Source organism: Rutidosis leptorrhynchoides, chromosome 3, assembly GCF_046630445.1.
Source record: "Rutidosis leptorrhynchoides isolate AG116_Rl617_1_P2 chromosome 3, CSIRO_AGI_Rlap_v1, whole genome shotgun sequence".
NCBI classification, from domain to species: Eukaryota; Viridiplantae; Streptophyta; class Magnoliopsida; order Asterales; family Asteraceae; genus Rutidosis; species Rutidosis leptorrhynchoides.
The window spans coordinates 131,715,556-131,787,644 of record NC_092335.1 but is presented as its reverse complement, the minus strand read 5'-3'; the positions used below and the strand labels follow the sequence as shown (position 1 = coordinate 131,787,644).

The 72,089-nt window shown below is 35.0% G+C and overlaps 4 protein-coding genes across 4 annotated transcripts; 2 read left to right on the top strand and 2 right to left on the bottom strand.

Moving 5' to 3' along the window:
• Positions 1 to 10,803: 10,803 nt before the first annotated feature.
• Positions 10,804 to 11,775, top strand: LOC139896824 (uncharacterized). Its single transcript, XM_071879463.1, has one exon. It carries the CDS (start codon positions 10,804 to 10,806, stop codon positions 11,734 to 11,736), a length of 933 nt encoding a protein of 310 aa, XP_071735564.1. The 3' UTR covers positions 11,737 to 11,775.
• Positions 11,776 to 20,818: 9,043 nt separating this feature from the next.
• LOC139900395 (uncharacterized) lies at positions 20,819 to 21,529 on the bottom strand. Its single transcript, XM_071883169.1, has one exon. The coding sequence runs from the start codon at positions 21,527 to 21,529 to the stop codon at positions 20,819 to 20,821; it is 711 nt and encodes a 236-aa protein (XP_071739270.1).
• Positions 21,530 to 46,818: 25,289 nt separating this feature from the next.
• On the bottom strand, positions 46,819 to 47,220 carry LOC139900394 (uncharacterized). Its single transcript, XM_071883168.1, has one exon. It carries the CDS (start codon positions 47,218 to 47,220, stop codon positions 46,819 to 46,821), a length of 402 nt encoding a protein of 133 aa, XP_071739269.1.
• Positions 47,221 to 47,866: 646 nt separating this feature from the next.
• LOC139900393 (uncharacterized) lies at positions 47,867 to 54,518 on the top strand. The gene is made up of 14 exons (XM_071883167.1): positions 47,867 to 47,974; positions 48,387 to 48,494; positions 48,598 to 48,732; positions 49,205 to 49,708; positions 49,999 to 50,143; positions 50,238 to 50,471; positions 51,219 to 51,817; positions 51,910 to 51,995; positions 52,333 to 52,551; positions 52,653 to 52,781; positions 52,868 to 53,230; positions 53,852 to 53,967; positions 54,094 to 54,173; positions 54,462 to 54,518. Exons 1-14 carry the CDS (start codon positions 47,867 to 47,869, stop codon positions 54,516 to 54,518), a joined length of 2,883 nt encoding a protein of 960 aa, XP_071739268.1.
• Positions 54,519 to 72,089: the final 17,571 nt, after the last annotated feature.

The window sequence follows — 72,089 nt, the reverse complement described above, 5'->3', positions numbered from 1 at the left end:
CTTTTTTTTTTAGATAGCGTTTCGCTTCCGGCGTTTAAGCTTTCCCCGGCAGCGGCGCCAAAAATACTTGATGTGTGCGAGGTGTGCTATGAAATAGTATTATTTTTACAACGAAATACTATTAAATACGATACAATTTTACACAAGATATTTATTTATTTATAGAATGGATATACCTAAACCTTGCTACAACACTTATAGGCAGTGTACTTAATCGTACACTAGTGTAGTTTTTAGTAAGTCCGGTTCGTTCCACAGTGATCTTTTAAACAAGCTTAACGCTATATTTTTAACTTATAATTGTAAAAATACAAAAATATATATAAGTAGTATTATTATTATAAAAGGGGTTTTTTTACCATTTAATGACCAGTTTGTCGATTTTAAAACTTTAGTAGCAGTTAAAACCTAATGTAAAATATTAAAAATAAATATAACTTAATTTAAAGCGTAAAGTAAATAACGATAATGAAATTGCGATAAATAAAAGTGCGATAAAATAAAATTGCGATAATTAAAGAGTACGATAATTAAAAATGCAATTAAATAAAATGACAATAAATAAAAGTGCGATAATTAAAAGTGCAATTAAATATGAAATATATAAATTATGCTTATTTAAACTTCCGTAATCATGATGTTTGACGTGTTGATTTTTAGTTTATTCTCATGGGTTAATTGTCCTTTGTCCTGGATTATTCGATATGTCCCTACGGATTTGTCCATAATAGTCCATCAATCATAATCATAAAATGCGAAAGTCTTCGTCAAATTATTCTTATTCCCGAAGTCAAATATTCCAACTAATTGGGGATTCGAATTGTAACAAGGTCTTAATACTTTGTTTAATGAATACACCAGGTTATCGACTGCGTGTAGTCCAAGGTTTTACTACTTTGTTAACAATTACACCAATTACCCTTGAATGTAATCCACCCCTGTTTCAACAAGTCTATTAACTATTAATCCAGTTCCGTGTCCGGTAAAATGAACAATTATTGGTATTTATAGATATCCCGCCCACCGTACCCAGTCAACCGTATGTGGTTATATATAAATACGTCAAATTATAAGTCTATATATTAAATCAATGAGGTGTCGTTTAGTTAATATAAAGCCCATTAATAGCCCATAGTCCAATTTCTACAAGTGTCGTTCTTTTATCCAAACCCCAATTATGGTCCAAAGCCCAATTACCCAATTTTAATATTTTAGCCCAACATCATGATTACTTCATCTTAAATAAGCATAATAATAACTTAGCTACGAGACATTAAATTAAAAATAACATTAACCATAACTTACAGTGATTAAAAATAGCGTAGCGTTACACGGACAGAATTTCGACTTATACCCTTACAACATTCGCTAACATACCCTTATTATTAGAATTTAAAATTAAAATTAAAATTATAATATAAATATATATATATATATATATATATATATATATATATATATATATATATATATATATATATATATATATATATATATACGTGAGTGAGATAGAGAGATAGATGGATATATTGTGTTCACCAAACTGCGAATTTATAGGCATGTGGCCAACTTTTCAGGGCCATGCGATCGCATGCTTTTCCTTCTTCCTAGCCATGCGATCGCATGGCCAGCTGTATGAGTTCACATGTCTTTGTTTCTTTCTTTGCCGACGGTTTATAATAATATATATAATATATAAATAATTTTAATAATTATTTAAATATTATATTATATTTATGTGCATAGTTGACTCGTAATTTTTAGTCCGTTGCGTCGAGCGTTGAGAGTTGACTTTGGTCTCGGTTCTGGATTTTCGAACGTCCTTGCGTACAATTTAATATCTTGTACTTTGCGTTTCGCGTCTTGTACTCTTGTAATTTTGAGACGTTTCTTATCAATAATTGGAACCACTTTGATTGTACTTTGTACTTTTGAGCTTTTTGGTCGTTTGCGTCTTCAATTCGTCGAATCTGTCTTTTGTCTTCACCTTTTATTATTTAAACGAATATTACTTGTAAATAGAACAATTGCAACTAAAAGCTTGTCTTCCTTGAGGGATAATGTTATTAAATATATGCTCGTTTTTAGCATTATCACTTAGCTTTGGTAACTAGTAACTGCCAGTACATAGGATGTGGACTGGTGGGCGCGAATAACAGTATATGGATCCATAGGGCTTGACATCCCCGTCCGAGCTAGAGCACTAGCCTTTTAACGGACATGTGTTATTTGAGTTTAGGACACGTTGGTTTACGTGTATTAAAACGAATGGGGTATTTATCATTATAACGTTAAAGCTTAGTTACCAGGGTGCTCTGTTACGTAGAATCTATTGACAGACTTTTGATAAATGTTTCTGGATGAAACAACTGAAATCTTGTGATCCACCTTTATATACAGATTATGCGAAACACTAAAACTATGAACTCACCAACCTTTGTGTTGACACTTGTTAGCATGTTTATTCTCAAGTTCCCTAGAAGTCTTCCGCTGTTTGCTTATATGTTAGACAAGCTATGTGCATGGAGTCTTACATGGCATATTTATCAAGGAAACGTTGCATTCACCAAATCATCACCATGTATCTTATTTTGACTGTATTGTCAATGGAATTACTATTGTAAACTATTATTTACGGTGATTGTCTATATGTAGAAATCATCAGATGTCGAAAACCTTTGATTTAAATATTCATTTATGGTGTGCCTTTTCAAAAGAATGCAATGTTTACAAAACGTATCATATAGAGGTCAAATACCTCGCAATGAAATCGATGAATGACGTGTTCGTCCATATGGATTTGGAGCGATCGTCACATTAATGTGCATTTTTAAAAATATTCGTTCGATTAATTCCCGCACCCGCTTTTAAACTCGAGGGACTATTGGCGTCAAGTGGGCAAACTAGTTGACTAGGTCAACTAGTCAACCCACCACTACCACCACTCATTCAATCCCACATCTCTTTCTCTCTTTTCTCTCTACTTTCATTTTTGGAACTCAAACACCCAATCCACTAATTCATCATTCAAATCCGAATCAAGAAGCAAACATCAAAACAAATTACATTTTCATGATCCTCTCTTCATCCTCTACATCTTGGTACCAATTTCGTCAAGTTTGGGTAACTTTATAAAAACACTAGATTTCTCTAAATTCGTTTTATATACTTGAAATGGTGTTAATTAGTGTCTATGGCTCAAGTATAACATGAATATATGTTTTGTTTGTTCGATTTGTTGTTTTTGGAGTAACTAGCATGAACTTGATATGGGCTTGCTTAATCTTGGATTTTGGATGATTAAATGTTGTTTAAATGCTAAAGTTCATGTTTTAATTGTGTTACTAGTATCACTAGCTTCAAATTGATGTGTAGGTTGCTTTAGAAAACTTCATAAACTTGAATATTGATTTTGTGAGTTTTGGTTAGGGTTTGATAACTCTTAAAATGGACTTTTGATGATTTGAATGCCATGAAATGATGTTGGTGAGTGTTTAGTTGTATTGCATGTTTCATTACCTTCAAAACGGCATATCATATGTATAAATTGGATTCCCGAATCATGAAATGCATTTTGCGAACTTGAGACTTTGATTATGAATATTTAACGATCATTTGACGAGGTTTTTGTTGTTGTAAATGATGAACTCGATTTATGATATGTGGTTAGTTGTACTCCTTTTCAAAATACCTTTCCAACGATATAAGATACATGTTCTAAGTGTTTTCGGTTCACAAATTGTGTTAGTTTGAGTTTTGGTTCGCGCACTTGTGTGTTTCAGCAAACAGGGTCTGTATACTGATCTGGATGTCGTCCAGATTCTTTGATGCCATCCAGTCCTTCAATGCTGGACGCCGTCCAGCAAATCTGGACGCCGTCCAGATGAACTGCCAGATTCTGTTTCGCTTGGTCGTTTACCGTTTAATTCTAACTATGCTACGCACCTCCGATTAACATGAAACTTGGCCAACATGCTCATATATGATTATATAACTTAGAAAAATTGTCCGAGACCCGACCCGATCGTGTTGACTTTGACTTTGACCAAAAGTCAAACTTAACCAAATACTTATGCAATCGTTCTAATCTTTCTTTTATACTTGATTCTTGCATGAAACTTGACAACGTAACTCACATGCTATATATATTCGAGTCGTAACGAGCCATAGGACTAATTGAACACATTTTGCCCGACCTTGTATCGTAACCGGTAATTGATACAACTTACTTGTTTAGGTCAAGGCTAAGCAACTTTCATGCACACGTTTACTTTGTGAAGTACATTTATACTCGTGCACTTGAGGTGAGATCATAGTCCCATCTTTTCAACAACTTTTATACTTTTAAATCGTGGGCTGAGAAACATATACTTTGTTACATCTTGTACTACTTACTTTTATGTTTTGAACACAAGTCCGATGAAACAAACATTCCACAGCGAGTTTAGAACAAAATCCTCAATTCGATTATCATTAGTTACACTTGCCGGGTGTAAGCGAGAACTTATGTTGTATGGATCCATATGGGTTTGACAATCCCTCATTCAAACGGTTCGCTACCGTTTACGAATGAAATATATTTTTGAGAAACAGTGTATGTTCTAACACTATTGTGATGGGGTTCTATGGAAGGAATGTTAAGCATTGATAATTGGGTGCTCGCGAACCTATTTTGGAATGCAAATTTTGGATGATCAATTTTATGGAAATACTAAATCTTGTGATTCAAAAATAACGTTTATTACTACATCTATGATTTCACCAACATTTTTCGTTGACAGTTTTCTATATGTTTCTCAGGTTCATACTTGGCTACTTGATACATGCTTTCGCACACTTTGATTACTTGCTTGGGGGTCAACCATGCATGCATACGCTAGAGATAGCATCTTTGGATTCAAACTTAAAGCATACATACTTACGCTATTTATAGTAACTGTGATTTTCAACTTATTATGTCGCAAGTTATTTTCATTTATACTTTACAACTTTTGTAAACTTAACTTGTTGTCGAACCGTTTGGTAAACTAAACTTTGTAAGTCTTGTACTTTTCAAATGAATGCGACATAATTTTGGTCAAACGAGTCTCATATAGGGACTACGACCACGTAACGGGACCTAAGTTAGCGGCGCCGTCAATGACGATTTTGTCGGGTCGTTACATGTTGGAAAAAGAATGGAAGATTTTGATGCGGATTAGGCAGTATGTGATGAAGCCTAAGGTGGAGCCGCAGTTTTTGAAGTTTATCGGGCACTGTGAGAGTTTGCGTGCTAAGGGGAAGATAATAGCCTGGGCTTATATTAAAGAATTTGATATGTATGCGATCAAGAAAGAACACGGAGTGGATTATATCAAGTCTCCATACGAATTCAAATCGTTACCTTATTTTGAGTTTATGCAGGTGGCCAGGCTTAAGATGTTGTATCAGGATTATTGTGGAATTCCTGATATTTTGGTTCGTAAGATAAGAAGATCATATCGGTCACCTAATTTTGTAAATTTTCGACCACAATTTCCAAAGATCTCTTACAGGACGAACAAGAAAACAGGGATAAGAAGGAAGATTGTAAAATATCAACCTGTGAAGTATATGCGAAAGGTTCCATTGAGGAAAATGCCGCAACACTTCAGCTCTCGTTTTCGTTGGTGGTATTACGATGAACGCTCGGAGAAAGCGGTTATCGTGTTAGACAAAGATGGATGAGATGAAAATGATAGTATAAGGGTTTTGGATCCAGTTTGGTTGTGGAACTGCTGTGAGGAAAATATGTTCACCTTATACTACAACCGGATGCTGTATCGTCCAGAAAATCGTGTGCAGGCTGAACAGTACTGCAGAGTTGTGAAACTTTGTTATCTGAAGAACTGGGTGACAAATCCGTTTACTGAGTGATAACTGAATCTTTCTGCTCTACGGCTAGGTCTTAGGGGGAGTTTGTTGGTGCATGAATCCCCAGCCGTAGTTTATCTTTACGTTTAACACATTCGGTTATGTAATAACGTTTACTTGTGACTATTGATTACGTTTGTGATTGTGCGTTCTTATTTTATTAAATAATCAATATGTTAAGCTGCACACACAGTCGACCGAGTGTGTGTACACACTCGACCGACTGTGTTACTCAGTCCACCGACTGAGAGACACACTTGACCGAGTGTGTCTGACCTGCCGTATATATACGGGTTTGTTTCTCTTTTGTAGGGTTACTCATCCCTTTTACCTTAGTCGACTGGTTTTTCGTCTCCAGAGAACCCTAACACCATATACCACCGAAATATATCGTTTAGGAGTCGATCTAATCTAGTTCTTGTCCTAGGTTTGATTTATTCGATTCCGATACGACCCATATCTCGGTTTATCTCTCTATTCTAGTGAATTCCGCTTCTAAGATAGTTTGCAAGCGACCTAAGATCCGTGAATATATTTTAATAACTTTTCTATAAGATTAGTACTTGTCAGTATTTATATAGTCGACCTTTTGTCGTTTTTGAAGTTTGTTGCTTTGGAAATTTTGTATGGAGAAAGGCATGCACACTTCATATACATGGGACATAATAGGAATAGGACCAAGATCTCCCATTTCTATAAAGTAACAGCTCAAGCAATGCCATATAATCTTCTCTCTTTTTAAAAAGTACTACGTATATCGAACTAGTAAATAAATATAGTAAAATTATATTATACTTTTTTATTTCGGATTAAATATTAAAAGCTTTAAAAGGGCAGACCAACAAAATCCAAATCTACCAATATATTTTACATAACTTGCAAAGGTGAATTATTGGCACAATGCATGACCAACACCCACTTTTGAAAGATTGTCCTCTATAATAGAGTAGAAATTTGAATACATAAAATAGAATCCGAGGGAATTAAAACCAATTCGACCCCACAACACCTACCATAAATTACTCAAAGCACTACCTGGACCAAGCTAGCTAGGGATGCGATTTGGTTAATGTAGCTTGTTGCATGAAATTTTGAAAGTGTGCGTGTAACAAAATGGCCATGATATAAAAAAAAATGGTTTGATGAAGAGAATGTGAAATGAAGTTACAAACTATCTAAAGGATTAGGATTTCCGTTTTGTAGAAAAAACAAATATGCAAATTGGAGCGTGAAATGTTACTCTTTATTATTTAATAAAATAAAACATTTTATGAACGAAGAATGGAATTATAGAAAAAATAAGTTGCAAAACGGAAGATTTAGCTTCTTTTGGGAAGGTAATTTTTTTTTTTTTTTTTTATTTCCCTTTCGATCAGGTTCGTGTTTTCAATTAGCTTTGAGAACTGACTTATTTCTAGCCGTAACGGTCTGGAGAATTTAAATACTTAAAACGAGGTGAAAAAATTCACTAGGGCGTGACAACTAATATTAGCTATTTAAAAAAAAGTCGTTTAGGCCCTAACAAATAATATAAATATTTTTAAAAAGGACGTTTACACTTGCCAAAAATGCTAGTGGGCTTTATTTTTTTTATTTTTTTGTGACCTTTTGTTATTGTGTTTCATCTCTAGTGCTTTAGTTGTGTTTTCCTAGTTCTCACGCGTCTCAAATTTCCGAGTATATCTATATATCTATACAGTGTTGTAAATCTCGTTATTACTCCCCAATATCTCCTCGATATCTCGTTTTTGGAAGACAGCCGAGAGGAGATGTCCATCTCCTGAGATATCTCGGTCAACCAGGCCAAACTTGATCAAAGTCACGATTTCTCGAATATTTTCGCTCATTTCTCGGATTTTTTCATAAATCTCATATTTTCTCACTTATTTCTCGGATTTTTTTTGTAAAATCTCGTAAAAATGTACATAAATATTCACTTATTTATTTATTTTTATATATTTATATTAGAAAAATTAAAAAATCAACGTGCGAGATTTCCCCTAGATTTTTTCGAGATGCCGAGATCTCCTCAAAAAAAATTCAGACAAGATCTCCCCGAGATCCGAGTTCTCCATATATATATATATATATATATATATATATATATATATATATATATATATATATATATATATATATATATATATATATATATATATATATATATATATATATATAATTGAGCCCCTGAAAAACAGTGTGCCCCGAGCGATCGATCACCTTGTTCTCCTCCGAGCCTCTTCTGATTTCTAGACTACAACCTGCTTTGCAAGTTGTCCGGAGTCGTGCATGGTGAACCTTCGTGTCCAAAAGGGAGACCTGATTACATATTTCTTTGTTTAATTTATTTTATTTTACATAAATTGAAATTGTATCTCTTTAAATACATATTATCATTGAAAAATAACTAGAAAAATATCGGCCCGCGCGATGCGGCGGGGCCTTTTGGATTGTAAGTTCATATTTAACGTGGCGTTATGTATTTACAGAGTTTAAAACGCATTGCGACGGGTATGTTTGAAAACACGTGGTTAGTACCTAGTATACCTAATGTATTGCGCATTTTAATGGCAGAAAAACGCGTAAAATAGGGAACAGGACCATCGGTATGATGTGGTTAGTTTGAGTTGTTTATCGCACGTGTATGTATATGTATGAGAGATAGCCTGAAAGTTTTAGCGTTTTTTTAAGAAATGTCTGTTTCGCGTGTAGTTAGTTGTGTTGTGTTCGTAAATTATTTCGAGTTGAACGGTGGTGTCAGAAAAATTTAACTCGTAGCGATCGGGAAGATATGACCCGTTAAAAAATTGGGTCGAGTTTGTTTAACTTTTTTTATTAAAATCTTAAATTTACGTTTCACTCCTATTTCGAGGGTTGAAAATGTATATTGAACAACTTTGAGGGCCGAAATTGTTTTTTGTTTGGTGATGTTGTTTGGTAAGTTTATTTGGTCAAATACGATCAAATATTGGAAGCCATTTACTATGTATAGACAATTTGCCCACTCAATTTTTACACAAACTCAACCACACAATGACGCAGGTGATCCAAATACATGTCATCTATCAACTAGTCTTATATACTGTAAAACATGTTACTCCCTTCATCTCATTCCAATAGTCTACAGACAAAAAACACGCAGTTTTAGAAAATCCCACTAACTTCATTTCTCCACCAATGAAATACCTTCTCTCTCCAGATCCACCAATGAAATATCTTCTTTTATTTCTATTTATGGAAGTAGACTATCAGAATGAAACAGCCCAAAATAGAATAATGACCTATTGGAATGAGACGGAGTTAGTACAACTTACTCTTTTGTCTCATTTTAATGGGTAGTGATATACTCGTATCAAACATTATTTTTGATATATCTATCAACAAACTTTTCAGTAATGCCTTCATATAAATTCTGACACAACACATCGTGTAAGTGTGTAACACACTTTTAAGGGTAGTTATCAAAATCATTGTTATCAACTCTCCATTTTAATAGTCCTGTTTTTTAACCGTTCACTTTCATAAATTAGATAAGAAAAATAAATTAAAGTTTTTAATATCTTTACTTTATGCATGAAAAGAAGTAAAGAAGATGTCGGGTACACGGAGCTGAGATGTAGAAGTTTGGACTAAGTATTCATCAAGGATGCTTCAACTCTCTTTTTTGATGTTTTGCTAATAACCCTCTTTATTTTGGGTGCTTATTGTTTATGTTTGGTGCGAGCTAGGTTAATTTCAGGTTTTAGTTTGCGCTCGATGCTCATTGCTTGTTTGTTGCTTTGGGGCTTCAATTTTTGTTGAAGTCCTTGTTATATTCAAGTTTCTATTTTTTCAAAAAAAATAAATAAATAAATAAATAAATAAATAAATAAATAAAATTGAATACGTAAGTTAAATGTAATAGCTTTCTTTGCTTTTGATTATATATAGTTTCTATTTCTATTTGAGCCCCACTATGCTATTCCACTTATATTGGAGGTCCATGTCTATTCTTTTTCTAAAGCCAAAAACCATCATGCAAGCTAAAAACCATAATACCAAATTACTTTTATTTTCTCATTCAAATTCAGTATTAACAAGTTATAATTAGGGATGGCGATGATCACCCGATCCAGTGGATAACCACCCGATCCACCCGATTTTAATGGATATGGATGAACCTAAATGGATATGGATACGGATATGGATGAACCTAAATGGATATGGATATGGATGAAAAAGTATCATCCATGGATATATCCATTAAAACCCGAAATACATATATTAATACATAAATATAAATATATGTATACACGTCTACTATTAAAAATGCATTTACTGTTACACATACATTTTGCTTGCAACCATATAATAAATTAACTATGATATTTTATAATAAAACACCTATATCTAACAAGATAAACATACAAATTACACATTTAATTTGTCATAATCTATGTTTGATGGTAAATTCAACAAATTGTGTCCAATTTTCAACAAAAAGTACACGTTTTTTTAGATATTCGAAAATATTATAACAGTTTTTGAATATCCAACGGACATCCATTAACCCGCTTAATCCAGCGGATATGGATATGGATGGATGAACTGAAATTAAATGGATATGGATATGGATATGGATGAACAAAAACTAAATGGATATGGATATGGATACGGCATCACCCAATCCATATCCGATCCATTGTCATCCCTAGTTATAATTCATGCAAGATATAGATCTATATCACTATTCATACAAAAAAAAAAAAACATATAGACTAATAATAATTACAATAAATAGGCATGCCTTCTCTCACTTGATAATCTATCCAACTAACACACTATATTATTGCACCAAAACACTCTTAACATCTCATTTTCAAGGCTTTAACTTTCATATCATCCATTTTGTATCTAAGTTTCACTTCAACCATGCCTAAAACCATTCCACCTCTACAAGAACATAAGAAACTGTTCCATCGTAGAAACGGTTCAGGCGAGTTTCATACGTTCGCTGGTTACTTCGAAACCACCAATAGCGCCTTCACTCATAAGAACTATATGAAAGAAGGTGTTGGAAGATTGAGTCTTGATATCCCAAACAATAGATCAAGAAACTCGATTCCTTTACATGACATGATAATGGAGAATCGAAATCCGATTCCTTTACAAACTGCAATAATAATGGATCACAACCCTATGTTGATCAAGAATGAAAAGAAGCACAAACAACCAAGTTCACCAGGAGGTAAGTTGGCTCATTTCTTGAATTCCCTTTTCAATCAAACATCTTCCAAAAAGTCCAAGTCTAAATCGATCACTACAACGCAATCTACTAAAAATGAAGATGAGAGCCCTAGCGGTTGGAGACGAAAAAGGAGGAGTAGCATTAGTCTTTTCAGGAGTGGAAATGGTAATACCAACATTGTAAGTGACACAAAATCTACTCTCTCAAAAACACCACCTACATGTCAAATATCACAAGTACCTTTAAAGAGTTCAAGCTATAAAGATTACAATACTCCAAGTGATATTACAAAATTGTCTACCAACGAAAACCAAAACAAAAATGGAAACTTCAAGATCAAAACTGGGTTGTTTAAGAAAAGTAGTTCTGAAAATGGGTTATTGGAAAAAAGTAAAATTTGTGATGTAAAACATGATGAGCATCACCAGAAGTATGATGCAACAATGGCGATTAAAGAATTGAAAAGATTCATTCTTGATGATGATGGAGATAGTGATTCAAGTTCTGATCTATTTGAGTTAACAACTTGTGATTTGGGTTATAATTCAAGTGGTTTGCCAGTTTTTGAGACCACCCATATTGATAGCATCAAAAGGGGTGCACCAATCTGTAGCTAATAACCTAAAGACCACAAAGCTCAAATCTTGATTCTAAAAAGTTCATATGTTTATTGATTATTAATAGTTTTTTTTTTTTAGTTTTTAATTAAAAATTGTTAGTATTGCTATATTATTTTTTATAAGTAATTATTTGTTAATGGTAAGAAGTGAACTGCAAAGGGAAATTTTTCTTGCTTATAACTCTAGCCATAGTATTTAAAAGTTTATAATCTGCAACGATAGCCATGTACACAAGTCTTGGAACAAATCTTTACATATGGATCTTGTCATGAAAAAGTGAGGTAAAGAGAGTTGCATTTTCAACATCAATTCATAGGTTTTAGCTTCAACAGTAAAGAGATAAAGAATAATGGAAGCCTTGAAAATAAGAAATGCAAAGCTTCAATCAAGGAAAAATGTAAGGTATGATTGAATGTCTTTAAATCTTTTTGAAAGCAAATTGTCCTTTTTAAGTATTTTAATTTTTTGTTTTAACTTCACATTTGAAATAATTAGATGTCCCCTGTTCCAATCAATTTCCATGCTCCCAGATGAATTCATTTCAGGTATGAGTGCTACAAAACTTTATCTCAATAAAAATTACACGTCACACTAGTACGAGACAATTAGCTAGTCTATATCAAAGAAACACAAGTTTTTTTCTTTATCCATGCTACTAAAATAGACGATTATATTATTGAAGTACGTGGCCTAACAATGTTATCTACAATCGTTTATAACCCTTTCCCTGATCACACGAATATATGTTACTGATGAAGTTTGAAATTGAAACATCTTGTGTCAAGAACCGATCTTATATAGGGAAGTGAGGGGCCATTGCTCCCCTCAAATTTGAGCAAGTAATGTAATTGTTAGCCTTTTTGTTAGAAATTGGGTATGAATTGACTGCCGAATTTGTTCTTGAATCGTGTGTTCACTTTCTCTATAAAGTATTTCGACCCTACGATTGCCTCGGTTGCACGAAATCTTTACAGGGATAAGACAAGAACGCAATCAGTGTTTTTGGCAATGAAATCACTGATCAAATTGTTAGAGAGTATGTGTGTTTTTCTGTTTTTTAATGAAAGCAAAGTCCTCTATATATAAGAGGTGAAAAGGAGCGACGAAAGGATATAACCCTTCAATGTAAATATGCAACATTTCAACTAAAAGATGCAACTCTTCGTTTACACCTTTTAGAAAATGACATCACTCTTCATGAAATGATGTAACCATTCATGGTTACCTTTCATCAAAAGATGTAATTTCCAATACCTTATTGAATTAACTCGAACGAGCGTGCACTCCACACTCTCCAAACTCGTCATTGAGCTTAATTCGATAAGCCTTTGCCTTCTAGTAAATCCCAATTATCTAAAATGATTGTTGATAACACTAAAATCACCAACAAATCCCCCCCATTTTAGTGTAATCCTTGATTTACTAAAATAATTAAACAAACAGAACAAACCAATGCATAAATGAAAATGTTTCAGAAATTGAATTTTCACTTAGTATAATATTTACAAGAATTCGAGTATCAGGGTGTTTCAGAAATTGAACCCTTCCACTCATATGAAAACTATAAAATACTATACACATCAGTTTCTTACATATCCCTAAGACAATCTTGACACTATTATAAGCCATGTGTCCCAATCCTTCAGTGAACATATTGGCAGCTAAGTCCAAAGCTCCATTGAAGCGGCAAAACTTCATGTTCACATAGGTAGCTCTTTTAGTCTTGCACCCGCATATGCAATTTTTCAAAAGAACTATTAAGAAGTTAAACTTCAACCTAACTCCACTTACGGGTCTAAACACATACTTTGGGATCAGAATATTTATGTGTTTCAATCTTCAGAAAGTAAGCTTACCTCATTGAATTCAGCTCCTAGCGTTGTACTAGAAGGGAATTGGGCGTCTCACTTTGGAAGATTTAATGGACTTCAATCCCACATCATTAGCCAACTTGTGCGCACTTAAGTCTTAGGCTAATTCTTTTATCATGTGATTTGAATTTTGTTGTGACCCAACAAAATCCACATATATCACACCATTCATGATCATCTCACGAAACACTAGTTGTCTAAGGCATAAGTGTCTAGACTTTCACTTGTTCAAATACACGCCTTAGTCACAAGATATCCCATCACTAGGGATCACCATGAACTTTAATCTCATTCATTATGACTTCAATCAATTTCCCTTTGCAATCCTTTTATCCAAGGATTTATCAAATTCTTACTTACCATAAGAAACACGCGTGTACTCAAAGTTAATTGATTGATCAGTCATTTACATGTACATTTTTCACAAGTCACCAATGTAAACCTATAATTGTACACCCTTGATAATGTATCCCCATTATCATCATGTACACAATTATTCTTATTACATTATATAGTGAGATTATTATTATAAACATACCTTAGTCAATCCACTTCTAAGACCAAGCAGACATGACAACAAATGTTTATAATGTCAATAATCACAACATCAATTCTTTGATCCAAGATACATCATCTATACCAAGTGTAAAATTCAACAACTTGTAGATGTATAATTCCTTGATCAATAGTAAACTGAATACATTTTAATAAACTTTAAGGATTCACATTGTGAATTAAACCATAATCCATGGTTGGCTTCTACAAGTATTAAAATACTTAAGCCGCATCACTATGTATTATTCTAGACCTTGCTTGATCTTTCGAACACCGTGCTATATTGGTCACTTGATGTAATCACATACATCATACCACCAATTTTCAAAGCAAACCGGTATTTGAAACAAATAAGCAATATCTAATCTTCGTTCCATATCAAATTATATTTGTTTCACTTACTTGTACCATCTTGTTAAACATCAAAAAGATTTATGGACATATCTCACCAGTGAATAAATATTTCATGGACATTTTATTTGATAACAAAATAGTTACTTTACAATCATGAAAATTGTCTTGTGACTTTTATCAACGGATTATCACCACCCGTTAGATAGTCCAACATTTGTTACTAAATAAATCATTGTGATCTACATATATTACAATCACAATTATTAATACAATGGGAGTTTCCATGTCAATTTTCAAAGAGTATATTAACAACCTTCTTTATTGACACCACACATCCACGAATAATTATAATTAAATTATGGCATTAAACACCATCCATCCATGTATCCATACATGACCGTTCACACACCATCGACTACATGGTCAACGTTGTGACATTTCTAATATTCATGACTTATGCCACCAACTGATGTCAATCTACCAATAACAGATAACTAACCTTCAAGGTAATTAAATTTTTGTTATGGAGCATATGAAAACCCGACAGTTATCATGCAAACGCCAACAATTACTTTTGTATGAGATATCAATAACTGTTATGAAATACAAAATCAGAAATGCCATATTGTAACGGTTGGTCACAACGTTCAACTTTGGTCAAACGATTGACCCAATTCATTATCATATGGCTTTTAACTTTTATGATCATTCAAATAATACTTTTGGAAAGTATTTTAATTCAAACACATCACCGAACTAATTTAAGTCGGTACATTATCAAAGTATCAAACTTTTAACCGTTAATAAACGCATGACACATGTGCAAGCAATTAAGATCAGACGTTGACACATGTAATTTACAATTACATGAAATACCCAATGAAACAAGTTTAAGGATTTACAAAATGAATCAATGATGCATGCCAAACACGTATGCATCAATTAGTTCAGTGGGTCCTTGCATAAAATAATGCTATTTGAATCTTCATAGAATTCATTTGAATAATATCTTGTATTCAATCTCAATTCATTTACCGAATCAACGATTTAACCGTTTCTATTTTAGAACTTTCTGTGATTCAAAATTCATTAAGACAAAAACTTTTCCATGCCCATTATATCAAGTTAATTCCATATAATATAATAGAAACCATGCATATAGTCACATGTATCATTATTATAATTTCCAAGATCAGAAGATACTCATACCATGTTAGACTAAATGTTAATTATATTTATATTAACATATATATCATGATATTAATTCTTATCCTCATATGCATTATGATAAAATAATAAAGGATAAGAAATGTGTACTTGTTTGCTGTCCAGAATTCAGAATCATTATCATGAAGTTTCAATGTCATATCCCATTGGAATGGATCTAGAAAGTACCAGTATCATTCGTATGTACAATTGCCGAATCATTACTCCGCCAAAATATCCTATGTCTTTCTCAAAATTCATCAAAGGTTTTTCCTCACCGATTCCATCTTTTTCATTATCATAAAATACTTTATAGATTTGTTAGAAATTGGGTATGAATTGACTGCCGAATTTGTTCTTGAATCGTGTGTTCACTTTCTCTATAAAGTATTTCGACCCTACGATTGCCTCGGTTGCACGAAATCTTTACAGGGATAAGACAAGAACGCAATCAGTGTTTTTGGCAATGAAATCACTGATCAAATTGTTAGAGAGTATGTGTGTTTTTCTGTTTTTTAATGAAAGCAAAGTCCTCTATATATAAGAGGTGAAAAGGAGCGACGAAAGGATATAACCCTTCAATGTAAATATGCAACATTTCAACTAAAAGATGCAACTCTTCGTTTACACCTTTTAGAAAATGACATCACTCTTCATGAAATGATGTAACCATTCATGGTTACCTTTCATCAAAAGATGTAATTTCCAATACCTTATTGAATTAACTCGAACGAGCGTGCACTCCACACTCTCCAAACTCGTCATTGAGCTTAATTCGATAAGCCTTTGCCTTCTAGTAAATCCCAATTATCTAAAATGATTGTTGATAACACTAAAATCACCAACACTTTTGAGTTTTGAAAGTTTAGAATTTTAATCAACTGATAAAATACATGAAGATCAAACGAAATTCAACCAACAAACCAATTGATCAAGAACAAAACGAACAATCTGATCAATTATTACACCAACTCAACATACGAATACAGAGAATGGAACGTACAACTTGAAAGAATAACAAAAAAAAGATCGATCTGGAAAAGTAACCCTAGCCCTCTATTTATCAAAACAAAAGTTACAGCTAGACCCTTGAAGTATTAGGAATAGCTGATGACCCCTTCAAAACTTAACCAGCGAGAGTTGGCATTATTACAAGTTTAGTCCTTTGACTATTAATGGATAACTGAGTTCAACTGCATCTCACCTGTGTGCCATATTAAACTAAGCCCCATACCAGGTATGTTACTTAAGAATAAATGACACGTGGTTCACAAAGAACTCAGACCTTCAATGCACTGCAACACTTCATGGCTGCAACACTTTATGACCATCACAGCAAGTGACCCTGAATCTTCTAACTTGGCTATCACCCAACATGAATGCAAGCTCAGTCTATGACACCAAACCCTGCACACTCATCCAGCAATAAGACACAAGCAGAATAAATAAAGACAATATGCAATAACATGTTCCATGACAAATTTAACATCATCCTTTTAACATTCCCTCTTAAATTTAACATGGAACATATCAAACAAATGCAGTTTATCACAAAAGGTATTATGTTGAGAAACTGAAAGACCCTTTGTAAACACATCTGCAATATTATCAAGAGAATCAATCTTTTCAATTTTAACAATTCCTTTTGCAACTTTGTCTCTAATAAAATGCAAATCAATTTCAAAGTGTTTAGTCCTTTCATGATAAACTGGATTGTAGCTATTAATATTGCAGACCTATTATCACATTTCATCTCAGCTGGTACTAGACCAGAAACATCCATGTCTAACAATACTTTAATAATCCACATTAGCTCACAAGTAACTGAACCCATGGCTCTATATTCAGCCTCTGTAGAAGACCTAGAAACAGTTGTCTGTTTCTTACTCTTCCAAGATATAAGATTGTTACCAAGATAAATAGCAAAACCAGTAACAGACTTCCTAGTAGTAACACATTTTGCCCAATCTGAATCAACAAATGATAACAAAGACAAGCAATCACTCTTAGAAAATAACACACCTTTACCTGGAGCAGACTTAAGATACCTTAAAAGCCTTAATGCAATTTTCAAGTGTGAAGCTAGAGGTGCATGCATGTGTTGACTAAGACATTGAACAGCATAAGATATATCTGGCATGGTCAGGGTAAGATAAATTAATTTACCTACCAATTTCTGATATTCAGTGATATTCACAAGAGGACTATCACCATTAACTGTCTTCAGCAGAATGAAAGACCACATTTGACTCCAGAGGAGTAGAAACAGGTTTAGAAACAGGTTTAGCACCAAGTAAACCAAAATCAGAAAGCAATTCCATACAATATTTCCTTTGAGACAAGCACAGACCTTTATCAGATTCTATAACTTCAATACCTAAAAAATATTTCAACTTCCCTAAGTCTTTAATTAAAAATTTTGAGCTCAAGAAATGTTTAACATACTCTATTTCATCCATACTATTACCAGTTATAACTATGTCATCTACATACACAAGAAGCATAGTAATACAGTTTTCAAAATGTTTAACAAATAAAGAATAATCATTAAGAGACTGACTAAAGCCACATTCAACAAGAGAAGATGTTAACTTCTCATTCCATTTTCTAGGAGCCTATTTCAGGCCATATAATGACTTAATTAATTTGCAGACTTTATTTTCACCTTTAGTAAAATATCCCTCTGGTAACTGCATGTAAACCTCCTCATCAAGTTCACCATAGAGAAAAGTATTGTTTACATCTAATTGAAATAAAGACCAACTATTCTGCACAGCTAAACTAATTAAACATCTTACAGTTACCATCTTTACCACAGGTGAAAAAGTCTCATCAAAATCAACACCTTCTCTCTGGCTATAACCTTTTGCAACTAACCTAGCCTTAAACCTCTCAACCTTACCAGAAGACTTGTATTTGATTTTATATACCCACTTACTACCTATGGGTTTTCTACCTTCAGGCAGATCTGTAATAACCCATGTACCATTTCTATTCAAGGCTTCCATTTCCAAATTCATTGCTTCTACCCACATGGGATCTTTAGAAGCTTGGAAATAATTAGTTGGTTCAACCATTTTATCAAGCTTAGACAAAAAAACAAAAACAATCTTTTGACAGGTTAGAGTAGTTAACAACCTTCTCAATACCAAACTTAACTTTCCATTCAACCACATAATCTTTCAACTTAGTTGGTAAACTGACTTTTCTAGTAGACCTCCTAACACTTGACTCACCAGAAATGTCCTTAGAGTCATCAACAGAAGATTTGTTCTTAATTTGTTTACCCTCAGGGACATTGAGAGTCTGCTGTGACTCTATATCATCTTTAGAAGTTGCTGTGTTACCTGCATCACTAGAACCCTGCACTTGACTAGACTCTAGGACACTAGCAACACTACCTTCATCCTCAGATGTGCCTCTCCCTTCATCATTGGGTATTAAATTGTTTTCATTTTCTTCAAAAAACATATCAAAAAAGTTTAAATGATTTACATTATCTTGAACACCAGTATCAAATTGTAGAGCAGATACTTTAACTTTGTAAGGAAAAACATCCTCATAAAATCTAACATCTCTTGAAAACAAAAAGGTTTTGTTTTCTAAATCAAACAGTTTATAAGCCTTTTTTACACTTGAAAAACCAACAAGAACACATTTGATAGATTTACTTGCAAATTTATCAGATTCATTTAAAACATTTGCAAAACACAAACATCCAAAAGTTTTAATATGGGAGAGATCTGGATCCCTGTTATAGATTAACTCATAAGGACATCTTCCAGCTAACACAGAAGTAGGTAACCTATTAATAAGATAAGTAGCAGCTAATATGCATTCACTCCACAGATAAATAGGTAAACCCCCTTGAAACATAAGACTTCTTGCAACATTGAGCAAATGTCTATGTTTCCTTTCAACTACACCATTTTGTTGTGGTGTATATGAACATGAAGTTTGATGAACAATACCTTTCTTTCTTACCAAACCATTCATTTTCCAATTTTCAAATTCTGTTCCATTATCACTTCTAAGAACTTTTACATAAGTATTAAATTGATTTTCTAACAGATTACAAAAACTTTCAATATTTTCATAAACTTCATGTTTCCCTTTTAACAAGAACACCCAAACAGCCCTAGTGAAGTCATCTACAACAGTAAGAAAGAATTTATATCCTTCCTTACTAGTGACTTTATAAGGACCCCAAACATCAAGATGAATAATGTCACCAAGCTTTTGAGTTTTATGGTCACTCAAAGGGAATGGTTCCCTAGTTTGCTTTCCTTTGTGACAGATATCACATGGACTGCAAGAATCATTTTTATTTATTTTCAACTTGTTATGCATGACAGACAAAACTTGGTCAGAAGGATGACCTAGTCTGTTATGCCACAATATCCTAGTATTACAATTAAGCACAGAATTATTACTACAGCTTACCTTATTACTAAAATCAAAGTAATAAAGACCACCACTCTCACTACCAGTCCCCAGAGTTTTCCTTGCCATCAAATCCTGGATATAACATTTACTAGCATCAAACCCAACAAAGAATTCATTATCTTTAGTTAACATATTAACAGATAGCAGGTTCACACAATATTGAGGAACAACCAAAACATCCCTCAAAAAAAAATTATCAAATAATCTCAGATTACCAATTTTTGTAACAGCAGCTTGGGTACCATTGGGATGACCCACTTTTAGTCCAAGACTAATAACATCAACTACATTCTCAAGTTGATCAGTAGTTGATGTCATATGCTGATTGGCTCCTGAGTCTACAACCCAGGCTTTACTTGGATTATAAGATTCAAGAGTTGAATTTAAACAAACAAATTCACTAAAGTTAGAATTAAAAATTCTACTATTGTTATGAAAAATACCTGCAGCATTGTTACTTGCCACAGAAGTACTTGGTTGATCACTAATCAATCTCATCAGTTTTTCAATCTGCTCATTTGAAAAAGGGAAACCACCACTACCACTCACAGAACTAGGATTAGTATCTTGAGACATATTAGACACACTATTATTAGAGTTGTTACTTTTAAACTTGTTTTGTGTACCTAAACCACCATTTCTTTTTTTTAAAAATTTGGAGGATAACCAATAATTTCAAAACACCTGTCAACAGTATGCCCTATCATACCACACTTTGTACATTTAAAATTTGGATTAGGACCTCTATAAGCTCTGTTGTTACTATTATTATTCTGAACTTGACTCACAAAAGCTGAAGAACCAGGACTAGTTTTAACACCCAACCCTCTATGAGACTCCTCCCTGGATATAATTGCAAAAGCAGTTTTCACAGAGGGTAATGGATCTGTAATCAAAATGTTACTCCTTATTGGAGCATACACATCATCAAGCCCCATTAAAAACTGCATTAACTTTATTAAAGAATTATGTTCAGTAAAATCTTTTGATGCATCACAAGTACAAGCAGGCAGTTTCACCAAACCATCAAATTGTTTCCACAAAGAATTAATTTTATGATAATACTCAGAAATAGTAAGACCATTTTGAGTAAATGAATTAATAGATTGATGAACATTAAAGATTATAGACCCATCCACTTTATCATATGTTTCCTTTAGTTCTTCCCAAACTACAGCAGCATTTTCAGAAAAAATTTGACCCAAGTAAAGCTCTTCACTTATAGACCAAAGAATCCAAGACAAAACAACAGCATTACATCTTTCCCATTGTTTGCCTAAAACTTCATCTTCTTCATCTTTAACACAAGTATTATCAATAAAACCTTTTTTATTTTTAGTTTGTAGTGCTAATAACATAGCGCTACTCCAAACCCTGTAATTTTATGTTCCCTTTAATTTTACAGTAATTAAGGGAACACTGGTAATATCACTAGCATGCAAGTATAAAGGATCCCCAAAATCTAACTTACTTATCATAGTAACATCATCACCTTCAGTACTCATTTTCACAAGTAATCAATTAGACAAAAACAGACAAAAGATCAAGAAGATAACACAGAAAACAGAACAAACAGAGATCACAAATAACAGGAGAAAGCAATATGCAACACACAGATGCCTACAGTCAATGCAAACCCTAATAGAAACATTGTGCTTGATCAGGTTTTCTTGAAGCCTTAAAGGCCAAGATTCAAGAGATGGGCACAAGCTTCTCTTCTTCTACAAGACAAAGATTAGTAACAACCCTATATAACCAAAACACACAAAGAAGGGTAGAGAATACAATACAGAGTACTCCGTGCTCGGAATTGAAAGTATGAAAAACCAACAGCGGAAGAACAGCCAACAAACCCTAATTTGAGAAAAATTAGGGTTTCTATCTTCAAACACAATCAGATCAACGAATAACAACCGACACAGGCTTTGTCGAACCCAAAACACCTTTGATTGTTAAAGATTAACAACCAGAACAAGAGAAAGTCACCAGATCGAAACAAACCCTAATCTTCAACAATCGAACCGATCAGACACCGTACAGCTCTGATACCATGATAAAATACATGAAGATCAAACGAAATTCAACCAACAAACCAATTGATCAAGAACAAAAGGAACAATCTGATCAATTATTACACCAACTCAACATACGAATACAGAGAATGGAAAGTACAACTTGAAAGAATAACAAAAAAAGAGATCGATCTGGAAAAGTAACCCTAGCCCTCTATTTATCAAAACAAAAGTTACAGCTAGACCCTTGAAGTATTAGGAATAGCTGATGACCCCTTCACAACTTAACCAGCGAGAGTTGGCATTATTACAAGTTTAGTCCTTTGACTATTAATGGATAACTGAGTTCAACTGCATCCCACCTATGTGCCATATTAAACTAAGCCCCATACCAGGTATGTTACTTAAGAATAAATGACACGTGGTTCACAAAGAACTCAGACCTTCAACTGCACTGCAACACTTCATGGCTGCAACACTTTATGACCATCACAGCAAGTGACCGTGAATCTTCTAACTTGGCTATCACCCAACATGAATGCAAGCTCAGTCTATGACACCAAACCCTGCACACTCATCCAGCAATAAGACACAAGCAGAATAAATAAAGACAATATGCAATAACATGTTCCATGACAAATTTAACATCATCCTTTTAACATCAACTAAATGGGATACCACATGAAGGACATGACCAAATTGATGAGAACTCTACAATTTGCATTTATTAATAATTTACTTGTCTTTTTCATATCTTTCGGTCTTTTTTCACCTGTAATTAATTTTAAACATAAACAAAATGAGAACGATAAGTTTAAGAAAGTAACTTATATGGCCCGTTTACTGTTTCTGAGCCTTGTAGCATTTCGGTTCTGATTGTATCTTTGTTCATCGTTTTCATCTATTGATGAAACATACTTTGTTCTAATGTTATCGCTATTTTAGCTACACAAAAAAGAAAGAAAGAAAGTAACTTATATAATGTACAATTAAGATCGATATTGCCACTAAAGTAATATTAAAATGTGTGTAAAACTGACAATATCAGTATAGATTTTGACCCTTCCAAAACTTACGTTCAATTGGTTGTGTGGATATTAAACATAATTCACTGGACTTTTTTGATATGGTTAGCTATGTCAAACTAAACTCAAATTCAGTTATACGTGTTTGTGATGTTAATGAATGTTTGATTATTTAAAACTTATAAAAGTTGTATACATATTTGCGTGGGATGGCCACGATGACGTTTGATAGATTTTTTCTGGTAAAAACATAGTGACATTGCGCTCTAAATTGCGTTGTAAGTTAACTCCCAACAAGTCTATTTCCGATCGCGTGAAACTTGTGGTTTTTCTTGTGGATACCAAGCCTATTATGGATGTTAAATTGAGGGATTTTTTGTTTAGTTGCAACGGACTTAGTAAATAGTATTAGATCCTTTGGTTTATATGGTTGTGTGTGTGTTTGTGATGTCGATACAACTTATGAAAACATTCTTGATGTTCATTCGAACGTGTTAGCTGATGGAAAATCGTGTGTACTTTTACCAATTCAGATTAACACAGCGGATAGTTAAAATAATAATCTTTTATTATTTCATAAAACATTTACAAGAATAAATATTCATATATTTAATGAAACATGCACACGATTAATTTATCCCAACGAGATCCAGTTACACCATAATAATTGTCATGAATATAAATCACAAAGTGAGTTAACGGTATACCTTTCTTGAAGAAACTGATGAACAGAGAGAAACCTACGATCAAAGAGTATGATCGTCTCTTTGGATAGTCCACTACACTTTCAGACAACGTCAATGGATGCTAGTCCAAACCCAAGTAACAAATTAATCAATCCTTAATTAATTGTCTGAAACAATTAAATATTATAATACTCCGTATATGTTTCTGTCTTTGATTTAGAACAGAACCACTTATTTTTAGGTTGTTGTTGATTGCGAGAAGTAACAATATATGTGTGTATTCATATCACTATTTGCTTGGACTAGAGTTATATGATCAATTATTTAGTTCAGTGTATATGTGAGGGTTTTCACATACATATATTTAAATGAAAAGAATCAATGGACATATATAATAAGTCACAGGGACTAGTCGACCACTTTCTTGAGCAATTATTAAATATCCCATCTAATTTTTCCCCAATCAACATTTAATCAATAATATCTTTATACTATAACACCCGTGAACCTTTATATTGAACTATTATATTCACTACATTAACCCGTGAACCTTTTACTTCTTTAATAGAAAATTCAATTTATTTTCCATTCAATAATTCGAAGCAATTTAATCTGTTCCGTTACTTGAGTAATATATATACATCATATATATATGTCATTTGACGTCTAGGTGTATATGTGTGTGACCCCGAATGCCCAAATAAATTTAGCCATATAGTTATATGTTGTACCTTGCACATTAATCGTACAAACTCCCACTTGTGCATGGTACAACACCAAGTAACTATACAAATAATGGATAGCGTCTAGCAACACGTCATTGTCCCTAAATTCACGTGAGGGTAGTTTCTCATAACTGTACTTAGTAAGTGTTAAATGTCACTTGTCCCTTTGTTTCAGATACTTTAGTTAAACTTGAGATATGGATCATCGGTCATTCTCATTTGTTTAACAATTTTATATCTCGATCTTAGAACTGAATTAGATCACCAAATTAATTGAGTATCATCTTAATTACATCTGGGTGCGGCCACACAAATATCTTATTCATTCATCGAGGAGCTCAAAAGTATCTAACTCCAAACATTTTGGAGGAAGAAATCCTATATTGCATACACGTGTCTCTCACGAGCTTTACATTATACCCAATAATGGTCTTTATTACAGCCTTATTCAGGACAGCATTTAACCATATCAAAATACAATATATCACACATCGAAAACGGCGTGCATCTCAAGTCTAAGGACATAAAGACATAATTACTAAAAGATTCACTACTGACAACGATATATGTAGTGATATCTCGATTGGGTCATTCCAATATTCGTCATCAATGAGCGCATATGAATTTTGGTCTCTACAAGTTAACTATTTATCATCAATAAATATAACCAAAACTTCATATTAATCTTAATTCATGTTATTCCCATAACATGATCGATTAAAGAGATTTTGAATAATCAACAATTATTCATGGATTAAACATGCTAATATAGAACACAGTGATATAAATGAAACTGATCATACCAACTATATATCAATTCATTAAGATAAAACTGCTTAATGTTCCAAAAATATCCAAATACTAAATTACAAATTAAAAAGATCAGCAGCATAACGAAGTCCAATACTACTAGCATGATCATCATGCTTGTTGTGTGTCATGGGCTTCGTGAACGGGCCAGCCACATTATCATCTGTATGAACCTTAAGAATACTAATATCATTCCTCTCAACGACTTCTTGAATGTAGTCAAACTTTCGAAGAATGTGTCTGCTACCTCTACATACACGTGATTCTTTCGCAAGTATAATAGCACTTGAATTATTACAGTACATTTCCATAGGGGATTCAATGCTGGGAACTACTCCGAGTTCAGCAATAAACTTCCTAATCCAGACAGCTTCTTGAGCAGCTTCTGAGGCAGCAATGTATTCTGATTCCGTTGTAGACCATGCAACTGTGCTCTGCTTTGAGCTTCTCTAATCAACTGCCCCGCCATTCATGACAAAGACATACCCTGACTGGGATCGAGAATCATCTTGATCAGTTTGGAAACTAGCATCTGTATAACATCTAATACTCAACTCTTCTTCCAAACCACCGTAAACCAAGAACAAATCTTTAGTTCTCCGCAAATACTTAAGAATGCTCTTAACAGCAATCCAATGTTCTTCACCTGGATTCTGTTGATAACGACTCGTCAAACTCAAGGCTAACGAGACATCAGGTCTAGTACATAACATGGCATACATAATGGATCCTATAGCCGAAGCATACGGAACACATTTCATTCGTCTTATCTCCTCAGGTGTGATAGGACTTTGAGACTTGCTCAAGGTTATGCCCTTTTGCATGGGCAATGCTCCGCGCTTGGAGTTTTGCATGTTAAATCTTCGCAAGATTTTATCAATGTATGTACTTTGACTCAAACCAATAAGCCTTTTGGATCTATTTCTATAGATCTTGATTCCTAGAATATACTTAGCTTCTCCAAGATCTTTCATGGCAAAACATTTTCCAAGCCAAGATTTGACATCTTGCAAAGTTGGAATGTCATTTCCAATAAGTAGTATGTCATCAACATACAAGATCAAGAAGACAACTTTGCTCCCACTGGCTCTAATGTAAACACAGGGCTTATCTTGGTTTTGAGAAAAACCAAACTCTTTGATTTTCTGATCAAACTTAAGATTCCAGCTCCTTGATGCTTGCTTTAATCCATAAATGGATTTTAGAAGCTTGCATACTTTAGTAGGATGCTTAGGATTCACAAACCCTTACGGCTGAACCATATATACGTCCTCGCTTAGGTCGCCATTTAGGAAAGCAGTTTTGACATCCATTTGCCATATTTCATAATCATGAAAAGCAGCTATGGCAATAAGTATCCTAATTGATTTAATGCTCGTGACTAGTGAAAAAGTTTCCTCATAATCAATTCCTTGAGTTTGAGTATAACCTTTTGCCACCAACCAAGCCTTAAAAGTGTTTACATTATCGTGTATGTCAGCCTTCTTTTTGAAGACCCATTTACTCCCCAATGTCTTGCAATTGGGTGGAAGATCAATCAAGTCCCATACTTGATTATCTTTCATGGACTGCATCTCTGCCTTCATAGCATCTTGCCATTTGTCAGATTCTGGATATGACATGGCTTCACTGTAGCTAGAGGGTTCATCATAATCCCCTAGATGAGGTTCATCTGAATTAATCAGAAGATTTAACCTCTCAGGTTGATGAGGGGTTCTACTAGATCTACAAAGTATAGGTGCAACACGTTCTGGATCACCAACAATGTGTTCAGCTTCAACGTGCGGTTGGCTAGTGCCTTCAGAAGGTATGTTACTTTGTGATTCTTGAATTTTCTCAAGATCTACTTTACTCCCACTGACTTCTTGTAAGAGAAGATCTCTTTCAAAGAATTCAGCAAACCGAGCAGTAAACACTTTGTTTTCAGCTTGGTAGTAAAAGTAGTAACCCATTATTTCCTTTGGGTATCCCACAAAATGACATTTGATACCTCTGGGTTCTAACTTGTTTGAAGTGTCACGTTTCACATACGCTTCACAACCCCAGACTTTCAAATAAGACAACTTAGGACTCTTTCCATGCCATAACTCATATGGTGTCTTTTCTACCTTCTTGGTTGGAACCATATTGAGTATGCGTGTAGCAGACTCTAATGCATAACCCCAAAAAGACATCGGTAGAGTGGTTAGACTCATCATAGATCGAACCATATTAAGTAAAGTTTGATTCCTCCGTTCCGACACACCATTGTGCTGTGGTGTGTAAGGTGGAGTGAATTGTGAGACAATTCCACGATTCTTCAGGTGGTCCAAAAACTCTTGACTCATATATTCCCCTCCCCGATCAGAGCGAAGGGCTTTAATGGTCTTTCCAAGTTGATTCTCTACTTCATTTTGGAAGATTTTGAATGTTTCAAAAACTTCATGTTTATGTTTCTGCAAGTAAACATAACCATATCTACTATAATCATCAGTAAATGTAACAAAGTGTGATTCACAATTTCTAGACATAGTTCTAAAAGGGCCACACACATCAGTATGTATTAGTCCTAAAAGATCTTTAGCTCTTTCACCTAAACCGGAGAAAGGAGCCTTTGTCATCTTTCCACATAAACATGACCCGCATATATCAAGTGTGACGATCGCTCCAAATCCATATGGACGAACACGTCATTCATCGATTTCATTGCGAGGTATTTGACCTCTATATGATACGTTTTGTAAACATTGCATTCTTTTGAAAAGGCACACCATAAATGAATATTTAAATCAAATGTTTTCGACATCTGATGATTTCTACATATAGACAATCACCGTAAATAATAGTTTACAATAGTACTTCCATTGACAATGCAGTCAAAATAAGATAGATGGTGATGATTTGTGAATGCAACGTTTTCTCGAATAAAGCATGTATGACTCCATGCACATATCTTGTATAACATATAAGCAAACAGCGGAAGACTTCTAGGGAACCTGAGAATAAACATGCTAACAAGTGTCAACACAAAGGTTGGTGAGTTCATAGTTTTAATGTTGCGCATAATCTGTATATAAAGGTGGATCACAAGATTTCAGTTATTTCATCCAGAAACGTTTATCAAAAATATTCTACAAGATTGAGCACCCTGGTAACTAAACTTAACGTATATATAATTTGTACCCTTTGTATAATCATCTTAATAATACACGCAAACCAACGAATACACTTCTCAAATAGCATACGTCTATTAAAAGGCTAGCGCTCTAGCTCGGACGGGGATATCAAGCCCTATGGATCCATATACTACTACTCGCGCCCACCAGTTCTTATAACTGGCAGTTACTAGTTACCAAAGCTAAGGGATTTTCGGTTCAAACTCAGTGTAGAATTTAGTATGTACTTGTATCCATTGTGTTTAAAATAAAGTGCATGTATTCTCAGCCTAAAAATATATATTGCAAAAGCATTTAAAAAGGGAGCAAATGAAACTCACCTTAGCAGCACATAAAGTCGTTCACCGAAATGTGACCGAAACTAGGAATACCAAATAACCGTAGATCTCAACCTAGAGAACATATTTTGGTCAATAAATGTCTATCAAGCTAGGTCAGGTCATAGTGTATCACAATCATAATGCTCGAGACCGACATACAAAAGTTATCAAAAGTCGTTTCAAAAAGTCAATCTGACTCAATACTATAGTTGAATGATCATGGAAATCGAAACATTCTAACATTTCACATAGTTTCCCAATTATTGTAAAATTAAACTATAGTTTTTATAAGGCTTTAAAATATGATAAACAATCAATTTTGACAATTGCTCAACAAGACGAGACGTGACTTATATAGAAATTCATTTACTCGATTAGTAATATTTGAAAATCCAATTTATCAATCTTATAAACAAGTTGTTTAAATATCAATTGCAGATTCAAAAGCAATTCAATTAATGTCAATCATAATTCAGTTGACCATATCTTTAAATTCGTTCATCGAAATTACGCGATTTCTAAATGAAAAGTTATTGATTTTTTGCCAGCTTTTCAAAAACATGCATATCATATACCTTTTATCAGTAATTTATGTATTTAATTCGTGATTCATCATAAACTGTTTAACGACGAAATTTAGCATACAAGCATGCATAAATATATATACTCAAGCACTAGACATGGATACACAAATAATATATAAAAGATAAGGTATGAATGTTCACGTATCAATATTGTGATTCAATATTGCAGGAAAGTACGTAGACGCAATAGATATGATAAACACTAGGTTTGACTTTCGAACAGTACCCATGAATATTACCCATAACCTCCATAGCTATAACCCATAGTTTCTTTAGCTCTATCCCGCTTGAAAACCCATTTTGAAATCATTTGGACATCACTCCGTCGTAATATTTTATGTATATTATTATTTTTGTATCGTAAAAATAATAATACTAATACTATTAATAATAAGACTAATAATAATAATCTTAATAATAATAATAATAATAATAATAATAATAATAATAATAATAATAATAATAATAATAATAATAATAATAATAATAATAATAATAATTAATAATTAATAATAATAATAATTAATAAAATAAATACGGAGTAAAATGAATTGAATCAGAAGTAGAAATGGTCGAGCTTTTATAGTGTTGGCCTGAAATTGCCTGCCATGCGATCGCATGGTTTACTAGGCTTCTGGCCATGCGATCGCATGGCCACCTGTCTCCAGCTCACATCTTTTTATTTCTTTGTTTGTCGACATAATTTTATAATATAATATATATATATAATATTTAATTTATATAATTAATTATATAATATATTAAATTCACGTGCATAGTTGACTTGTAATTTTTGGTCCGTTGACTCGTACGTTGTTACTCGACTTATGTCCCGGTTCCGGTTTCTCGAATGCATTTTTGTACGCTTAGAAAACTAGTACTTTTCGTTACGCGACGTGTACCTTTATCAAAAATTAAACTTAATCATTGATAAACTATGTCACTCGAAGTGTAGCTTTAATCAATTAAGTGTTTTGGTTATTTGCTTCTATAAATTATCGTCTCGTAGTATATACATATACATATATACATTTTCATTTTGAAATAGTGTTTTACTGTAGCAAAGTTACTGCAGCAACGTTTTTTACTGTAGCAAATAGTGATTTTCAAAAACACTGTAGCTTTTCGGGAACTGTAGCAATTCAAAAATACTGTAGCAATTAGTGTTTTACTGGTTCATCTTAAACGTTTTAGTTAACTTATCTAAATATCAATCGAATCAATAATCGAATGTTACTATCGTTTACTAAATAACTTGAAATCATATATATATATGCACATTAAGTTATATATATATATATATATATATATATATATATATATATATATATATATATATATATATATATATTGTTCGTGAATCTTCGAGAACAGTCAAAGAATAGTTGATTACATGAATATAGTTCCAAAACTTTCGTGACTCAACATTACAGACTTTGCTTATCGTGTCGAAAACATTAAATCATTTAAAGATAAAGTTTAAATTTGGTCAAAAATTTCCGGGTTGTCACATCAAATGACTCAGAGCCAGTTGATTCCAAAAGCCCCTCAGATTGGAGTTTTGAAATGCGTTGTTTGTTTATATGACCAAGACGACAATGCCATAAATAGGTATTATTCAAGTCTTGCTTGACTCGTTTGGCAGTACAGGTATATACAGAATTATTATTTGAAATCACACCATGCATATCAATTTCAAAAATACCATCACGTGGAATAGCATTAAAATAAAATACATTATTCTTAGAAACTGAAATACCAAGGTGCGTAAAAGTAAGTTCAAAACCAACATCTTTCAAAAGAGAAACTGAAATTACATTGCTCGTAATACTAGGAGCATAATGACATTGTTCCAACAAAACAATAAGACCACTAGATAGAGTAAGCTCATAGGTGCCAATAGCTTCAACAGCAGCTCGAGCCCCATTGCCCACTTTTAAGTCTAGTGTGTCTTTCTTCAGTCTCTTACTTCTTCTCATTCCATGCATATTGTTACAGATGTAAGTACCACAACCAGTATCAAAAATTCAGGAATCACTAGAAAAAGTATATTACTGTATATGAAATATACCTGATTTGTTGGTCTGGCCAGCTTTGCCTTTTCTCAACTCAGATAGGTAGGAAGGACAGTTCCTCCTCCAATGGCCAACTTTTCCACAGTGGAAACATTCGGCGTCTTTCGCTGGGTTTTCTTTCTTGGGAGTTGGTGGAATTTTCTTCTTAGCAATTGACTTACCTTTTCCCTTTCCCCAAGTTTTCAGCTTATTCTTTTTCACCTTACCATCCCTAATCATCAGGACACCTGGATTGGAAACCTTATATGAAATATTCTGTTCAGCAGTTTTGAGCATCGAGTGTACCTCTGCCAGAGATTTCTCCCAACCTTGCATATTGTAATTCATCACAAATTGGTGATACGACTTTGGTAGTGAAACCAAAACCGTGTTCACAGCCAAGTTAGGCGGCAAGGTAGTTCCAAGTTTTTCCAATCGGTCAATGTAGCTTTTCATTTTCAAGACATGAGAGCTCACTGATTGACCCTCCTCCATTTTGCATGTTTGAAGAAGCTTATAAGTTTCAAATAACTCTTGAATAACATGTTTCTGAAATATATTTTTCAGCTCAGTCATCATATCATATACTGTACGATCTTTCATTTCCTTTTTGGAGGTCAGAAGTCATACTAGCAAGCATGATTAAAGCTATCTTCTCTTGCTCATCAAACAACTTCTGATAAGCATTCTTTTGAGCAGCAGTAGCTGTCTCAGCAGGAGAATCTGGTAAGGGTTATTCAATTTTGTTCAACTTCCCTTCATATTTGAGAACAATTCTCAGGTTGCGGTACCAATCGAGGAAGTTTGAACCATTAAGTTTCTCCTTCTCCAACAAAGAACGGAGGTTATTTTGGTTTACGTTTTGATTGTTTGACATCTACAAAAGAACAAGGTTCAATTTTAGTATTTTCGATATAATACTTTAATAAATTAATTACCCAAGTTTTAATATATATAAAAATAATTAATTTACGAAAGCCTAAGATCCACATAGAGGTTCCATAACTACATCTGTTGATCAGCTAGGAGTTATAGAGTCTACTGGTAGGTAGCGAGTACCAATTGCATCACAGGTGCAACTGTTAGATCTTTATGGGACCTAGAAATATGTGTAGTTCAACAAACCAATATTATCTACCGGCATGTTTGTCCCATCCTTGCCTCGAATTCAGGTCTCACCGTGAATACGATTAAGTCGTCCAATTTAGAAACGGTAGAAATTCAGCTTAGTCTCACTCGTAACTGAAAATCCACCTCGTGGCTATAATTCTATTAGGTCTCACCGTAATCAAAAAATAACGAGGAGTGTTTGCAAGCTCATTGGATGGCATGACTTAAATTTGACGGGTATTTTGAAAATGTTTGTGTTAACGAATAATGCATGCACACAAGATTCGCTACACTATTTGTTAAAAATCATTTTAACCAATTTTATATATGTCGATCGTGTTTATGCGTCTAGTTTATTATTTTATTTTATATAAAAAAATAACAAATACACATTGTGTATCATTTTAAAATATTTTTAAAAGATGTCGCCCGTATATATTATTTGAGTTTCAAAAAATATTTAACTTTAAACTCGTTAGAGTTTAACTTTTTAAAATCATCAATTTTAATCTTTGAAACTCGTTACTAGTTTTATTTGATGTTTTCATCAAAAACATTTAGCATATATTATAATTAACAATTAAATATAAATGTGTAAAAATAAAACACAACCATACCATGCATCACACACACATAGCCTAGCCCAAAAATCATATGCTTGATCTCATGAGCCGACATGGGATCAAGAGGTCAAACTAAGGGTAATATCGTAGCTCCCACTTAATTCAAGAATCAAGTGAAAACTTGACAAACGTCATCGTTGTTAACTTGACCTGTTCGCCATCTTCTAAGTCAACTCCACGTTGCATCTTTATCTTTAATCTTCATCTTATAACATATATTTAAAATTAAAAAATACAACTAATCTAGTACTTTTACAATTTAGAATAAACTTAAATACAATACTATGAAAATTAAAAATAAATATAATACAACTTTGGCTTCAAAATGGCCTTTCTAATAAATAATCAACATGACATAATATTGCCGTAATCAACAATCACAATAATCATATATAGGTCGGGGCATTATGGGCTATATGTGCAATCACAATTTTAATAACTACATTATTAAAACTTAAATATGGCTTATCCATGGTTACAATGCATGTGTATAACCATGGCATAAAATAATCAAAAATTATATTAAATATTCAAGCCATAACAATTAAATCTACAATTTAAAATAGTGATATTCTTTCAATCATATTTGTGCGTCATGAGGTTAAGTCTAGATCAAGCGAGTTGACTTTAAAAACCAAAAAGGTTTCGACTTTCACCAATATACCACAAAGCTAAATCTAAAGAATAGTCACTCGACAATTAAGATGGTGTAAAAGCAGCTCGGATACCACTGATGGAAAACCGTGTGTACTTTTACCAATTCAGATTAACGCAGCGGATAGTTAACATAATAATCTTTAATTATTTCATAAAACATTTACAAGATTAAATATTCATATATTTAATGAAACATGCACACGATTAATTTATCCCAACGAGATCCAGTTACACCATAATAATTGTCATGAATATAAATCACAAAGTGAGTTAACGGTATACCTTTCTTGAAGAAACTGATGAACGGAGAGAAACCTACGATCAAAGAGTATGATCGTCTCTTTGGATAGTCCACTACACTTTCAGACAACGTCAATGGATGCTAGTCCAAACCCAAGTAACAAATTAATCAACCCTTGATTAATTGTGTGAAACAATTAAATTTTATAATACTTCGCATATGTTTATGTCTTTGATTTAGAACATAACCACTTATTTTTAGGCTGTTGTTGATTGCGAGAAGTAACAATATATGCGCGTATTCATATCACTATTTGCTTGGACTAGAGTTATATGATCAATTATTTAGTTCAGTGTATATGTGAGGGTTTTCACACACATATATTTAAATGAAAAGAATCAATGGACATATATAATAAGTCACAGGGACTAGTCGACCACTTTCTTGAGCAATCATTAAATATCCCATCTAATTTTTCCCCAATCAACATTCAATCAATAATATCTTTATACTATAATACCCGTGAACCTTTATATTGAATTATTATATTCACTACATTAACCCGTGAACCTTTTACTTTTTAATAGAAAATTCAATTTATTTTCCATTCAATAATTCGAAGTAATTTAATCTGTTCTGTTACTTGAGTAATATATATACATCATATATATATGTCATTTGACGTCTAGGTTTATATGTGTGTGACCCCGGAGGCTCAAATAAATTTAGCCATATAGTTATATGTTGTACCTTGTACATTAATCTTACATTAGCTATGATCATTTCCCTCTCATAGATCACATCCTCCTATTGTGCATAACACATGTCCATAACTTCTTACAATCACAACACTTCTTTCAATGTGAGTTGAGAGTAATAAGTTTCTTGTTCTAATGATTATAACTTGTAACTCTATCATGGAGAACTACTTATACAAAAGTGTTCAGAGTAGGATCATCAATGATTCATTGTACTTTTGCTCTATGTGTGAGATACTACCACGAGGTGATCAGAGAAGTTAATTAGTTCTTGTGATAAGGATCTCCACTTCCTTAAAAAGATATAGAAAGTTGATTAATTTCATTGGAGATTAATAGTAGTCAAGTGTGAAGACAAGTTTAATTTAAGTAAGTTGGTGTGGTTTATTGAAGAACAATGACTGTAAACGGATCTCCTTTGGGTTTGGAAAATTGCTTAGTGAATCTAACTCTCAAAAAGGTGTATCGAAGAGAGAATTAAGGAGGATTAGTTAACATCCTTCTCAAGCACTTCAAATCTTGGTGTTTGCATTCTTTCATTTCGTTATAAGCATACAATTACAAACACGATTTATTCCGCACTCTAAACTTACAAGCTGACACTTTGATCTTAAAAGATTTCAAAAAGGTTTAAAGAAATCAGTAAGGAACTATTCACCCCTTTAGTTCCTTACACTAAGTTTTAGAAATTGAGGGTGTCTCGGCCAACAAAGAAAGTCGATCGAAGAAGAATTATTAGAATCACAATCTTTTCAATTTGTCGGATTATAATCCAAACACGACTGACGTCCCACCCGCGAGTCAATTCGCGACTCTATTTAGTTCAAGACCCACTACGTCATCCACCGGGTCATGCTAAAAGTCAAAAGAGTTCAGGTCCATCGGATGCGGAATCCTAGTTGTCTTTCGACGAAGCCCGAAAAAAGATTGTTGATTCTGCGGTAGCTACGAGTCGAGTAATGGATAAGCTACACGAGGAAACTGGTACTCAAACAATGTTAAAGGGTTTAAAACTTCTCTCCAAATTGGTATCAAATGAATTCCCCCTCGACGAATATGAAATGGTCATGAGGACTAGGCTAAAACTCAAAAAGAAGTTTCCGAAGAACTCAAAGAATTCGACGAAAAATAATCCTATTATTTAGTTAATTTAATTTAGCCGTACTTTATTTATCATTGTAACTGTAATGTTCAATTTTAGTTTAATCAAAAACGTAATATCTTACTTCGTATTTTTTAGTTTTACGAAAGTATTTTAGTTTTATAAATAATAATAATAATAATAATAATAATAATAATAATAATAGGTATAAATAATTATAAATATAGTCATATCTTTAATAGATGTCGTTAACACACTAAAAAATATCGTATATTTTGATAATATTATAATAAAATTGACTAATAACCGCCATATACAATGACTTTATGCATGTTAACGATAGACATTAGGTAGTCGTTAGTAAAATCTATAAAATAATAAGGAATATTTGATAGGGAAGAAAGGTGTCATGAATGACATCAAATCTGTTATTTTTTAGTGATAAAGAGGAAATACTGATCTGACGCTAAAGTAACACTTAATGATAGAAAAAATTTATATCATGACTGAGAGTGATCTTATAAGCTTTAATTTAATATACAAATTTAATTTAAAGCTGACAAATTCGAAGACAAAAACGAATCTTTTTTTTTTGATTTGAAATCTGTGCAACCATCTCACTTTTTCTCATCCATCTTCTCCGACATTTTTTTTTTGTTTTCCTACCTTCTATATTCTAATTAATAATCCTATTTTCAACAACATCATCTTCTGATTTCAAACAACATCATCCTATGATCTTCAAACAACGCTCCCGTCATCTTCGATTTCTCCATTTGAGCTCTTCTCTAGTGTTTTGTAGTGGTTGATGCAGCCGGTGGTCGGATTTACTTGTTTTCTGTCAAATAAAGTACAACCGCTACCTTCCTCTTCTAGCGATGTGAGGTCCGATCGTCTTCTCCGGTCACAGTTCATGCAAACAGGCGACGATTCTGGGTAGTTTTAGTACGGGATCTGTTTTCTTGGATGAGGTTTGGGGTGCTAAGCTTTGGTCCTTTCGTCTCATTCGTTTGGGTTAGGTATGTCGTGATATTTCTTTGACTTAGTGCCTCTATGCCGAAATTTTTGTTTTGGCGAGCTCCGACGGAGCTCTATAACCATTTAGGGCTGGTTTTCGGTTTTGGTGGTAGTAGGCCTTGGATCTATTAGGATGGTGGTTGTAGTGTTGCTTGTGTTGAACCCCGTTGATTCCAGCTACCTGGTGGCTGTTGGCTAATTCCTAGGATAGTTGGCGACTGATGGCTACCTGAGATGGTTAATAGCGGTCTCTGGTGGTCCTTGATGGTTGTAGGTGGCTGCACTTGGTGGTTGATGGCTGCTGCTAGTGTTGGTACTAGTGGTGGCTATTTGCCGCTAAAAGGCGGCTGGAGGTTGCAGGGTTATAAATGTCGATGTCGAGTCTTTAGTGGGCTTGGTGTTGTTGCTAGTGTAGTTGACTACGAAAAATAGGCCTCGGGTTAGGTGTTTTTGGGTTGCCCGGTGAATGATTTGAATTTGGGGTTTATGAGAAGTGAAGTTGCAGGGTCGGATACGGAGTCAGGGTTATGTATATGTTTTAGGCTTTAGGTTTGGTGGATTGGTTGTTTGCATTTTCAGTTGGAATTTCAATAGTGCTCGCTCGGTATTTCAATGTTATCGTTCATACTGTTTAGAACGAACTGAGTGAGTGTCAATGAGTTTGGTCGTGACCAAGTATTTTCAGATCGTCATGATCTGTTCAATGTTGTTCCACCGAATCTTTTTGATCTCTCTCTCTCTCTCTCTCTCTCTCTATATATATATATATATATATATATATATATATATATATATATATATATATATATATATATATCTTAATATTTTTACAAAAAAAAGAAGCTTTAATTTAAGGGTGGTGATATATCCACAATCATTTTTACTTCATCCATCATAAACCATGCATTAACATGTTGTACTGTACAACCCGTTAATGCACGATTATAGTGGATGAAGTAAAAATGATGTTGGATATATTTTTTTTTTAACGGCAAATTATATTAATAACACAAATTTACAATGTTTCTCAAGAGATGATGGGCATAAAGATGCCGAGAGATAATCCTATGCCAAACATCTAGACAACAACTCGAATACAACACAACTCAATAACAAACAAAAATGATTACGAAACAAATAGATGAGGATTTTGCAACCAATCAAGCCATTCGATGTTTTTAGATTTACTTCTTTTCGTGATCCATTCGTAGCTCTTCACTTGTATATCATTAAGAGCAACCGAAGGAGACCAACATACCCTTTTGAAGACCTTTTGATTCCTATTTTTTCAAATGAGATAAACGCTAGTCCACACCATTGCTTGCTAAATCTTTTCCCCCAAGTCCGAACAACGCAAGTAAGAGTCCACATTTAGAATGTTTTCGATGCTATGTTGTGTAGAATCAATTCCCCACCATTTAAAGATTTTGTCCCAAATTTCCCAAACCAACTGTAACAACCCAAACCATCCAACGACAAAACCATGTGAAAACAGCAAAATAAAAAAAATAAAAAAAATTCCTGAACAGCATGTGGCGCGGCGCGCCATATAGGCCGCGCGGCGCGCCAAAGTGGACTGTCCAAAAAGTCCTTAAATACGAAAATGTTTGACTAGTTCCCGACGTATTTAGACAAAACGCTTTTAACCGCATGTTCAATATATAAAAACTAGCGCGTTCCATTAATAAAATTTAGTTTACGAAGCGGGGCCCACATTGACCCAAATTACCCCTTAAGTACCAAAATACAATTTTCGACCATACGACTTTTAATACAAAACAAGGCCGAGCATGGCGATTGGGGATACGCTACCCAATCCTAATAAATCCAAAAGCAAGCCTTCTACGCAAACTATGCAAGTCCTCTAATCCTCGCGCTTACCCGAGCCACCATCCGCATGCAATCTATAAAAAGAGTCAACAACGAGAGGGTAAGCTAACGCTTAGTGAATGATAATATACTACATACATATATATGTATAAAATGGACACGCCACAAAATAACAAATACCGCATACCGAGGCATCCATATAAGGCACTACACTAAGCATACCGTACGATCTCTAAGCAACGAGCTAAAGATACAACAACAATATAAGTTCACCAACGACGATGTGAACAACGCCAAATAGCTACACCCGGAGGGTTAGCTACAACACAACAATACATTAATATATAACAATATAAACGAACAAGGTTAACACCTTAACCCAATACCGAGAACCAAATACCACAATGAAGATTGGCCGAACTACACGAGCCTTAGTAATCCGAAACCACACGAGATTACTATCTTCACAACATCGAGGTTGGCCGAACTATACGAGCCTTAGTAATCCGAAACCACACGAGATTACTACCTCAATAAGATGACCGAACTACACGAGTCACCATGAATCCGAACTACACGAGATTCATTTTGATAAGATGACCGAACTACACGCGTCATCGTGAATCCGAACTACACGCGATTCACTTCTCCAACTCAAAACCCTTCGCCATTGGGGTTATATCATCCACATCACAACCACGTGTGATAGTGTACACACAAAATGTGTACCTCGCCAAAGGTGGTCAATCAAAACGCACAACCGTGCCAATTGGATCTAAACGCAAGTCTATCAAATCCATCTATATGTGAAGTGAGCTCTATAGCCGAGAATCACTTCACCCGACCCGCACCCATCCTACACATACATATGCACATCGGATATTATCACTCACCTTGAAGTCTTGAAGAAAGCTTCCAAGTAAACCGCAACTCGCCAACGGAAAATACCTATTCCATTATCACAATTACAACAATACACTTAGAGTGGATTCACAAATCAACCCAATTCGACACTTAGTGTAAATTTGACCCAAATGCACTACCAAGTACAAACCGCGCCCAAACTAACCAATAATCACTCACACAAGTGAGAATGGTCCTAATATGCCAAATAAACCAGAACTCAAGTGTTAAACACGTGTCATACCCATTTTGACACTTAAACCCTAATTTTGACCCATAAGGTCAAAATCTCACCATTTACAAGTTTTGACACCAAAACACATTTAACTTGGTTTTATACTTCAACTTAATCCATTTCAAGTTTATAAACCTCATTAAATCGCCAAATGGGTCATAATCACCACCAAACCCTAATTTGACCCAAAGTCACAATTAGTCAACCAAATAACCTTAAATGGGTTTCAATACTTCCATAATCACTAACTTAAGTGATTAAACTCAATTTCAAGTCCTAAACATGGTCAATTAGTTCACCAACCCAAAATCCACCAACAATTAACAATAAACCCAATTACTAGCATCACTAAACCCATTTCATCATCTAAAAGGGTTTTTCATCAAACTAACTCAAACCCTAACTTGAATATCAAATCAAATAGATGAAATTCGGAGTTTGAGCTTACCAATACCACCACAACGTAGCTAGGAACGAAAGAAACAACTTTAGAACTCGAGCTTTTGATCAATTCGGCCTCCTTCTTCACCAAAACCCTAAATCTCTCTCTAGAATCTCTCTCTCTCTCTCTAGATAGTTGGGAGTGATGAATGGATGTGAAAATGATCCAAAACTGATCCAAACCAGCTAATATGGCTCACAAATCCGGCCCCAAGTGAAATTACCCAAATACCCTTCATTTAAACCAATTAAAACAAAGGATTCTGTCAGCGCCAAATGGCGCGGCGCGCCGCGCCCCAAACCCGCGCGGCGCGCGACCCTACTGAAACAGTTTCTTTTGCATTTTAATTTATATACAATAAAACCCACACCCTTGAACACCATAATACACAAGTAAGTAAGGTAATTATTCGGGTCTTACAACTCTCCCCCACTTAAACTCGATCACGTCCTCGTGATCCTCGTCGCTTAACCAAACGGACCACACTCCACGGTCCTCAAACATACGTCCCAATCCGACTTTCCTAGGCACTCTTCCCAATGAATCACCTTTAACAACCAAAATCGTCACACGCGATTTAACAAATCACAATCCGAGCACTAAAACCATGCTCAATCCCTCACATCGGGAAACTCAACCAATCTCGAACCGAGATATCAACCCTCTAGCGTAACATTACCAAGTACAATGCTAAAAGCAACCAAGTTTAAATCCTAAAGTCAACAATCCGAAACGATAAAGACCGAACCAAACGAACCCTTTCGGATTACACCAATAACTAAACATCCTTTGTAGTGCGCCATACGACCAATACGCAACCACCGTAACATCATAATCCAACGGCTAGAACCGATAGCGCCCAAAACGACTATGGAAACGCAAAACCCAAGGTGTACGAAATCAACCATCGTCACACCCGTAACAAACATGTGAGCGAAACACGGCTATCGCCTCACTAATCCCACAACATGGTCCTCATAACCCCACCATCGACGTATAAAATGACCGATAGTTCCCGCAACATGGTCCTTACGACCCTACCATTGGTGTATCAAACAACCAATAGATCACACGACACGAAGGCTGGCCGAAAACACACGCGCCCTAGTGAATCCGAACTACACGCGACTCACTACCTTCACCACAACAACAATCGGGAATGGCCGAACTACACGCGCCATAGTGAATCCGAACTACACGAGAGTCACTATCCCGGAGGAATGACCGAACTACACGAGTCAATTGTGAATCCGAACTACACGAGATTCACTCCTCAATACAATGACCGAAACCACACGAGTCATTTGTGAATCTGAACTACACGAGATTCACTTCCACAACATCGAGGTTGGCCGAACTACACGAGCCTTAGTAATCCGAAACCACACGAGATTACTACCTCAATAAGATGACCGAACTACACGAGTCACCATGAATCCGAACTACACGAGATTCATTCCAATAAGATGACCGAACTACACGCGTCATCGTGAATCCGAAAACACACGCGATCCACAATCTCAACACAGGAATGATACTCGCATTTCCCACCGGTACTCGCATTTCCCGATAGTGTTACACCATACCGACATAACACTACTCCCTTGATGAAGTCAGCGGACCCCGAAGGTCATGCTCCACCAATCACAACACCGGATGAAGTCAGCGGACCCGAAGATCATGCTTCACCGATATAACACCACGCTCATGATGAAGTCAGCGGACCCCGAAAGTCACGCTCCACCAATCACGTATTTCCATGATGAAGTCAGCGGACCCTAAAGATCATGCTTCATCAAACAACCATACCATAATCGAGCAAGAACCACCTATACCAAACATAGGTACCAAACAATAATTCTCCACAAGAGAACCCGACACACACCTCCCTTAACCAGAGGATTTCACCTTGCTCGCCAAACACGTCCATTATCTCTCAACGAGATTTACCACGTTACCACCTCGGTGATGATTCAAATCCAAACCATAAGTACAATTTATCCGAAATTGTACTCTACCACAAATCGACCCAACCAGGTCTCGAAAACACTTTCCGGATCTACCAATAGCATCATCCGAAATCTCACACTAAAACTTCCTCGTGCGGGAGTGTAACTCCCCCACTTAAAACCACGTTCCATATCCACAACTCGTACAACCGCACAATGCTACCACAGGTAGACTTTACCAACAATTGGGCTCACACGACCCATTACCACATCTTGCTCCAACCTTGAGCACACGAAGGATTTTAACCAACCCTTAAACACTTTGAACGAAAAATGTACCACAAATTACACGAACTATACACTCGCAATCATCCAATTGCTTTAGTTTGTCGAATTCCACCTAGTCACTCATGTACCTAAGGGTTTCTCCTCGGTACCCCAAGTACATTGTAACCGCAACACAATCGGAGTCGAACACCACGCTAGTAGGTATAAAAGAGGTACCTAATGTCGCTTCACGTAGACTCCTTTACCAACATACATCGAGATCAACACTCGATTTCTCGGGTTTCATCCCACCCGTCAAACCTCATGGTTCATCAACTTCAACACAAAAGCGAACACGCGCTTAACAACCGAACACCAAAACTCATTTCCATGGCTTGGTAGAAACACCTCCCAAATACTAAGGAATGCTTGGTTACACCAAGTCTTACGCCCTTCGCCCGACAATCAAACGTCACCATAGGGTACTTCCATTAGGAACGTCACCCATATCAATAATATGCACAACACAATTGAGACCTTAAGGGTCTCACTCGAACGAGCTTAACGACCCGATACCAACCAAAATGCCTAAGCACCCAAGGATTCACACCATAGAGTCAAGGCACAACACACCACTTATACGCTCTGCTGAGAGCAAACCGGAACCATAAACGTAAACCGCCCGCTTGCTACAAATTATCTCCAACGGAGAATAAAGTTTAGCTAAGACTTACGCACATACCGCATGTTATTACAAACGAATGACATATGATTTTGTACTAAAAGTACCTGATGTAGCGCTGTTGGGCTTCCGTGCTCCACTTCCCATCATATATTCGCGCTCTAACCTCCTGACCCGATCGTCATGCGATTCGGAACATTCTGACTTCTGGTGTCCCTCCATTCGGCAAATGAAACATCTGATTGAACCTAAAGGCACCACCGTACAATCTTGTGCCAAATGACCCCGTTCCCCACACTTAAAGCACGTAAGCTTGTAACCCTTCTTACTCTTCTTCTTCACATTCCCGACGCCTTCAGGCGTACTTCGTGCCCTCTTACCATGAGCACCGTGTAATCCTAACCTTGCAAGTACATCTTTATCATCGCTACCTCGAGGTTTGGGAAACCTCTTTTCAAACTCTTCCTTTACAACTTTAGTCACTTGGTCTCGGACCACTTTCGTCATTTGTCCTTCGACCAACTCCTTGGTTATTTCTCTAACTTTGCCGGTTAAAACCGAGACATATTGTTCAAACACGGCCTCAATCTTTAACGTTAACTCATCCTTCCCTTCGTGAATAGGCTCACTCGTTCCGCACCCATCTTCCGTTTTCATTCTAAGGGATGCAAACGATTAGATCATGAACGTATAGACCGCACGTACAACACCGTCCCATCTTGCTAAACACTCGTCGTACATCACTTGTTAGACATGATTTGCACCCGTAATAAGGTTTGCAAGTCCTTATTACGCATACACGCCGTATCAACTTGTTAGTACAACGACCGCCTCGCTCGATGATATAAACAAACACAAATAAAATTCTACGCGATATAAACACACGCGAGAATTATTATCACGACACAAAAGTATATTAATAATATCCGCATTACTAATATAAACGTTAGTCCACTTACAAACAAGGCACTAACTATAACCCATTCCGACCCGTAATCCTACAAGTCCCGCAACAAATTAAGCACACACAAAAGTCTAAGTCTAGGCACCTATCTCAAGTCACCTAAATCCCTTAGACCATGCTCTGATACCACTTGGAACAACCCAAACCATCCAACGACAAAACCACGTGAAAACAGCAAAATACAAAAAAAAAATTCCTGAACAGCATGTGGCGCGGCGCGCCATATAGGCCGCGCGGCGCGCCAAAGTGGACTGTCCAAAAAGTCCTTAAATGCGAAAATGTTTGACTAGTTCCCGACGTATTTAGACAAAACGCTTTTAACCGCATGTTCAATATATAAAAACTAGCGCGTTCCATTAATAAAATTTAGTTTACGAAGCGGGGCCCACAGTGACCCAAATTACCCCTTAAGTACCAAAATACAATTTTCGACCATACGACTTTTAATACAAAACAAGGCCGAGCATGGCGATTGGGGATACGCTACCCAATCCTAATAAATCCAAAAGCAAGCCTTCTACGCAAACTATGCAAGTCCTCTAATCCTCGCGCTTACCCGAGCCACCATTCGCATGCAATCTATAAAAAGAGTCAACAACGAGAGGGTAAGCTAACGCTTAGTGAATGATAATATACTACATACATATATATGTATAAAATGGACACGCCACAAAATAACAAATACCGCATACCGAGGCATCCATATAAGGCACTACACTAAGCATACCGTACGATCTCTAAGCAACGAGCTAAAGATACAACAACAATATAAGTTCACCAACGACTATGTGAACAACGCCAAATAGCTACACCCGGAGGGTTAGCTACAACACAACAATACATTAATATATAACAATATAAACGAACAAGGTTAACACCTTAACCCAATACCGAGAACCAAATACCACAATGAAGATTGGCCGAACTACACGAGCCTTAGTAATCCGAAACCACACGAGATTACTATCTTCACAACATTGAGGTTGGCCGAACTACACGAGCCTTAGTAATCCGAAACCACACGAGATTACTACCTCAATAAGATGACCGAACTACACGAGTCACCATGAATCCGAACTACACGAGATTCATTTTGATAAGATGACCGAACTACACGCGTCATCGTGAATCCGAACTACACGCGATTCACTTCTCCAACTCAAAACCCTTCGCCATTGGGGTTATATCATCCACATCACAACCACGTGTGATAGTGTACACACAAAACGTGTACCTCGCCAAAGGTGGTCAACCAAAACGCACAACCGTGCCAATTGGATCTAAACGCAAGTCTATCAAATCCATCTATATGTGAAGTGAGCTCTATAGCCGAGAATCACTTCACCCGACCCGCACCCATCCTACACATACATATGCACATAGGATATTATCACTCACCTTGAAGTCTTGAAGAAAGCTTTCAAGTAAACCGCAACTCGCCAACGGAAAATACCTATTCCATTATCACAATTACAACAATGCACTTAGAGTGGATTCACAAATCAACCCAATTCGACACTTAGTGCAAATTTGACCCAAATGCACTACCAAGTACAAACTGCGCCCAAACTAACCAATAATCACTCACACAAGTGAGAATGGTCCTAATATGCCAAATAAACCCGAACTCAAGTGTTAAACACGTGTCATACCCATTTTGACACTTAAACCCTAATTTTGACCCATAAGGTCAAAATCTCACCATTTACAAGTTTTGACACCAAAACACATTTAACTTGGTTTTATACTTCAACTTAATCCATTTCAAGTTTATAAACCTCATTAAATCGCCAAATGGGTCATAATCACCACCAAACCCTAATTTGACCCAAAGTCACAATTAGTCAACCAAATAACCTTAAATGGGTTTCAATACTTCCATAATCACTAACTTAAGTGATTAAACTCAATTTCAAGTCCTAAACATGGCCAATTAGTTCACCAACCCAAAATCCACCAACAATTAACAATAAACCCAATTACTAGCATCACTAAACCCATTTCATCATCTAAAAGGGTTTTTCATCAAACTAACTCAAACCCTAACTTGAATATCAAATCAAATAGATGAAATTCGGAGTTTGAGCTTACCAATACCACCACAACGTAGCTAGGAACGAAAGGAACAACTTTAGAACTCGAGCTTTTGATCAATTCGGCCTCCTTCTTCACCAAAACCCTAAATCTCTCTCTAGAATCTCTCTCTCTCTCTCTAGATAGTTGGGAGTGATGAATGGATGTGAAAATGATCCAAAACTGATCCAAACCAGCTAATATGGCTCACAAATCCGGCCCCAAGTGAAATTACCCAAATACCCTTCATTTAAACCAATTAAAACAAAGGATTCTGTCAGCGCCAAATGGCGCGGCGCGCCCCAAACCCGCGCGGCGCGCGACCCTACTGAAACAGTTTCTTTTGCATTTTAATTTATATACAATAAAACCCACACCCTTGAACACCATAATACACAAGTAAGTAAGATAATTATTCGGGTCTTACACCAACTTACACGAGAACAAAGCATGGCTAACCGTTTCAACCGCATAATCGCACAAAGAGCAAATGACGGAATTTAGATCAACACCCCTCTTGTAAAGTTCAAACAAAACGGGGATTCTTCCCCACCTTACCCTCCATACGAAAACACCCACTTTAATTGGAACAAGGTTATTTCTAAGTGTAGCAATATTAGAAGAGTTTGGAGGAAAACACTTAGCCATGAGTTCTTTAGTAAGTGATTTAGTTGAGAATTTACCGGACCCGCACAAATTCCAATTCCAATTCCAAGAGTCTTCCTTTTCGGGCGCCATCTTGAAATTCGAAATCAACGCTTCCAATTCCTCTAATTCACCTGTTGTTCGTCCAGTCACTACTCGTGTCCATTCCCAATTCGGCATACATCGAAGACCATCCCATTTTACTCGATCCGCAACCGTCACATTTAAATTAGTCTCAAGCTGCACCAATCTTTTGTATATGTCCTATAGAGCTTTATCCTTGACCCACGCATTACTCCAAAATTTTGTACATCTTCCATTCCCGATTAACTTTGAAAAAGATTTGGAGAAGTCCACTTCTAAGCCATCAATCTCGAAACCTGTTTTGACAATTTTACTGAATTAGAGCACGATATATTAATAATGCCCTTAATTTAACTATTACTAGTAGTACTTAACTAACACCTCATATTACGGTAGCTCTTATTATGGTAGTTATAGTTAAAACTTAAAACTCAAAGATTTCCATTAATCTATTGTTTTAGTTTTGAAAGATATTGCATCAGTGTATTGCATTATCATTAGTGTATTGATTTAGTTTTTCATATTGTATCAGGATCCATGACCCGGATTCTGTCAAAATTTCCCTCTCTTTACCAAAACACGTGTCGACATCTCGTAATCTGGAGGGAAACGCGAGCAACATTTCTACATCTATTTTCGTTTTACATAAATTTCCCGCCACAATTTTCACACTCAATTTCTCTCTCACAGCTTCACACAAACACGCAGTAATTCACACACAAACTCACGGAGGTCGATCTAGATGACGGAGCATCTCATCGCCGACGAGAAATTAGACGGATTAGATATTGTTTCCATCGGAAAATTATACGAAGGTCCATTGGAGAAGAAGTACTGGAGTTCGTCTAGGGTTTGTTAATTTCATCTCTTACCGTTTTTATTCTATTGTTTTCCTCGACCTGTATGTTGACGGCGTTACTTGTACTTTAAGCTATCGTTATAGGATTAAGTTGTAGAACGAGTTTGATTTTGCCCTAAGGTAGAGTCCGATGCAAATTAAATCAGGTTAGGTCAAATTTAGATGAATTGCAGATGGATAATTGGATACAGTGCCTGTGAATGAAATAATAACTATATATTGAGTATTGATCTAATTGTACTTGTAACAATTTAGGCAAATTACAGATGAATAAAGTATTTTTGAAGAAATTATAGTTGCATCCTGAGCAATTTTGAATTTGATTAATATTCAACTGTTTTTATAGCAATGCAGCTGGATTCATTTGGTTTGATGTCATATACTCTTTTATTTACTCTCTTAGGGTAGAGATCGGCATCCATATCCAGTTGGATATGCAGCTCTCCGGAATAATAATGGGAATATTTATAAAATGTCAATCCTTGAGGGACTTAAAGGACCTGATTTTACGGTGCGTGGGTAACTAAATAATCCTTTCAATCTTTTTAAGACATTTGATTGCACTTGTTATTGTAGAGAGGCAAAACAAAAGTATGATCAATATAACTTTTCAGATTAGTTCGACGGATGGGCACTCTTATTCTGGTCAAACTCCGGATATTGCATGGGAGGGCTTTCAAAAGAAGAGCAGTGCTCGTATAAAAATTATGCGAGGAAAGAGGTTTTCTGGCAAGATAAACGGAGCAGAGGTAGTTATGCTGGTTTTTTTTATTTATGGCAGATCAGCAGCATTCAATTGTGCTGTAAATTGTTTTGTTTTACTCTATTGTAATGAAGGTTCCTTACATCACGCTCTTACAATATCTCAATCTCAAGTAACTTATTTCTTGAAACTTATCCATCATGACACACTTCTAATTTCGTCATGCGCTCATTCTCACTTAAACTCTCAAGATTTTAAGAATTCCCTATTTCCCTATTTACCTCTATGTAATGCCAGCAGCAGACTTAATCTGTATTTTTTTGGCTTTAGCTGAATGTGTACATTTTTACATATAACAAACCGTATATAATCTTCTAAAATACTAGTCTGTATTAGTGAAGATACTAGTTTCCCTTTAGCCATTAGCAATTGATTTTCTAGTAACATTAGACTTGTATTTTTTTTCAGTTATCAAATGACATTGTGCTAATTGTGAGTCCTTTCTTCCAACAATACAGTTTTTTGGTTTTAAAAACCCACTTGTCATGAAGTTACTGAAGGGGTTAAAGACAAATGGTAGTCAAATCACAGAACAAAATTTGCCACTTTCTTCCTTTGGCAATGAGAAGTCCAAAGCAACAGATGAAAATCATAATGATTTGGAAGTAAGTTTGGTTAAAACCGAAGGAAAAGGGAAAAAAAGCAAGAAGCGTAAAGAAAATAATGTGAAACCAGTCAGTGTGGACGAGCACAAAAGAGGGAGATCTCAAGAGCCGGTAGTAAGTGCCGACGGAGCATTTCACAGCCAAATTGAAAACCACACAGAAGGCACCAAGTCGTTAAAAAACAAAGAAACTATCAATGAAGCTTGCAATGAAGATTACAAATCTCATTTATTATCTGCAAAGGATGAGTATTTTGAAAAGGAGAAGCTTTACCCTGTTGAAGAAACTAGCAATTTCAAAGGTTCTCAAGATCTATTATACACAAAAGGCACCAAGTCGTTAAAAAACGAGGAAAATGTGAGTTTCATTTTACCAGTTACACCTTTTCTATTAAATGGCTAATATAGGTCTTTCAGCATACGCAAACATTCTTAGACTTTTTTTAGGTGCAAGGCCAAATGAGTCTGGTTTTTCAGAAGGGCAAACCTACAAGGCTAAATGAGTATAGAAATTGCTTATTAAAAGATATAATTATCATCAGCACAGAGTTGTAATATTTAATTTTGCATTACATTGGTAAATCATATTCTCTGTATTATTATTCATCTGGTAGATAATAATGTAGCACAAAATTGCTTTCTGCACAGGTTGACGATTCAATATTGAATCCCACACCAGGGACCAATTCCTTGAAAACAGAAGATGGAAAGGGAGACCAACCATTTCAAAAGGAGTCACAGATGCTGGATACTTTGGACCTATATGCACCCGATACTTTGGATCCAACATTAGGTATTTGATAAAAGTGCTAGTTTAGTCCAATGTGTATCTGTTACCTTTGTGTAGACGTGTACTAGATAATAAGAAGAACATAATTTCTATGCAGACAGTACATGTAATCTGGAGGTGGAGATTTCTAAAGAAACTAATTGCACCGGTATCGAAAAGTTAGATTCTTCCCAAGTCATAGTTTCAGAAAAATGTGTAACTGAGTCACAATCAAAAGAAGAGATAGCCAACTCAATGATGACGTTATTGCTTCCAAAGGCTCTTCCTTTGCTCAAGACTTTTTCAAGAAAGAAAAAGACTTCCAAAAACTGTCGAAAAGATGAACAACCAGGTTTAGTTTTTATTTTGTATCTACAAATAATTTATTTGATTACTTTTACTGCACAGAAATTGATGGTACGAGTATACAACACGATATGCTAATTAGTTGTTCAGCTTTTACTTCTGTTCCTTTTTCATTGCCATTTTGCTGGTAAAGTTGTATCTCGTACTGTAACTGTAGTTAATTAGGCCATAACCAGAATATCATGACTGTTATGTTGGTAATAAATCCAGAACACCATACTTTAAGTGAGTAACATGACTAGTTGGGTAACAGGTCAAAACATGTTCGGGTCAAAGAATTCGGGTCGGTTGAAAACTCCTTTTTCCGCCAAATAGCTTTTTGTATATAAATATATAATGCTTTAAATAAATATAATTACAAAAATTATATTATTTCAATGAATATACATTTTTTATGATAATATTAATAATAATTTATAGTAGAAGTAATAAAAAGGCATAAAATAATCTGGACAATTTGTGACCTGTTTTCTTGTTAGCTATTTATTTATTTTACTCATATGGCCAGTTAGAGATTAAGCATAACCGAGTTCTCATACTCAAGTACATAAGTTTAAACTGATGATATGGGTCATATGGCCGAAAAATGCCTATACTTTAAATCTTGATGAATGTGTCACACTTTTATTGTCTGTGTATAAAGTTTTTTATTTTATTTTATTTTTTTTGCGCTGCTTTTTGAAGATTAGTATCTTATGCTAATTCTATGTGATTTGTTCTATTGAATTGGCAGTCAACTCATCTGAGAAAAATCAATTGGAAAAGCATACTGATAAAGTTCAGATTCAAGATAAATGTCTTATTGAAAACTTGAACTTTGAGAAGCAGAATGAAGATCTTAATACCACAAGTACAAATGTTAATTCAGCTGTTGCTGGTTCAGATGATTCAATAATTATTGCACCTGATACATTTGAGAATGATCCATGTGAAGTTACAGAGTACTTTCAGGCTATACAAATACAAGATGCTATTAACGAAAATCAAGATATTAACGGGACACATTTATGCACTGATGAAGTCCACCATGTTTGTCCTAATAATCAACCTAATGAAGAAGCATATGGAGTTGGTATTGCACTGAATGATGAGGTAGAGAACATATTCGAGCTTCTAAGTTGCTATGAGCATCCAACACCAATCTTAATGGTAATGTTAAGAACATATGGGAACGAGGTTTTTGTATGTGTTATATGTGGAAACTCGATTGAAACGGACAGAACATTATTGTTTTACAAGGCTTTTTTTAAAGGAGAAAGTAAAGGGTGCCCTTCTTTTATTGGTCACACAACAATTGTATCACCAATGTCAGAAGACACGTCTAGAAGACAAGTAAGTTTATATATATTTTCTATATGATGATCCAGATGCATATTTAAGTTAACAATATAACAAATAACATAACATGTTTATTTTGGTACCAGATTCTATTGGATAGTTCCAGTTTGCAGTTAACTCCTGATGGAAAATGTCTAGTCCTACTAAACAACATCAAAGCTCCTTACTGCAGGTTTGCTATACAAGTGTGGGCCGTCGTTACAGGTGGCAGTTTTGAGTCAGTTACTTATGAGTGGGTCGATCAAACATGTTTGAACTGGTTGACAGACAACCCAAGTATATTTTTAATTAACATAATATCCTAATAGTTTCATTTAGAGTTTAATATTAGTAATGTAATAATAATATGTTTAATCATATTTATTGCATTAGGAAAGAAAGTGTTTTAGGTTCAACCAAAAACCTTTTGACCCTTTTTCTAACCTAACCATCTTGCCACCTTTAATATTGAAATATTTTATCTTACTGTTTGACTGGTCAATGACAAAATACTTTATTCTGACTTTTAGTGAGGGAAGTGTGAACTGTACGTGTTCAACGTGTACGTCTGACTGCTTTGAGGGGAATGCAATAAAAGTTGTGCAAGTAAAGCTTGGTTATGTTCAAGTGGTATGCAAACTGAGTACAACTAATGACGTACGCTCCATATTAGTTTGTGAACCTAATTATATTGTTGCTGCTGAAGACACTGGAAAAATAAATCTTTGGACCATGAACTCACAATGGAGGTTATCATCCACATTGACCAATTTAGATCTTATGATTTGAATAAATAATTTGTTTACAGTTAGTTAACGATTTGTATTAATGTTTTGTTTTTATTTACCAGTGAGCCAACAGACCAGAGCTGTTTACCGCCATCTGATTCCACGCCTAATTGTATAGTTCAGATGAAGAGACTACCAAATTTCCCAGCTCTCGTTGTTGGTCAAACTGCATTTGGGGACTTTTTCTTGTGGTAAACAGCTTTTAAAGATGACAAGATCAAGATAATTATGTAATGCTTGTATTATACTTTAATTTCCTCTTTTTGATATTGTACAGGAACTTAACGAGGAGAATTATCGTGTCCAAGTTTTCATCTCCAATCACTTCGTCTCTCCCCTTCGTTCCAGTTAACGTATTTAGGTGTCCTAGTCAAGAGTCTTTCACCTCAGAAGCTTCTAGAAAGAAAAAAGTTGCTGACATCATGGAGGAAACACAAAGGTGGTCCTTGGAAGCAGACAAACATGGTTCAGTTCCAGTAAATGAAGAAGATTTGTCCCTGGTTCTTTTTGCATCTGTTTCGAATCATGATCATCATGATGAATATATGTATAAAGATTCAGGAGTCACTTCAGGTGGATGCTGGAGCCTCGCGTTGCTGGCTAAAAGCAAGATGGTTTCAGAAAATACATTGGATCCAAGGTAATCAGATATACTCAAATAAATGATACAGCGTTTGTTTAAAAATTTAACAAGGTAAGTACCAGGTATAATTCTTAAAGAGGTCGAAGTAGACTTTGTAAATATGTTTACTTATTATTATCATTTTCCCTCTTGAAGGAGTGTATACCTCTTCTTTGAAAATTGAAAATAAAATGGATTAAAGAATGCCATAAAAGAAATGCTAGATTCGCTTTATTATAGTCCAAGCTTTAGGATGGAGGCTAAAATTTATATGAGTTGATGGATTTGGGTTTTGCTCAATCTCAAATGGCTTAAATAGTAATTCTTAGCTGCAAAACAAGTCAAAGAGGTTGAACCGTTGAACCGGTTAAAAGTCACTCAAAACTATTTTTAATATACACAACTTTCTAAATCACTGTATTCATTGATTTAGATATCACTGTAATGAACACACTATTTAACAAAATGCTGTCTGTGGGCGAAGCTGGCCCGGTTTGGTTAAAAAATAAGTCCCATTTGAAACCATTGCTTGACCCGCTCATCTTGCCACCTATATCTTAAACCACAGGCTGCATTCATCATGGTTGCAGAATGTTTTTTTTTCTCTATATAATTTTGATTTAATTGTATGTTATGCAGTGCCACAGTAGCTGGTGCAGCAGCAGGTTATGGAATCATAGGTACATGTAATGGTTCTTTGTACATCTGGGATTTGTCTACAGGTACTAAGCTCGGTTATCTGAGTTGTTCCAAAGGTATGCTTAATTTTTCTAACATGTATGCAACATCTTTTATAATAATTTATAAGTATCTCTGGATATTACATGCATATATAATAATAATCTAGATTTGGACTTTATATTTTATGTTGGTGGAATCAGGAGGCAAAGTGTCTTGTTTGGCGGTTGATGACTCGGATTTTGGTGCATTTGCAGTGGTGGTTAATGATAGCCAGCTGCAGGTATATGTTCCTGGAAAATCACTAAATGAAAAACAACAGTAGACGATGAAGGTATTATTCACACCACATAAAGCTGTGAATAGCTCTAATTTTGTTGATCCAATCCTTATGTTTTGTATTTGAAATCTTCAAAGGAGAACGTGATTCGAATATTGTTAAAATTCATGTAACTGATAATTCTCCAACTAAGCATGAAACATTTTTGAAAATGTAAAATCTAGGAAGACTGTAAACGAGTGGGTCCCAATATTAACACATTGATCTTGTAATATCAAACTACTTCAATAGAATCTGTCACTGATTGTACACGGACTTGATTCCTATGATGTTCTTGCCATCGTCTAACAAATCGCAAGATGCAACACATAACTGTAAAAATTGCTAGAACTCCCATTAATACAATGCCCAATCTTTGCAAAACATGACTCGTTTGACTTAGGTACCAGTAGCACAAAATTGTGTAACCATTGACATATATTATGCATAAAATTTGTAGGATAAACATAAAAATCCGATTTGAGACTAAGCTTGCTTCATATCTCGCTTGATATTGTTTATTCAACCGGTAAGCAATCATCACATGGAAAAAGCCTGAAACCCCAGTGATTTGAAGTACTAATCCCGAAACATATTCCACGTGTACATAGACTGGACTATAGATCAAAAAAGTGTACTTAAACAAAAAACATGCGAATTCGAGTACAGTGACTAGTGGTATGCAAGCGTGTTGCAAGATAAGCCATAGTAAGATAAACGCGATAGCATTATATATAAAGTATAAAACTTGGTGTTGTTGGTCGTAAATGAACCATGAGGCCAAGTTCATGCTTGATATACCGGTGAAGCAGAAGGCATCAACGAGCTCAAGAAAGTTCATTTGAGACGGTGGTGATGGAGGACTAGCTATGTTATTCATGGTGCATATATGTTCACTATTGAAGTGATCAAGAGTGATCAAATGATGGTGTTTGATGAAGATTTATGTTTATGGGTTCATTATGGTTGCTATAACATGAATCATGCATAAGAAATGATATAAACAAACGCACATGTGTTTTTTGTGAATGACGTGAAAACAGCCTAGATTTAGTGTGACATGAATTGTAGATGGTCAAGTTGGTTACCAATTTCGATAGTTTCATATATTCATTGATTGATTGATACGGAGTATTAAATACATGACGCAAGTTATATTTAATCTTTATCAATTCATATAAAACACGAGACAAAGTTAAGGAAAAAGTATAAATAAAATGGTTGGAGGGTTTAAAATAAATAATAAAATGAGAGGACTTAAATTTTTTTTTTTTTTAAAAAGTTGAGAAGGAGAAAAATAAAAATTGACAGGGACTGAAATCGGAAAAAGAGTTCTGGATGATTCAAAGTATAAAAATTGAGAAGGGAAATTAAAATTTGGCGGAAGCTAGAATCGAACAAAAAATTCCGAAGGGCGCAAGGCGTAAATTTTCAATTTAAATAAAAAAATTGGTTTGAAATTGAATAGTAAAACCAAAGCTAGAGGCCTAATCCGAGTTATGTTACGTCATCCCGAGCTTAGACTCAAGACTTCTCAATAAAAAAATAGGTTTGGAAGTGAATAGTAAAACCAAAGCTACATGCCCAATCTGAGCCTGCCACGCAATCTCGAGCCTAGACCCAAGGCATCTCCAACTGATTATCCCCAATATAAAAAAAACGAAATTTGTCAGAATGCCTCAAATTCTAAAAATGTTTAAAAATATGCCCTCAAATACGGTAATTGCAAAATATGCACTCTGACCACGCATCACGCACCATACAGGATGCGTGTATATTGGTGCGTGATGCGTGATCACCGAACACTTAACCATAACAAATAAGTGTAACGAATCACACACTAACCAACCCGAAACACACATGGTGCATGTTGCTTCTTTAATAAGGCGTCGAATACTGTCAAATCACGCACCCAACGTCGATTTTCTTGAATATGTCCCTTTCATCCTTTTCTTTTGCTTCTCGCTCACTAGATTTTAGATAAACTTCAACCTAACATCTTGATTATACCCGTTTAACCCCTAGCACGGAAGCACACACCAAAAACTCACAATCTTCTTTAAACTTGTTGATCGAGCGAAAATCCATCAACTCCCACTTATAAGTGTGTTGATCAACAAACTGGACAATGACACATCACCCACAATGTCAAACACTCAGGTAAAATCAAGATTCCATCAGTTTGATTCGTTATTTCCTACATACATTTCGCCGAACACTTGATGTGCGTTTAAGTTATTTCTATTTCCGAATGAAGATTCCATCGTTTTATCAGTCGTTCATATATTCAGCTCACTGTTTAAGTGGTAAATGATAAAGAAAAAACTCCATTCTCACTCTTAGGGAGGGCAGTTTGGATTGTTCGTGATCTATGTGTATGTCAGATTACTATGAGGGGAATGCAGTAAAAGTTGTGCAAGTAAAGCTTGGTTATATTCAAGTGGTATGCAAACTGAGTACAACTAATGACGAATGCCCCATATTCGTTTGTGAACCTAATTATCTTGTTGCTGCTGAAGACACTGGAAAAATGAATCTGTGGACCATGAATACACCATGGAGGTGATCATCCACATTGACCCGACTTACTGAATTTATTATTTTATGAATGAATAGTACTTGACGCCTCTGTTTACAGTTGCTTATGGTAGGCAACTTTTAAACGGTCCCAAACTGTAACTATTTATTTCCGCTTTTAGCTATTTAACTAGAGTATTATATCAATTGATGATAAAGGGATGTAGACTTATATACACACATTTGTTTCTTTCTATATATGATGTGGAACACACACAAACCGATTAACTCCAACATTTAGGTGTGCGAGTCAAGAGTTTTTCACATCAGATGCTTCTAGAAAGAAAAAAGTTGCTGACATCATGGAGGAAACGCAACAGTGGTCCTTAGAAGTAGACAAACATGGTTCTCTTTCAGCTAATGAAGAAGATATGTCTCTCATTGTTTTTGCATCTGTTTCAAATCCTGATTGTTATGATAATAAAGATTTAGGATTCGATCCAGGTGGATGTGATATCGGCTAAAAAGTCACGTTTTTACCCCCGATATTGAGTCCCAAAAGCATAAAGTTCAAAACTTTTTCAGCAAAATAATCGCTTTTTCGGTTAAATTTGTAGATAAAGTAATTACGAAGACGATGCAAAAAGAATCAAGAGAATCGGAGCTAAAACGAAGATTCTAGAGCGAAAACGGTGAAAGACAAGAAATCAAGTTACAATCCAGCAATTCAGCAAGCCAAACGGATTGCCAAACGGCTTGCCAGTATGGAAAATGGCTTGCCATAAGCCCTGGTCAAACGTGCATGTTAAACGGGCTGGCCTGGCAAACAGCCTCACCAAACGGCCTGCCAGCCGTTTGCAGGCCATTTTCACTTCTATTTAAAGGGCTTTTGTCATCCAATTTCAACACACCTCTCCTCACTCTCTCACTACAATACACTTTCTCTCACTAGAGCTTTCAAGGCATTCTCACCTCCGAGCGGAAAATTAAGTACCCGGAGGCGAACGCCGAAGATTGTAATAGGAGCGGTCTAGAGGATGTCAGCACTTGTAATGGTCCAGATCTCGTCTGTAAACGGTGAACGCTTTCCTTAATTTAATGAAGTTATCTTGTTATTTTAAGTTGCTTTCATCTTGCATACCTATCTATCTATTACAAATGTTTATTATGTGTTGAATAATTTATCTGAAACTTATGCTATTGTTATGCTGAAAACCTTGACGGTTTAGAGGTTTAATTTACGGATCACCCTTTTCACTTATTCACGTGGCTATAACCTAGTATTAGGACATGATCAACCCTAGGATACAAGGTAAGTAGTTATGTGGGCTTAACGTCACAATAGGGATATAGTACCTACGTACGAATAACCATTTATTCGTCAAAGAAGGGCTGCCCATTTAGGTTGTGATTAGAGTAGGCAATATAGAGTTCAGTGAACACTGGCTTACTCAGAAGCATGATTCGCGTCAGAAGCAACGTTCTTGAAATGTTGTAAGATGATCTGGGGTTGAGTAAGTGATCGCAAAGGAGAGACTTCTAATCCAATTAGCAGTACCTTAGAATATCTAAGATTGCACATATGTTAATGTTGAGACATAGCATAGTATTAAGTGGTGGAATATTGCTTTAGTCATACTAACTAGGATTAAGAAAAGCTGAGACTTTCCTTTAGGGATATACCACTTTGTTCATGTACCTAGGATTCTATCCATAAGGTCATTTAAACCCTCTAAGGTTAACATTGGGAGTAGGAATATCCGTCTTAACCAGAATCTTCAAGGCCTAAACTCTTAGTGACAAATCAATTAGGTTCGTAGCCCAGTTGATTGAGATTTAGTGTTTATTCTAGGAAGTTAAACTCTTGCGATAGTTCCCCATCAGAATTCTATTATCCATACCTATTTATCTTTATCTTTATCTTTATAGTTATATTACAGTTATAGTAGTTAATCTTAATCTATCACCTCTTGTCACTAGGGTTAACTATATAGGCACTTTGGTCCCACATTATTGAGCAAACATACAAAAATACGATCCTGAGTTATATTTACCTCTTACTCGTTAATAGGAAGACAAATAGGTGAGTTATAGCTAGGAAACCCCAGCTAAATATAAATAATAAAACCATTACTCTTTTTTGGTAGCTAATTCTGGTGTGTTGCGAGCTAACAACACCGCACAAATAAAACCGTCCGTTTTGGTCATATCATAAGTAGAAGTAAGTTTTTGGCGCCGCTGCGGAGACTTATTTTCTGTCTGTTAAGGTAACCGTTGATTCTGTCAAAATATCTGAGATTTTTGAGTGGTGTCTAAGAAAGACAATTATACACGGACTTGGTTGTTGGATTTTCCGAACAGTCTCCAATTATATTTGAACCAAAAGGATCCTGCCTCTCCGTTGTCGGCCTGGCCACTTGTTTCAAAGATAAATTGACAAGAAACACACATGCTTAACAAACAGGGAGTTTGTCAGTATAGGATTTAAAGTCGCCATTATAGTAAAATCCTTTTAAAACCATAAAAACGAAATATTAATTATGGTATTAATTTCTGTAGATTCCAGTTCAAACTTAACCGACTATGAAGAAAGTGCGAAAGGCAGTTGCTCTCCCACAACTGTAGTGACCCGAACTTTTCCATGTTTATATATATTAGATGAAATTGATATTTACATGATTAAGTGTTTCCAACATGTTAAGCAGTCAAACTTGTTAAGACTTGATTAACTGAAATAGGTTTCATATAGACAATTGACCACCCAAGTTGACCGGCGATTCACGAACGTTAAAACTCGTAAAAATGACACGACGATATATATATGGATATACATATTGTTAACATGAGATTATGATAAGTAAATATCTCCATAAGTATATTAACAATGAGTTATATACATAAAAACAAGACTACTAACTTAAGGATTTCGAAACGAGACATATATATAACGATTATCGTTGTAACGACATTTAAATGTATATATATCATATTAAGATATATTAATATATCATAATATCATGATAATATAATAATTTAACATCTCATTAGATATAATAAACAATGGGTTAGCAATATTAAATGAGATCGTTAACTTAAAGGTTTCAAAACAACACTTACATGTAACGACTAACGATGACTTAACGACCCAGTTAAAATGTATATACATGTAGTGTATTTAGATGTATTAATATAATTTTGGAAGACTTCAAGACATATATAAAAACGCTCATACTTAACGAAAATGGTTACAGTTACATTCCCATTCTTTTTTCATCAAGAATTCTAGTCGTATTCATACCCGTATTATACACAGCTTCAAGACGTACTTACTATGGGTATATACCAATAGGAACTAGCATGGGATTCCACTCTTTATTATGTCATACAGGACTAATCAATTTTAACTTCTACCATGAACTAGTCAACTAACTAGAACTCCTTTTAACCTCACTCACCACTCACCACTTATCACTCATCATTCACTCCATTTCACTTCCAATTCTCTTTCTAATTCTCTCTCAACATACACATACACTTATGAACGAATTTTTCTAGTAGCTAATCATCATCTTCATCAAAAATTACTTCAAGAATCAAGCTATAATCATCTTAGGAAGAACACTTCAAGAACACTTCGAAAATCCTTTCAAGTTTACTAGTTTACATCCAAGCTTTCTAATCCATTCCAAGTAATCATCTAAGATCAAGAAACCTTTGTTATTTATAGTAGGTTATCTTTCTTATTCAAGGTAATATTCATATTCAAACTTTGATTCAATTTCTATAACTATAAACTATCTTAATTCAAGTAAAAATCTTACTTGAACTTGTTTTTGTGTCATGATCCTACTTCAAGAACTTTCAAGCCATCCAAGATCCTTTGAAGCTAGATCATTTCTTGTCACTTACAGTAGGTTTACCTACTAAACTTGAGGTAGTAATGATGTTCATAACTTCATTCGATTCTTATATATAAAACTATCTTATTCGAAGGTTTAAACTCGTAATCACTAGAACATAGTTTAGTTAATTCTAAACTTGTTCGCAAACAAAAGTTAATCCTTCTAACTTGACTTTTAAAATCAACTAAACACATGTTATATATCTATATGATATGCTAACTTAATGATTTGAAACCGGAAAACACGAAAAACACCGTAAAACCGGATATACGCCGTCGTAGTAACACCGCGGGCTATTTTGGGTTAGTTAATTAAACACTGTGATAAACTTTGATTTAAAAGTTGTTCTTCTGGGAAAATGATTTTTATTATGAACATGAAACTATATCCATAAATCATGGTTAAACTCAAAGTGGAAGTATGTTTTCCAAAATGGTCATCTAGACGTCGTTTTTTTTCGACTGAAATGACTACCTTTACAAAAACGACTTGTAACTTATGTTTCCGACTATAAATCTATAATTTTTCTGTTTATATTCATAAAATAGAGTTCAATATGAAACCATAGCAATTTGATTCACTCAAAACGGATTTAAAACGAAGAAGTTATGGGTAAAACAAGATTGAATTTTTTTTATTGTTGTAGCTACGGGAAATATTATAACAATTCTATACAAATCATAACTTAATAAACTTATATTGTATTATTCATGTATTCTAATATATATTATGTAATCTTGGGATACCATAGACACGTATACAATGTTTTGACATATCATATCGACCCATCTATATAATATATTTTGGAACAACCATAGACACTCTATATGCAGTAATGTTGGAGTTAGCTATACAGGGTTGAGGTTGATTCCAAAATAATATATATAGTTTGAGTTGTGATCTATCCTGAGGCTTGTATACACTGAGTCGTGGATTGATCCAAGATAATTTATATTTATTTATTTCTGTACATCTAACTGTGGACAACTAGCTGTAGGTTACTAACGAGGACTGCTGACTTAACAAACTCAAATCATTAAAACGTAATAAAAAATGTTGTAAATATATTTTGATCATACTTTGATATATATGTACATATTTGTATAGGTTCGTGTATCGATCAGTGGCCAAGTCTTACTTCCCGATGAAGTAAAAATATGTGAAAGTGAGTTATAGTCTCACTTTTAAAATCTAATATTTTGGGATGAGAATACATGCAACTTTATAAATGTTTTACGAAATAGACACAAGTAAATGAAACTACATTATATGGGTGAATGATCGAAGTCTAATATGCCCCTTTTTAGCTTGGTAGCCTAAGAATTTGGGAACAGACCCCCAAATTTACGCGAATCCTAAAGATAGATCTATCGGGCCCAACAAGCCCCATTCTGGAATTTGGAATGCTTTAGTACTTCAAAATTATCATGTCCGATGGGTGTCACGGAATGATGGGGATATTCTATATGTATCTTGTTAATATCGGTTACCAGGTGTTCACTATATGAATGATTTTTATCTCTATGTATGTGATGTATTGAAATATGAAATCTTGTGGTCTATTATTATGATTTGATAATATATAGGTTAAACCTATAACTCACCAATATTTTTGTTGACGTTTTAAGCATGTTTATTCTCAGGTGATTATTAAGAGCTTCCGCTATTGCATACTAAAATAAGGACAAGATTTGGAGTCCATGCTTGTATGATATTGTGTAAAAACTGCATTCAAGAAACTTATTTTTGATGTAATATATTCTTATTGTAAACCATTATGTAATGGTCGTGTGTAAACAGTATAATTTAGATTATCATTGTTTGTTTTAAAAATGAATGCAGTCTTTGAAAAACGTCTCATATAGAGGTCAAAACCTCGCAACGAAATCAATTAATATGGAACGTTTATAATCAATATGAGCGGGACATTTCAGTTGGTATCAGAGCGTTGGTCTTAGAGAACCAGAAATTTGCATTAGTGTGTCTTATCGAGTTTGTTAGGATACATTAGTGAGTCTGGACTTCGAAGGTGTTTTCTTTAAAAACGATTGCTTAACACTATTGTTGGAAACTATATATTATTAACATGTAAATATTATGTGATATATTAACGTCTTGATGTGTTTGATATTGTGTGATAGATGTCTACCACTAGTACAAATCCCATCAATTCACCTAATAATAATGAAGAGTCGAATATATTTTGGGAAGATTCACAAATTCCCGAAGAAGAACCGGAAGAGGAGGAATCGGAAGAGGAAGAACCGGAAGAAGAAGAAGAACCGGAAGAGGAGGAACCGGAAGAGGAGGAACCAGAAGAAGAAGAGGTTCCGGAGGAAGAAATATCGATACCTACAGTAATTCGATTAAATAAAAGAAAATCCTCAGCCAACGGACCAAAGTTAATAATGGTCAATGGTGTTTCCGCCGAGGAAGCAAAATATTGAGAAGATTACCAATTTTTCGATGAATCGGATCCCGATGAGGATTCCGATGATGTTATAGAAATTACCTTGACCCAATTTAATAAAGTGAAAGAAAATAATAAGGGAAAAGGTATAAAAATAGAGAAACCTGATTCCAACCCCGATGAACTTTATATGTATCGGCAACATCCGTATTTCTTAAAATGTAACAATGACCCGGGAACCTCTAAACCACCAGGTTTTTCTAAACCATTGTGAAAAACGACGGCTCATATTAGAGGAACACCATATATTCCTAGAAAATTAGGAAAATGAACCAAGTCCGAAGAAGAAGAAACCAGTGATTCAGATTAGAGGGTTGTAATCATGTTGTGTGTATTGTAGTGTGCTTGTACTTTTATGTTCTATGTAAAAATTGCTTGTATTGTTTGTTAATTATCTTTTACGAATCTAATCCTTGTCTATTTTACAGTATAAAAACAAAATGGACGTTGAGGGTAGACAACCGAATATTTTAGAAGACCTACCCATAGGATATGATTGAGGAAATCTTGTCTAGAGTCGGTCAGAGTTCATCAGCACATTTAGTTATGGCGAAATTAACTTGTCAAACATTTGAAAGACTTTTCGGAAATGCCTTAGTTTATAAAAGGCTTTCCTTTGATAGGTGGGGTATATCACATTGGGGAGACCGTAAGCTACGCCGTGTTTTCTTTAAAGCATTAAATGCGGGGAACTCAAATGTAATTTTACGCTACGGGTTACGAACCTATTTTGACTCAACATATCCCAATATAGAATTTCGTGAGTTAGAAAGAGCTTCTAACATGCAACATAAAGAAGCATGTTATACTTATGGGTTAGTGATGTTCGCTTCTTATCAAAGTGAGAAAAAGAATATCGGGTTACAACTTTTAAATAAAACATTTTCACAAGTGACGAACTAAGTAGTTGGGGTAAGAAACAAGGTTTTTAGATTGCTACGAGAATGTTGGGCATTACGAAACCCTCGTCCTTTTGACGACATTACAACATGCTGCCTAGCCAATGGTCATAACGGTTACTTTCCACAAGACCAAGGATGGGAAGTCGTCTTAGTAAAACCTGAATGCATGACTTGTTTCTGGACTTATGAATTACGTGTCTTTATTTCCTTTGCTGAACAACTTGCGTATTAACTAGTTTTATCTTCAAAACTGTTCTGTATCAAAGTGTACTATATTTCATGTTATATGTAATATAGCGAAGTTGTAAGTTTGAAGAATAATTGTATGTGATATATTATTAAAATCAGTTTTTCATATGGAATTGTAGTAGTTGAATTGTATATTAGCTACTAAGTATGAACTTAACGAGTATGTAGTACCCGAATTTAAACTTATAAAATGCTAATATGAAGAAAAAGCTTTTATAAATAAGTTCATATAATGCTACGAGATACTATTGACTACTCTTAAATTCTATATGATTAACTCAATTCTTTTGGCTATTTTTTGAAGGAAATGGCACCGGCGACTCGTCAGAATTTGAACATGAACGAGGAAGACTTCCGTGTTTTCCTTGCAGTAAAAATAACCGCAGTACAGGCTGCAATGCAAAATAACAATAACTCTGGATCTAGCAGTGGAACTAATTCCACAAGAAATCGTGTAGGATGCACCTACAAAGAATTCACTGCCTGCAAACCTTTGGAATTTGATGGAACCGAAGGACCAATTGGATTGAAATGGTGGACCGAGAAAGTCGAATCGGTGTTTGCCATAAGTAAGTGTACTGAAGAGGACAAAGTTAAGTACGCTACGCATACCTTCACAGGTACTGCGTTAACGTGGTGGAACACCTATCTTGAACAGGTAGGACAAAATGCTGCTTACGCACTACCGTAGTCGGCATTCAAGCAATTGATGAACGAGCAGTACCGTCCTAGAAACGAAGTCAATAAGCTCAAGGTAGAGCTTAAAGAGTTACGAACACAAAGGTTCGACATTACCACATATGAACGACGATTCACAGAGTTTTGCCTATTATGTCCAGGAATGTTCGAAGATGAAGAAGAGAAGATCGACGCGTTTATAAAAGGGTTACCAGTAAGGATTCAAGAAGATGTGAGTTCACACGAGCCTGCTTCCATACAAAAGGCAAGTCGAATGGCTCATAAACTCATAAACTCATAAATCAGATTGAGGGAAGAATTAAAGAGCAGGCGGCCGAAGAAACCAACACGAAACAACTCAAGAGAAAGTGGGAAGAAACCAGTGACAAGGGTCACCAATACAACAACAACAACAATTATAACCATAACCGCAACAATAACCGCAATCCTAACAATAACTACAACAAACGTCCCAACAACAACAACTACAACAACCGTTCCAACAACAATAACAATCCCAACAACAACCTCAATAACAACAACGGCAACAAAAACCAAAAATGCCAAAGGTGTGAAGAGTACCACCAGAATGGGTTCTACACGACATTTTGCACCAAGTGTAAAAGAACTGGTCATGGTGCGAAAAAGTGTGAGGTCTACGGACCAAATTTTAACAGAACTAAAGGAACAAATAGTGGCGAAACAAGTAATGCCGCCTTTGTTTGTTATGGATGTGGAAAACGGGCCACATTAGAAGTAATTGCCCGAATCAGGGGAATACTAATGGGCAGGGCCGCGGAAGAGTTTTCAATATTAATACGGCAGAAGCGCAGGAAGACTCGGAGCTTGTTACGGGTACGTTTCTTATTGATAATAAATCTGCTTATGTTTTATTTGATTCGGGTGCGGATAGAAGCTATATGAGTAGAGATTTTTGTGCTAAGTTAAGTTGCCCATTGACGCCTTTGGATAGTAAATTTTTACTCGAATTAGCAAACGGTAAATTAATTTCAGCAGATAATATATGTCGGGATAGAGAAATTAAACTGGTGATGAAACGTTTAGGATTGATTTAATACCAGTCGATTTAGGGAGTTTGGATGTAATAATTGGCATGGACTGGTTGAAGAAGGTGAGAGCAGAGGTCGTTTGTTACAAAAATGCGATTCACATTATGCGTGAAAAGGAAAAACCTTTAATGGTGTACGGAGAAAAGAACAATGCAAAATTAAATCTTATTAGTAGTTTGAAGGTGCAAAAACTAATAAGAAAAGGTTGTTACGTCATTTTAGCACACATCAAGGAAGTTAAACCTGAAGAAAAGAACATCAGTGATGTTCCCGTCGCAAAAGAATTTCCCGATGTATTTCCGAATGAATTACCGGGATTACCCCCACATCGATCCGTTGAATTTCAAATAGACCTTGTACCAGGAGCTGCACTAATAGATCGTGCTCCATACAGACTCGCACCCAACGAAATGAAAGAATTACAAAGTCAGTTACAGGAACTTTTAGAGCGTGGTTTCATTCGACCAAGCACATCACCATGGGGAGCTCCTGTTTTGTTTGTCAAGAAGAAGGATGGTACATTTAGGTTATGTATCAACTACCGAGAGTTGAACAAACTTACCATCAAGAACTACTACCCACTATCGAGAATCGACGACTTATTTGATCAACTACAAGGCTCGTCGGTTTATTCGAAGATTGATTTACGCTCTGGGTATCATCAAATGCGGGTGAAGGAGGATGATATTCCAAAGACTGCGTTTAGGACGCGTTACGGTCATTACGAGTTTATAGTTATGCCGTTTGGGTTGACTAACGCACTAGCTGTGTTCATGGACCTCATGAACTGAGTGTGTGGACCATACCTTGACAAGTTTGTCATTGTTTTCATCGATGACATACTTATTTACTCAAAGAATGACCAAGAGCATGAAGAACATTTGAGAAAAGTGCTAGAGTTGTTAAGAAAGAAAAAACTGTACGCTAAGTTTTCAAAGTGTGCATTTTGGTTGGAAGAAGTTCAATTCCTCGGTCACATAGTGAACAAAGAAGGTATTCAGGTGGATCCAGCAAAGATTGAAACCGTTGAAAAGTGAGAAACCCGGAAAACTCCAAAGCACATACGCCAATTTTTAGGACTGGCTGGTTATTACAGGAAATTCATCCAAGATTTTTCCAAAATAGCAAAACCCTTGACTGCATTAACGCATAAAGGGAAGAAATTTGAATGGAAGGATGAACAAGAGAAAGCGTTTCAATTGTTGAAGAAAAAGTTAACTACGACACCTATATTGTTATTACCTGAAGGGAATGATGATTTTGTGATATATTGTGACGCCTCAAAGCAAGGTCTCGGTTGTGTACTAATGCAACGAACGAAGGTAATTGCTTATGCGTCTAGACAATTGAAGATTCACGAGCAGAATTATACAATGCATGATTTGGAATTAGGCGCGATTGTTTTTGCATTAAAGACTTGGAGGCACTACTTATATGGGGTCAAAAGTATTATATATACCGACCACAAAGTCTTCAACACATATTTAATCAGAAACAACTGAATATGAGGCAGCGTAGGTGGATTGAATTGTTGAATGATTACGACTTTGAGATTCGTTATCACCCGGGAAAGGCAAATGTGGTAGCCGACGCCTTGAGCAGAAAGGACAGAGAACCTATTCGAGTAAAATCTATGAATATAATGATTCACACTAACCTTACTACTCAAATAAAGGAGGCGCAACAAGGAGTTTTAAAAGAGAGAAACTTAAGGGATGAAATACCCAAAGGATCGGAGAAGCATCTTAATATTCGGGAAGACAGAACCCGGTATAGGGCTGAAAGAATTTGGGTACCAAAATTTGAAGATATGAGAGAAATGGTACTCATAGAAGCTCATAAAACCAGATACTCAATACATCCTGGAACGGGGAAGATGTACAAGGATCTCAAGAAACATTTTTGGTGGCCGGTTATGAAAGCCGATGTTGCTAAATACGTAGGAGAATGTTTGACGTGTTCTAAGGTCAAAGCGGAGCATCAGAAACCATCAGGTCTACTTCAACAACCCGAAATCCCGGAATGGAAATGGAAAAATATTACCATGGATTTCATCACTAAATTGCCAAGGACTGCAAGTGGTTTTGATACTATTTGGGTAATAGTTGATCGTCTCACCAAATCAGCACACTTCCTGCCAATAAGAGAAGATGAAAAGATGGAGAAGTTAGCACGACTGTATTTGAAGGAAGTCATCTCCAGACATGGAATACCAATCTCTATTATCTCTGATAGGGATGGCAAATTTATTTCAAGATTCTGGCAGACATTACAGCAAGCATTAGGAACTCGTCTAGATATGAGTACTGCTTATCATCCACAAACTGATGGGCAGAGCGAAAGGACGATACAAACGCTTGAAGACATGCTACGAGCCTGTGTTATTGATTTCGTAAACAGTTGGGATCGACACCTTTCGTTAGCAGAATTTTCCTACAACAACAGCTACCATTCAAGCATTAAGATGGCGCCGTTTGAAGCACTTTATGGTAGAAAGCGCAGGTCTCCGATTTGTTGGAGTGAAGTGGGGGATAGACAGATTACAGGTCCGGAGATAATACAAGAAACTACCGAGAAGATCATCCAAATTCATCAACGGTTGAAAATTGCCCAAAGTCGACAAAAGAGTTACGCTGACATTAAAAGAAAAGATATAGAATTTGAAATTGGAGAGATGGTCATGCTTAAAGTTGCACCTTGGAAAGGCGTTGTTCGATTTGGTAAACGAGGGAAATTAAATTCAAGGTATATTGGACCATTCAAGATTATTGATCGTGTCGGACCAGTAGCTTACCGAATTGAGTTACCACAACAACTCGCGGCTGTACATAACACTTTCCACGTCTCGAATTTGAAGAAATGTTTTGCTAAAGAAGATCTCACTATTCCGTTAGACGAAATTCAAATCAACGAAAAACTTCAATTCATCGAAGAACCCGTCGAAATAATGGATCGTGAGGTTAAAAGACTTAAGCAAAACAAGATACCAATTGTTAAGGTTCGAGGGAATGCTCGTAGAGGACCCGAGTTCACCTGGGAACGAGAAGATCAGATGAATAAGAAATACCCGCACTTATTTTCAGAAGATACGTCAACACCTCCAACTGCTTAAAATTTCGGGACGAAATTTATTTAACGGGTAGGTACTGTAGTGACCTGAACTTTTTCATGTTTATATATATTAGATGAAATTGATATTTACATGATTAAGTGTTTCCAACATGTTAAGCAATCAAACTTGTTAAGACTTGATTAACTGAAATAGGTTTCATATAGACAATTGACCACCCAAGTTGACCGCCGATTCACGAACGTTAAAACTCGTAAAAACGACATGACGATATACATATGGATATATATATTGTTAACATGAGATTATGATAAGTAAATATCTCCATAAGTATATTAACAATGAGTAATATATATAAAAATAAGACTACTAACTTAAGGATTTTGAAACGAGACGTATATGTAACGATTATCGTTGTAACGACATTTAAATGTATATATATCATATTAAGATATATTAATATATCATAATATCATGATAATATAATAATTTAACATCTCATTAGATATAATAAACAATGGGTTAACAATATTAAATGAGATTGTTAACTTAAAGGTTTCCAAACAACACTTACATGTAACGACTAACGATGACTTAACGACTCAGTTAAAATGTATATACATGTAGTGTATTTAGATGTATTAATATACTTTTGGAAGACTTCAATACATATATCAAAACACTCATACTTAACGAAAATGGTTACAGTTACATTCCCATTCTTTTTTCATCAAGAATTCTAGTCGTATTCATACCCGTATTATACACAGCTTCAAGACGTACTTACTATGGGTATATACCAATAGGAACTAGCATGAGATTCCACTATTGATTATGTCATACATGACTTATCAATTTTAACTTCTACCATGAACTAGTCAACTAACTAGAACTCCTTTTAACCCCACTCACCACTCACCACTTACCACTCATCATTCACTCCATTTCACTTCCAATTCTGTTTCTAATTCTCTCTCAACACACACACACACTTATGAACAAATTTTGCCAGTAGCTAATCATCATCTTCATCAAAAATTACTTCAAGAATCAAGCTATAATCATCTTAGGAAGAACACTTCAAGAACACTTCGAAAATCCCTTCAAGTTTACTAGTTTACATCCAAGCTTTCTAATCCATTCCAAGTAATCATCTAAGATCAAGAAACCTTTGTTATTTACAGTAGGTTATCTTTCTTATTCAAGGTAATATTCATATTCAAACTTTGATTCAATTTCTATAACTATAAACTATCTTAATTCAAGTAAAAATCTTACTTGAACTTGTTTTTGTGTCATGATCCTACTTCAAGAACTTTCAAGCCATCCAAGATCCTTTGAAGCTATATCATTTCTTGTCACTTCCAGTAGGTTTACCTACTAAACTTGAGGTAGTAATGATGTTCATAACATCATTCAATTCTTATATATAAAACTATCTTATTCGAAGGTTTAAACTCGTAATCACTAGAACATAGTTTAGTTAATTCTAAACTTGTTCGCAAACAAAAGTTAATCCTTCTAACTTGACTTTTAAAATCAACTAAACACATGTTATATATCTATATGATATACTAACTTAATGATTTGAAACCGGAAAACACGAAAAACACCGTAAAATCGGATATACGCCGTCGTAGTAACACCGCGGGCTGTTTTGGGTTAGTTAATTAAACACTATGATAAACTTTGATTTAAAAGTTGTTCTTCTGTGAAAATGATTTTTCTTATGAACATGAAACTATATCCAAAAATCATGGTTAAACTCAAAGTGAAAATATGTTTTCCAAAATGGTCATCTAGACGTCGTTTTTTTGACTGAAATGACTACCTTTACAAAAATGACTTGTAACTTATGTTTTTGACTATCAACCTATACTTTTTCTATTTAGATTCATAAAATAGATTTCAATATGAAACCATAGCAATTTGATTCACTCAAAACGGATTTAAAACGAAGAAGTTATGGGTAAAACAAGATTGGATTTTTTTTATTGTTGTAGCTACGGGAAATATTGTAACAATTCTTTACAAATGATAACTTAACAAACTTATATTGTATTATTCATGTATTCGAATATATATTATGTAATCTTGGGATATCATAGACACGTATACAATATTTTGACATATCATATCGACCCATCTATATAATATATTTTGGAACAACCATAGACACTCTATATGCAGTAATGTTGGAGTTAGCTATACAGGGTTGAGGTTGATTCCAAAATAATATATATAGTTTGAGTTGTGATCTAGCCTGAGGCTTGTATACACTGGGTCGTGGATTGATCCAAGATAATTTATATTTATTTATTTTTGTACATCTAACTGTGGACAACTAGCTGTAGGTTACTAACGAGGACTGCTGACTTAACAAACTCAAATCATTAAAACGTAATAAAAAATGTTGTAAATATATTTTGATCATACTTTGATATATATGTACATATTTGTATAGGTTCGTGAATCGATCATTGGCCAAGTCTTACTTCCCGACGAAGTAAAAATCTGTGAAAGTGAGTTATAGTCCCACTTTTAAAATCTAATATTTATGGATGAGAATACATGCAACTTTATAAATGTTTTACGAAATAGACACAATTAAATGAAACTACATTATATGGGTGAATGATCGAAGCCGAATATGCCCCTTTTTAGCTTGGTAGCCTAAGAATTTGAGAACAGACCCCCAAATTGACGCGAATCCTAAAGAAATATCTATCGGGCCCAACAAGCCTCATTCTGGAATTTGGAATGCTTTAGTACTTCGAAATTATCATGTCCGATGGGTGTCCCGGAATGATGGAGATATTCTATATGCATCTTGTTAATGTCGGTTACCAGGTGTTCACTATTTGAATGATTTTTATCTCTATGTATGGGATGTATTGAAATATGAAATCTTGTGGTCTATTATTATGATTTGATAATATATAGGTTAAACCTATAACTCACCAATATTTTTGTTGACGTTTTAAGCATGTTTATTCTCAGGTGATTATTAAGAGCTTCCGCT

Bases quoted from the DNA above. Each gene is read 5' to 3' on its own strand.
- LOC139896824 (XM_071879463.1), top strand. From the start codon at position 10,804: ATGCCTAAAACCATTCCACCTCTACAAGAACATAAGAAACTGTTCCAT.
- LOC139900395 (XM_071883169.1), bottom strand. From the start codon at position 21,529: ATGTTATTAGCACTACAAACTAAAAATAAAAAAGGTTTTATTGATAAT.
- LOC139900394 (XM_071883168.1), bottom strand. From the start codon at position 47,220: ATGCCGAATTGGGAATGGACACGAGTAGTGACTGGACGAACAACAGGT.
- LOC139900393 (XM_071883167.1), top strand. From the start codon at position 47,867: ATGACGGAGCATCTCATCGCCGACGAGAAATTAGACGGATTAGATATT. The intron at 49,709-49,998 runs GTGAGTTTCATT...CTTTCTGCACAG, and splicing joins CGTTAAAAAACGAGGAAAAT to GTTGACGATTCAATATTGAA. The intron at 50,144-50,237 runs GTATTTGATAAA...ATTTCTATGCAG, and splicing joins TACTTTGGATCCAACATTAG to ACAGTACATGTAATCTGGAG.